Raw genomic sequence first — 63,876 nt, 5'->3', positions numbered from 1 at the left:
TTCGAATGATAATAAACATTCCTCATTAAATCTGAAGTTTCTGTGTTTTTTCTTTAAAATAAGTAAGGAACGTCGAAATGGATCACTCTTCATAAAAATGTTTTTTTGGAGCCATAATAGTGCTCCAAAATATAGATTCTCTTTGGAGTTATATCTTCCTTTGAAATAAGATGCCCTTCGTACAAGTTCTTTTATTTTGAGCGTAATAGTCTGTATTTCTCGATGTCAATTAGGTTCTTTATCATCTCACCATTCTTAAACTCATGTGATTGATTTGTGTTTGACGATATAAGTGGTGGAGCTCCTACTGCTGTACTGATACAGGCCTTCTCCGTGGCTGACTACTAAAAAAATTTTGTGTTAGAAGATATTGGCCCTATAATGATCTACGGCTTGAAAAAAAATCAAAAGTTGAAAAATTTATCTGAGAGAATATAATCCAACTGCCAAATAACGCACACCCTAATAACAAAATACCATAAGACACACTTATAAATATAATAATCTATATATAAGTATATATGCTTTTATGTGCATACCATCGCATTCTGTAGGTGTGCACTTACCTGAAGGTGGACTTGTGCGTCCTGCGAACATCTTTGCGCATAATAAATCAGACCAGCCGAGTGTGAAGCGTTTGCAAAACACGCAGTGGCAACTTCTGCAATGTAGGCAAATGTTGGTTTTGTACTTGAGGAGCGGACTTAAATCGCAAATATTAGCGGGTATTAGCAACTAAGCGCATGACAACGCCAACGTCAAAACAAACAGCATCCGCAGAGGTTAGCCGGCAGCTTAGTTGGCGAAGAGCAGTTACGCGACTCTAGCAGAAGAGCGCCAAGTGGGCAATTTCAATCGTTGAACGATCGTAATTCACACCACAAACGATCCGGTATTTTTCGCATTTTTTCTAAGAATAAAAAAAATGCGCCGACACGAATACACATTGCAAAATCTTCGTAGATTTGCTTAAGACACGCTGTGGATGGCCGACTATTTGTAAGACAACCAGATGTACATGATGATTATACGCCGGTGCTACTATGGTGGGCAAACAGAAGTGTCGCAATGCCATCATCTGGCAGCTATTGCATACCCGTACGAAAACAACAAATGCAACAACTGCATTAACAGCAGTAACCAGTACGTAGGTATGTACGAGGGCATGTACGCGAATTTAAGAAACATGGTGGAGCAGATGGTAAGGAAATCACACACCGGCATCATTGATTCTCTTCCTCAGATGATGACGGTCGAAACTTTATTTAAGGACAGAGTACAGAGGACTTCGAAAACGACTACCAGAAAGGAGAACTCTTTCCCACGACAGTCGTGCCAATGTAACCGGAACGGATCCGGATTGAATGACTGTCAAGTCGGCAGCATTCTGTCACAACAACAATCGAATTCGACAAAAGTACATGGTCTTGTATTTTTGTCAACCGCTGATCGACGAATGTCAAGATGGCTGAGAAAGTAATCAACTTGAAATGTCCCATCCAGCATGAAATATCGGGAATGAGAAAGTCTTCGTCGGGTTGGGTGCCGTATACGCTCACTTCGGACAACAAACCGAATATTGAGTTCACTTCAACGCGATTCTTAATACTGTTTCAGCACAATTGGAAAATTTTAATATATGTTTTCTTACCGTCATGAAAATATGGATCCTTTTGTATACACCAGAAGCCAAGGAACAGTCAAAACAGCGGAGTCTACCTGATGATCCGGCTCCGAAGTAAAAAATTTCCTATCAACCGGAAAGGTAATGAACACCGTTTTCAGGGACTCAAAGGTGAGATCTATGTCAACTATCTGAAGAAGCGAAAACGATCACAAGGCCATTTCGACACTGAAGTGCTTTAATGTTCAGACGAGTGAAAGAAGATAGAGAATCAATGGAGCAAGTGCATTGCGTTTAAAGGAGACTATGTAGAGAAATATAAATCACCGTATATCCGAAAAATTCAATTTTCTCTTATAGGTTAAGTACATATCGCACCGTCCTCGTAGCAATGCAGTAGCGGGAGCCAATAACAGCAGCAGCCGGTTGAGCTGCCACGTCGAGTTGAATGGGGTAATTGTGCGAGCGCTTTTCTTAGTTGTATCTTTATGCCATAACGCTTTTGATGGCGTTTATGTATCACACAGTTGTCGACGGTTTGCTATTATATGTGGCAATATTTGCTGTTGTTGTTGTTGTTATTGTTTTAGCTGGAATCTGCTAATATTACCGGCATAACCATAGTTAAAGGCAGCGCGGCAACAAATGGTGAGCGAATTTCAATTGTGCGAACAGTAAGAAGCCCAAAATGTACACACACACACACAAAAGCATGCCGACATGACTTCCTCATGCCACATACGGTATGCCAGCTTGTTGGAGTACTTTCATGGATACCCTGAACAATTTCCGAATACCTTAAAACTCTTTTGGCAGATTATGCCGTTTGAAGGCTTTTACAAAAACCAAAACTAAAAAAAATGGTAAAATCAAATAAAAGAAAAAAAGAAAAGAAACAAGAATTATAAGTAATAAATAAAAAGTTATAATAAGAAAGCAAAACAAAAATATAAATATTGTAAAAACTGAGCGTTATCCTCGGTTTCCCTTGGGGCTCCCACATTACGGCCAAGAATTTTAGACCCATCGGCTTCTCCTCCTTCTTACTAAAAACTCTATACAGGCGAAGGACTGGTATATAAGGAGGCGGATTCCTAGATGCCATTTATCTGTAGCCCAACATTCTTATTGTTAGGGCAAGTGAGTGGATGACTGCCCTGCATAATATCGTGTCATGGCTTGAGGAAGCCATTAGAGTTAAGGAATTCGTTGTTGGAACCTTTCTTCAAAACGGGGGATCTTTCAATAACGTTCTGCCGGAAGCAGTCCTTACTGCACTGAACGGTCTTTGGGTTTGAATCAATTCTCAAACTCCTCATTTTCAGTCTTCTGTACAATAGAGGTATTCAGTTCTCTCTCCTCTTCTATGGATCCTGGTCGTTGGCGACCTACTTTAAAGCCTTGAGGATCGTGGCTGCCAGGTGATTATCTAAGCAAAGTTCAAAGGAAAGTTCCTGAGAACCGTATACGACTTGACACAGGGGTATTTCGGCGTCGTAACAAACTGGGCACTCGGAAGTGGCCTCGCCTTCAACCCAAATAATGATGGTATGATATCTGATATATATTTGCTGTCGCAAATGAGAGATATCCGTCTGCAACCGGCGAATAAAGTGAAATATCTAGGGCTCATCCTGGATAGAAAGCTTTAATGGAAGCCGAATATCAAAGAGAGACCAAAAACGGCATCGATTGCCGTATACTGCTATAGAGGAGCCATTGGCAAAAGGAAAGAGACTCCAAAGTGGTCCTTTGGCTGTACAATACCATAATCAAGCCCACAGAATATTCAATGAAGTATTTATGTGGTGGAGGATTTGCGGATTTGCAAAGGAGGGAGTTTTAACAAGCCATTTTCCTATTGGTATCCATGCTGTGTAAGGCTGCGAATCTTACCAGACGCCGTCTGCTGAAGGTGTATGGAAGAAGACGAGGTAGACACAACTCAACACTTCCTTCTTTGGATGTCAAGACTTAAACACTTGGGAGCGCATACCTTCAGACATCTCACCGGACTGGCGGGAATGGCAATTAAACGCCTGTGCAAATTTGTATTGTCCACTAAGCGTTTTACTAATTTTTAAGTTCGAGCACTAGAGTTCTTCTTTTCTATGGTTTCACAAAGGTCTACATATAGCAGTTCACGTGCAATTCCTCTAGATCAGCCATCTAACCTAACCTATACATTTTTCTCTCTGTTATTTTTTTTATGTGTTTTAGCTATGAATTGCGAATAGTTATTGTAGTTTTTTTTGGTATTTTTGTTTTAATTGTAAATATGATAATTGTTGATTTAAACAGAATATAATAAATTCGATTTAAATACATTTTGATTTTAGCGCGAAATATCAGTTAATTTTTAAGTTTACTTCTTCTTCTTCTTTCCCTTTTTCCCTTTCTTTCCCTTCTTCTTACCACCGCAGAGGGCGGCAAGCGCTTCGTCCAGCTCCTTGTCGGTGATCTGTGTCTCCGTGGTCATTTTCTGTTTCGGCAACACAATCGGTTGCTTCGGCGTCTTCAATTCGATTTCGATGGTGTTGCGCTTACGGCGATGTTGTTGTTTATTGCCTAGTTTCACTAAGAAGACGTCGCTATCGGTGTCCTCGCAAGTTTTGTAGCAAACCTGCAAAATGGAATGTATGAATTTATTCAAAGGCAAATTTAATTTAATAGTAATGCTCATAAGGATTTATTTTAGGCTATATTTATACCTATATTTAGGCTCCTCAGAAGACAAAATTCGGATTGGAGGATGCTAACGGTCACCAACTCCGACAAGCATAATGGTAGTCCAAATGCATCCTCCAAATAAACAAGTTGACTCAGGAAATCTAGTACGAAAGATTCGGGAAGGTATGGTGGGACGTAGGTAGCATGCACCTTCGTCTCAAGAAGCGCAACCTAACCGACAACAACGAAAACACGCCAGAGAAGTCGAGTAGAAATCTGAATTTAACAGTGAACGTCCTTCAAATAAACCTGCATAAGAGCAAAGTCACCTCTGCCGAACTCCTCTTCAATTTAGAGAGGATCGCCTCCGATGCCGCTTTAGTTCAGAAACTATGGATAGTCTCGTAAAACATGGTGTCCGGACTAGCGTCGCCAACATACCTTACCGTGTGCAACAAACAAGGCGAGAACAGCCATACTGGTAAGGAAACGTGTACATTCATGTTATTGATCCAAATTTCTCTTCAGATGACCTGGCTGTAGTAGCCGTAAAAGATGACAAAGATGAGACGCTAATCCTTGAATCCTGTTATGTGCCACACGATGCTGAAGCGCCCCCAATAGAACTACGTTGGTGGATGAAGCGGCTACTGGGTAATAAGCGTAGACACCAATGGCCACGGCACAGTATGGAGTAGCGGGGAAACCAAAAAAAGGTTTGAGTCTTTACTAAACTTTATAGTGATAAGTAATCTAGCAATAGCTAGCCGGAAAGAGGAACTAATATATCTTGGCCTTATCTCGAAGGTACGTTCTTGTAACACATGTATACGATCAAAATAATCACTGCCGAAGATTGGGATGTGCTTCGTACAACCTCATTTCTTGCCCACAGCTATGTGAGCTTTCCCTCAAAGTGTAATTTTCAAGAATCGTAAGAGTATTAACTGGGATCTGTATAGCAAGGCAGTAATTTTAATCCTTTGGACCTATCCTCCTCTTCAAGAAGGCGAGGATCGTATTCATACCGAAGGCGGGCAAAGCAAAAGTAATATAAACCAATAAGTCTAACATCACTTCTTCTGAAGGTATTTGAAAAATTCTTCTTCCCATAGGGGAATAAAATACATTATGAGTATTTTTATTTTGGATTTGGGCTTGATTGAATAACAATTTACCATAGTTATCATATGTCTTGGAAGGACATATGAAGTAGTAAATCAACGCTCATACTTTAATGGTCCCTAGAACTTCCAGCGCCCCAAATAATACAAACTTTTTGCAATTATTAATTGACTTCAATTGGTCAAGTGAATGGGACACCTCTTCCACTTTGGTTGCGTGCGAGGTCGACCTAAAACCTCTGCCACGCTGTGAGTCCAGCTCCCAGGCGCAGTGCGACTTCAGACAGAACTGAATTTTCAATTCTACCTGTCTTTAGGTTTAAAAAACAGCCACTACGAATCTCCAATGAACAGATTGGAGCGAGCTCCAACGGCTTACTGCATCCCGTGTTACCAGATTTAAGTCTCCGGTCAGTTTTTCCTACTGCATCCATTAAACTTAATGACTGGTGACATTTGTCGCTTGAACTTCAAATGTCTTTTCATTAGAAGGAATCTTATTCAAAGTCTATAATATTAGGTAAGCAAAAAAGCAGACATAGTGCATATGGGATTTTAGTCGCCTCTTACGACAGGCACACTTTACCGCGGGCAAGTTCTACGCTCTGCAATCATCGACAACGTCCGGTGTGTTTAACGTGGGTACCTGATGACGACAGCCTTACTCCACGGCGCTCAAAAGCACAGCGGATCAAGTCAATGCGTTGATCAGCGCCCTGAGAATGCTAAGCATTTTCAGTAAGGATTGGCAGTGTGGAATGGACACACTAACCACCTTGGTCGGGTTCGAGGCCCATCCAAAACCTCTGCCGTGCTTTGGGTCCGGCACCCGGTTGCAATGCAACTCCACATTCAACTGATAAAGTCAATTCTTCCCACATTTGGGTTTTAACCACAACCACCACGATACTCCCCGAAGGGCCAGTCCGCATGAGCAGGTTGGAGTTACCTCCAAGGGCTCCTGCTCTCCGTGGTACCAGTATTAAGTCTCCGGTCAGACCTCGTAGCCGAAGCTACTACCAGTTGAGCCACCAGGTCTCAGTTTGCATATATCCACTCGTATACCAACTTTTGATGACCCTGTACAACATTTCGGCTGGAATTTCAGCCATAGTGCGCTGAATGGGTCATTTCTCGAAATTAACGAGTCGTCAAAATTTGCACGCAAAGTATCCATGTTTAGATGTGAAACATGAGGCGACGCACCGTCTTGTTGAAAATAGAGATCCACGGTGATTTTATCAATTGCCGGGAGCATCATGTTATAACGCTCGATATTGATGGTAATGTCTGCCACATTTCGAATGAAATAAGACTCGGTGATGCCGCCATACCGCAATCCGCACCAAACGATCAATTTTTGGGAATGAAATTAGGTTTCCATGCCACACAAGGATTTTACTCTCCCCAATAGTAAAAATTTTGTTTGTTGAAGCCATTTTTCGGTTGCCATCATTTTCAGTAGCCGCCGGAGAATGTGAATTTGCGTAATATTCTGGCACAGTTTCCAAGCGTTGTACCAAAGTCAAACATACCCAGTACCCTGTACCCTGGTATGCCGCGTTGCTTTGTGCAACCACACTGATTTAGACGCATGTTTATGGACAACTACTTTAAATACCTTCAGTAACTGTAGTTTAGAGTTATGAACTTAAATATTTTGCTTGCGCACCCTTTAACATTCGGCTAATTCCGAAACAGTTACGTAATACCAACGAAGATTTTAACGGTATTTAAGCGTGCTTATGCAATTTTCCATCGCTCGCGTAGAAAAGAGCAACCTGTGCGCTAATTGCAACCACAGCAGATAAATGGAGCACTTATGCAACACATGTGGCACAAAGACACAATGTATGGTGGATATACGGACGAATGTGTGTTTGCATGGAATTGTGATAAAAATGTTTGTGGAAAACGATGAAAGCGAATTGAATTGAAAAAGTAAAACAAATGCACGCAAACTGGGACAAATCGGTGCACCGACTAGATACCATACAATAAGATTCAATTGCATTGGATTGGTGGTTTTTATGGCATTGCATTGGCCCAGCTTTGATTTGGCTGACTTGCTACAATTGCTATGCAATGGAATTTGTTGGCGACGTCATGCGAACGAAAGCAATCGAATGGAACTGAATCATACTGAAATGCATGAAATGAGAAGTGGTAGCTTATTGCGTTGCATATACAGTAGTACGACTTATGGATGCCCTGCAGGAATAACTTGAGAAATGAGAATACTAGTTAGTGGCAATTGAAAGGTATCGGAAGCCTGAGGAGTAAAGTCTAGACGAATATATTAAGTTAGGTTAGGTTTTCGCTGTCACACACAAACCAGTCTAATCGTAAAATAAGTCGCTGTTGGAGATACGGAAGTCTAGACATCCTTTCTCTAGTATTGAGCGCACAGTCAGCAAACTCAAGGCTTATATTGCTCTCCTACCATCGAAGAGCATAGTCACCGCTCTGAAGGAGGCTGCGCGCCGAAGCAATCGATCTACTGCTGCATTTATGGTAGCCACCTCCACTTTGAAGACGCTGCAGTGATCAGAAAGCCCAATACTAGAGCTAATAAAAAGTTCCCCACATTGTTCTCATCCATAAACCTTTTCTGCAAGCTTGGATTCATCCGTAGAACAAAGCTCACCACCCCTTTCCTCCAGTTCTGCCCATCATACTCCTTTTTCCCTCGAATGTATGTAAATAAATAAGTGAAAACCAGGGATAGACTCGGCGACTAGACAAGCCAAGTATATTCTAATGAAATCAAAGAGTGGAGGATTTCGGAGTGCGCTGGTTCTCAGTCATCTAAGTATCCAGATTTAGTGAGTCCAAGGGTAGCTTTTACGGTCATACACCTTGCGGCTATATTCGCCGGTACTAATGCAGCAGGACGAAGAATACTGTATATCAATTGTACATATATTTTCTGAAGAAACCACCATTTTATAGGTCTGTGCTACAAGTGACCAGCTAAATATCCTTCAGCAATCCGCCGAATTTAAAAAATATTCCAAGTTTATTCTCGCTGACAGTCCAGTTTCTTCCCGATGTAAATATTAAGGACATTGTCAAAATAATATCGTCTCAATCGCCTACAGTCAATTCATCGGCAAATGTGATACTCCACAGTAAGCAAGTTGTCTGGCTCGCGGTGGCTCAACGGAAGGTCGCGGGGTCGAAGTATTTTTCATCACTCCGAGAACTATGTAGTTGTAATTTTTACTACTACTACTCTTCTCATAACACAGGGATTCCCCTTACCGAAAAGTAAAAGGTTTTGGTCCTTACATCAAGGCTTAGATTAGATTAGATTAAACCTCCAACGCAACTATCGCAATGATACATAGTATACTAAGCGATAGTCAAGCGATCAAATCGCTTTTCTGCAGGAGTGCATAGAACGTTTGAACAGTCTATCCGATCGTAACCAAGTGCACCTTATTCGAGTTCCAGGTCACAAAGGTATAGCCGGGAATGAGCTGGCTGATGAGCATGCCTGCTCCGTAGCATCCACCATCATGGTAGCACCGGAATCTTTCATTGTGGTTAGTCCCCACACCATAAAGGAGCTGCTCCACAAGGACTTCTACACTGACCATTGTACGCTCAAGAAGCTCTTATGGATATAACATATGCCTAGCGGTGCGAGTTGGCGGTTCAGCGAATTGGAGTCTGAAACTCCAGAATACCTCCTAATGGACTGCACAGCATAAACACACTTGGATCCATGTTTCAAAATAGAGATCATATCGCCACAATAGCACTTAGTAGTATATTGGAATTTATCAATTTGCTGGAATTAGGTGAGTCGTGGTGACTTAGAAGACGGCACAATAGACCTTAGGTCGCGGTGCAATCCTCATTTACTTATCTAATCTAATCTTCCACAAGACTTGCAGTGTTCTTCATCGATTTAAGCAACATTTGAGCGGACTGATATTGAGAATCGAATTTAAGATGACTGTGTTAATGTGACCCTGACCATATAGATAATATATTTGCCAAGGGTCGAGAATTCAAAAAATATAGTGAGACTTCGTATTGTCTTAAAGGATCGCTTGTCTGACAAACAGAAAATCAATGAAGAAAGATAAGCAGAGACCAACTTGAAATCTTCCAATGTACTCATTTCGGCCTTAAGGCCTGTACCTACGGCTGTATCACGTTGAGACCAACTTTCCTATCTCCGGCGCTAACTTCGGATTCACGCCACAATTTCATTTCAGATTTCCCTGCAGGGCCTGTTAACAACTCCAGCATGGTGCAGGGGCCAGCAACAAGTGTATTCAGAGTACAGACATACATACATACCTACCATAGAAATGCGCGTGCAGTCGTCATTGTTATCTGTATTATACTATATATACGAATATTACGCTCCGCAGAATAGCTACTTATATAAAGCAAAAGCGGCAGCAACATCCGCAAGCGGTGGCGAGTTGATAAAACAACAACATTAAAGACAGAATTTATACACTGCGGTTTTCATTTTCTCCCAATTTTCTGCGGCGCAATGCAAATACAACAACACGAACAATCATTACGAGTCTTTGCAATCGGAAAACGTGTGTAAATGTGTGTATGTGTGTTTGAGCGAATGCAAGAGTTCGTGGACGCAGTTAGCTTATCAGTCAGTTGATCTCTACGTGGGTTATTCAGCTGCGGTCTATAAATCAGTGGCGAAAAATGAGGTGCACAAAATCGACTTGTACAAATACTCAATCAAAGTGAATGTGAAACGTGCCACTAAATATATCTTGGAGCATGCTGAGAGTGTGTAGACATGCGCTTACATTCACTCACTTTCAATTGATCAAGAACTTCCGACAGTTTAATGACTACCCAATATTCCAGCTCTCGTCACAACTTACCTCAATGCCCTTCTTTCGTGTATCGGCATTTATGCCCTTCAAAGTGTCCTTGATCTCTTGCGGATCGACTTGTAGACAACAGTTGCGGACATCTTGTGGATGTAGTGGCGGCGCAATCGGTCCACAATCGTCTGTGCAGCAGGGTCCCTTACGTCGATAGAGTTCAAGTTTTTGTTCCGCATTGCAGATTGACTTAATTTTATTGAAGGGCACGCAGTAATTATCGGGTTCGCAAGAGTCATTGCCGGCATATTTGATATTGGCACGTATTTTTGGTAATTTCGGCCCGTTGATGATGTGACCGTTCGTGCGTCGTTTTACGTGATTTTTGGCGAAATTACTGCGTTGTAGTATTTCATTTATGGTTTCACAACGATTGTTGTTGTTGTTATCCTGCAAAGATAATGATAATGGTAATAATAACAATAGCAATAAGATAATGATTTATGAAACAAGACAAAGCGTTAAGTTGGGCTGAACCGAAATAATTATACCCTTCAAAGGTATATTTCTTATTGCATAAAGGGGTACCAAAAGATCTTTATCTTGATTTTGATAGATTAACTTGAATGACAGCTATGTGTTATAGTGGTCCGCACAGAACAATATGTTCGGAGGTTTCAGTATTGTCACGAACATTAATCCATCCCAAGCATACATATTAGCTGACATAAATTGTGATCCATTTCGTGGTTCCTGACTTTTTTTAAGAAAAAGCACAACAACTTTAAATTAAGTGGGGAATGCTTATTATCACTCGAAAGAACATTCTTTGGCATTTATTTTTTAAAGACTATCTCTTTTAAATGTTGGCCGTGGCTACGTCATAGATGGTCCATCCGTTGAGTCCAATTTTTGATGAGTCGTCCGAGCATTTCCATTGGTAACTGCCGAGTGACGTGCGTGATGTTTTGCTCCCAGACCTGAATCGATCAAGACCACACACGATCCAATCGACCAGCCCAAAACACCGAGCTTCAAATTCAGTTATAAAATAATCGGTTATCATGACGGGATAACGGTCGCCATTGAGGATTACGTTCTCACCGGCATCATTTTTGTAGAAATGATTCCACCGGCCCACAAACCATACAAACCCTTCTTTTTCTGGATGCAATGACAGCTCTTGAATCTCTTTAGGTTGTTCTTAGTCCCAAATGCGACAATTTTTCTTGTGTACTTTACTGAACAAAAATAACAAAATTTGGCTCGAACACTTCGGATCTTCTTGAAAATTTTCAAGAGCCCATAGTGCGAAGCGATATCGTTTGGAAAGGTCGAGCGTCTTCAGTTCTTGCACAAGCTGTATTTTGTACGCTTTCAATTTTAGATCTTGACATAAAATGCGCCAAGTCGTTGCATACGTCAGTCCGAGTTGCTGCGAACGACGCCGAATCGAGTATCCACGGTCTTTCTGTACACACTCAGCTACAGTTGCTATATTTTCTTCACTGCGTGCTAGACGTGGTCTATTCGGTCGAATATTATCCAATAATGAATCCTGGGTCTCAAGATGGCTGATGGTGTTGCGAAAAGTACGCTCAGTAGGCCGATTATATTAACCATAAGTAGAGCGAAGCGCGCGAAACACAGAATGTGAATTTTTCCCATGGTGAAATGCTAAACAATACTGAACAAAAATAACAAGACAGCTTGCCACAACTCACGCGTAATTTGTCAAAAAAATTCTTTTGAGAAAGGTACCTCTACTTGGATCACCCGTTATATGGTAAGGTATAAAGCCAAATGGAAGATAGCTTTATCGACGATAGGGGTAATATTGAACTGATTTTACGTTCCCACTACAGTCGGGTCTTCGTAATCAGAACGGACCCGGATTTGTATCCGGCCAAGGACTGTCTACTAGCAACTCGGCATAAGACTGCCGCTACAACAACTACAACCCAACTTTACACATTTTTTCTCTCTGAATTTCGTCAAGATACCTTCACTATTGACGAATATATAAGGTGCAAAATCAACTTGATGTTTTGAACACTTTTATTAGGGTTATTGGAACTGGGTCAGATGTCCACCCGATTTAAGGTGCGAAAGTATAAAAAGTATTATTTATATATTAAATATATGGATACTAGGCGAAGTATTGACTCGAATCTATAAATTTTTGGCATCAAGGCACAATAGGAAAAGGCACAACCCCTAAAGTTCATTAAGATACCTCATAGATTAGCAGATTTTTTCGGTAAAATGTTAACCATAACTCTGAGGTTCATGTGTCTGATATCTGGTGTCTATTTTTAGAAGAGAAGTTAATAAATTTGTTGAGTTCAATATTCATACTATTATTTATGCTACAACAAATAATTCGGGCAATTTCGAAAAATTTTGGCTTTCACGACGAACTAATAGTACAGCCAACAAACTCTATGGGGAAATGAAATGTATACAGGATTTGTCCGGAAAGTAATAGGATTGAGTCAGGCAAGGAAACAAAAAAAGGTCCGGGACCGCATCTGGGCTGTAGGGCGGCTGCGGAAACGTTGGGATGCCGGCCTTGATTAGGTAGCTGTTCACAAGAAAGGTTTGAGTCTCTTGAGGACTTCCACGTAAATTTGTTCAATTTAAAATCCATGCCATTAAACGATTATTTAATCGACGGTCTTAGTTCAAAACTTTGCGCACACGAGTTATATTGTCGTTGTTTGTCTAAGTCGCAGGTCTCCCAGTACGGTCTTGGACAGCGACCTCTTCCCGACCCTCCAAAAAGGCCTGGTAACACCGAAACACACCGCTTCATGCTAAAGCAACATCTGGGTAGCCTGCTTGAAAATATCAAACGTTTCTGTCGCAGAATTACCGAGTTTCACACAGAATTTAATCGCGTACCTTTGCTCTAACGAACGCTGCACCACTCACAGAAACACGTCGCACGAAAATGTTTGTCCTGAATCTCCAGGTGCCGAAGGACAGTCGCGACGAAAGAAAATCAGCCTAATACTTTCTGGATAAACCCAGTACATTTATATTCAGCTATTCAGACCATTCAATAAATCTCCAAGAAAACATACATATGCATATAAGTACAGTATACATTTATAGTATTTCTTTCCAAAGTTCTACAAACTTAATAAGAAAATTTTCAAAAGCAGCTTTAGTTATCAACAAAGAGTATCTACTCACCGCATTATTCTTGCCGTCGCAGTCACTACCACTATCAAGGTTATCCTGAACACCATCATCGATGCTCTCCACTTGATGCGTGTTCTTGAGGACACGTATTACCAGGCCACTGCCATTTAAGCAAGCCTCGAACTCTTCGTACGCCTCAGGACCCGGTTCGGGTTTGGTAGGAACTATAAAGCACGGCGGCATAATTTGTGGCGGGACACATTGCTGACAGGAATCCGATTCTTCTTCGGTGCTTCCTAATGTGTAAACATAAAATTAAAGAGAATTATTGATGCAAAGAAACCAAACACCAGGAGAAGGTTCAGAACATACCCTTTTGACTGCTTTTTAAGGAAAGAAATTCATTTTAATTTTTATAGGTTATGTTTAATTTCGATGGTTCTAGAATTAAGTATTTTTTGCTTTTAAAGTTTTAAGCATATTTTTGCATTAAATAGCGCAGTTTCCGTAATGCTCTAGCTTTGGCTGTGTAAATGATAAGAAATTAGGCGAAAGTTGTGGAAGCAACGAAAACATACTCAAGGAATCGCACCCGTTTTGTTAGCACATTTTATGGAAAAAAGAATTCGGGTGTGCGGTAGGAGAACGTACCGTGGAAGCGCTAAGTTATTTGTAATTTTTTGAGCGATTTTAAGGTTATGTTGGATTTACTGCGAAGACTTGTGTACTGAGGAAGTACCGAACAACGAAAGCTTTACTAACGAAACCAAAGCAAATAGTAGTTTTATAAAAAATTTTCTTACATAAAAGTTTTACAACAAAAAGGGTACGATCCGCTCCTACTTTAAGCTCTTCGAATTGACTTACCCGCCTCGCATTCGTCCATGCATTCTTCACAGGTGCAGCCCTTCGGCTCGTTGGAAAAGTAGCGTTGACACATATCTGTGCGCGGTTCTTTCTTCTGTTGGCAAGGGTCGGGTTGCGGGCAGCACGGTGGCGGCGGCGGGCAACAAGGCGGTGGCGAGCAACAGGGCGGTGGTGGCGGGCAGCAAATATTTTGCGATGGTTGCTTTTTCTTCTTCTTACAACCACTGGGACATTCTACACATTTAAATTCGATATGCATACAATATTTATTGCATAAATAGAAAATACCACATGCTTACCCCTGTCACAATAGTCTTCGCACTCTTCGCAAGGACAACCCTTGTCGGCATTACAAGCAAAGTACCGACGACATATGGGTTTTTTCTTGTCCGGATCCGGTGCACAAGGATCTGGCATCGGGCATACACTTTGCGGCTTGGACGCTATGGCCGGACAAGTAGATGGGCATGGTGTCACCTTTTTACCACAAGCCGTCGAACAAATGCGTGAGAATGGAAAACTGGATACAATCGTTGGTCCATTGCAAACCAGACGCATTATGAGTACTAAATTGCCGGTTTGCATATGTTTCATATTGAATAGCGGCAGCAGACGCTTGGTCAACTCCGAGGTGGGACACATTTGTTCGCGGCGTCCAAAAGTTTCGTCATCACAATCATTATCGACGACTGTAGTCTTTGATGGTGTTTTCGGATCAGGCATACGCGCAGTATGTTTGACCAATTGCTCCAACCAATTTGGATTTTCAATATTGAAGCTTTCTGTTACCTTATCGAAAAGTGGCTTGATTGGTATATCTGTGGCACCGACGAGGAATTTGCATTTATCCGTTTTCTTCTTATAAATGTGTATTAGCAGACGATCTTTGTCCGTTACTGGCGACTCCAGTGAGAAGAGACAGCATTTGCCACATTTAGGTGCGCAAACGTCGACGCATTGACCGAACTCGCGATCACATATGGAGACGAAAACGCTGGAACGAAAAGAGATTTCACAGCACGTTGGGTACTCCTCTGGGGCGCAATGATTTGGCCGTGTTATCAACAGATCATCGACCACAAATTCGAACATGTACAGAAAATTTTGCGCCATTTTAAGAAATTTAGTTATAAAGCAATTTTATTAAAATAGATTTAATTTTTATTGGTAAAATGTAAAATTTTTCTGTTTGGATTGAAAAATAAAATTGTTTCATGCCAAAAAATTTTTAGAGTGGAAAGTCGTAGAATATTTGCATTTGCCTCAGCAAGTAGTTTGATGTTAATTTAATTCAAGCACTAATATACATACATATGATATAGCTTGGCTTTTCGCTAAACAATTGACGAATAAAATATTTTTTACACCCCGAATTTGGCCGTGTTAACACCAATTTCGGGCACAATAGACCAAAGGTCGCGGTGTATTTCTCATTTATTAATCTACCCCACGAAAAAACGCCGTAGACCATTTATATACATACATATGTATATGTATAGTCCGTTCCCACTACTGTCGGATCTTGGTAACCGGAATGGAGCTGGTTTTGTATGCGGCCAAGGACTGTCAACTCGGCAGAACTCTCCGGCTACAACAAAATCAATCCTACATATTTATACATGTATACATACATATATGTAGATATATGTAAATAAATGATCAGCGCGACAAGCTGCGACAATTTGGCTACTATTTCCTACAGTCTTGAGATATCTATCTGAAATTTTCCACATGTCCTTTGCTTCTCAAGAATGTTCTCATTTGTCGGCACCACTTATATCGGATTACTACAGCAAATAGCTACCATACATACTGAATCATCAAAACTAAGACCTTGTATGGAAAAGTTTTTCTATGAAATACATCTTTGCGAATTTTGAACAATCATTCCAATTTTTGAATAATTTTTTAGATCGGATCACTATACATATGTATATGTAACTGTCATACAAACTAAACGATCAAAATCAAGTTCATTTTTGAACACCTTTTTTGATTGTGAAGGGTATTTTAACTTCGGTGCAAACGGTCTTAAAGTTTCTGCTTATTTGTAATTTATTCATTTAGTTCTCAATTACAGCATAAAAAGGTTGACGACTACTTTAATAATATCTGAAAATAATAACAGATTTTTGTTGGTTACAGAAATAATAAAAAAATTATTATATTATGCACTCAACACAAGTGTTTAATTTTTGTATAAATACATTTATATTTATCTATTATTATTTATTTTCTAATATTATTGTATGATAACGCTTAAGATTTCCATCTTGTTCGAAAATTTTTTAATTTATTTTTATTTTTTTTAATCCTATAGACTATTCATTATTTCCCATATTTCTTAACTATGCCCCACGCTTCATTTCTTGTATTTGCTTCAATAACAATTCCATGCGATCCTTCATTAGCGGCTGACCGCGCTTGGTTTTCTTGCTGATCACTTTTGTTTTCTCTAAACGTTTCTTCTTGTAATTGCGTATGCGTTCCTCTTTTTCGCGCTGCACACGCTCTTTTTCAGCTTTAGATTCTGCAATTTTTTGCGCTCTCAGTTCTTCGCGTTCTTTTAATTTTTGTTTTCTGGCCTGTAATAAAAAAAAATATAAATAAATGTATGTTTTTTATACAAGTGTGTAAGTCTTTACCTCATCTTGTGGCTTTTTCCGGCGCCATTGGTTTGAGTTTGGAAAATTAGGTTTATTAGACTTATATTGTTGCTTTCCATTATTATTTAGTTTACGCTTATTTTGCTGATGCCCTTTATTAGCATTATTGTTTTTCACCTTCGGCTTTAAATTTCCCATATTTGAACAAGTTTTTTGTTTATTTACGTTGAAAAGTAAAACAAATTTTCAAATCGCACATGGAAGATTTGTTGAATGTTTTGTTTAGCTACAAATCAGCTGTGTACGAGCACCAGTGTTGTATTGTGTTATATATGGAGCAGAGGGTTGCTTTGTGCGTTAGTTAAAGCTCGATGAACTAAAATGCATTGAAAATAAGGCTTGAATCAGAAGTGCACAACTAGCAACAATCTAGTTTTGAAGATTCTTGATAGCAGATGTATATTTCTATATAAAATTATATGAAAACATGAAAATTTTAAGCTGTTTCTTTTTCAATTAATAATTATATCTTTGGAATTCAATTTTTTTTTAATAAATTTTAAATTGTATTTAGCATTAATTTCTTTTTATTTTTCAATTCGGTATTTGGGATTAAAAATTGAAAACATTATTTACTTAAGATTTTCGTGTTAAAAAATTAAAAAAATTTAATTCAAATGTTGAATTAACTATTTCTTTAATGCTTTATTTGCAACCCTGATGGTAGGTTAGTTATTGGTAATAACAAACTACGGTAGCGCGAGTTTTACGATATTGATAACAAAACTAACAGCTGTTTAAAATGTCAAATTTGATAATTGCGCTAAATTGCTTTTTACTTTACACAATAGAAACCTGAATTCCCTACTAGCATTTGTAAAATATTTGTTTTAATCAGTTCATTCCAACACAAGCACTGCCCACTCTATCTATACTTTTACTTATCAGACTAAGCTAAACATGGGCAACGATGACAAGTTGGAGTATATTAAAAGTAAAATTGGAACTTTTCCGGATTTTCCAAAGAAGGGCATTGTCTTCCGGTAAATAAGTTGAGATGAGATCATACATTTGTAATGACTAAAAATTTATTTTGCTTTTAGTGACATTTTCAGTGCGCTGAGAGACCCAACTGCCTGCAAGTACTTGAAAGAAGTGCTTGTGCAACTAGTTAAAGAAAAATGCCCAAATGCTGAAATAATAGTGGGATTGGAATCACGTGGTTTCCTATTCAATTTTCTGGTAGCAACCGAATTGGGTATTGGTTGCGCACCAGTGCGTAAGAAGGGCAAGTTACCCGGTGATCTCATATCTGTGGAATATGTACTAGAATATGGAAAAGTAAGACAATTGTTTGTTATTTATACTATTTTTTTATCAAACAATTGTGTGTTTCTTTTTAATAGGACATTTTTGAAATGCAAGCCAACGCGATTAAACCGGGTCAAAAGGTTATAATCGTTGATGACCTACTCGCCACTGGTGGATCGCTTAAAGCTGCGATTGAGCTGGTGCGCAAAGCGGGCGGCAATGTAATTGGCAGCTTTGTAGTGTTAGAATTAGAAGATTTACACGGTCGTGATAAATTAGATTGTGATGTATATTCTCTAATCAAATATTGATTTAGAGAAGTGATGATGTTTTACCATCCACTATGTGGACGCAGTTAAAAAACGCCACAAACTACTCAGACGAACTCAGTGAAACTTTTTGGTAATTACCAATTTATCAATAAATAGATTCAGGGCTTTGTAAAAATAAGAATTTTATACATTAACGAGATTAAAATAATTGTAAATATGTGCAAATATATATATATGTATATAAATTTAATGAGAAACCGGAAGCAATAAACAAAGTACTATTTTATTAAAGTAAATCAAATGTAATTGTGTGTTTTTTCATTTGTCTGTTAGTTACTTGAAATGTATTTGTAAAGATAATGAACCTTTCGAGATTATTAGTTTGATTATAACAATAAATGTTTCCATTAATTAAAGCATATACTTTATACACATGTGTATAGATGAACATATGTATGTATGTATGTATGTTTATATTGACTAAAGCTTCATAAAGTGCTTTAAAGAACTCGTCATACAAATATTTACACATGCGTATACATAGCAATATCGGCAAATTTATTCTTGACGCGATATTAAAGATTGATCCTTAATGTATGCAATGATTTAATAGTGATTGAAATGTAAATAGGCAACCATGAACCCATATGTAAATAAATATGTTTGTAGTTCGAATTATTCACGGAATATGCAGATCTCAAGTTTAAGTGTCCATGACTGCATAAAATACAACCAAAATCGGGAAATGAGATGTGATTTAGATTGAATTAATGCAGGGGACCTCGAAGATTCCAAATCGAGTTTATTTAAATCTATGGAACCGAATTTTTACATGTCAGAGAATTACCGTATAAGTTACGTAACATTCTTCAAAATTATTTTTTAAAATTTTGAAACTACAGCAGCAAACACTCTGTTTAAGCAATATTATCCAAGTTCTACAGCTCTGTTATGCTAAGCCTGTCCCGAAATATTCAAAAAAACGTGATTGCGTTGTGCAATTGCACATACTGGTTTTGGCTATGTTAAGTTCCATCGGGGATCCCCAAGTTGTGAGATAAAGGTATGTAGTATTTCCTGTCAGGTTTAAGTAACCGAAACGGAGCCGGAATTTTATCCGGCCAAGGACTGTCAACTCGACACTATGCCCGATGGCGGGCATAAAAATTCAGTCTGGGACGGAGCTTATAGATACGTATACCTGGGACCTGAGGATCCTGCTTAAAAGGATATAACTGAAACCGCCAACCAATGAGGAGCTTACAAAGAAGCTCCAGGGCCAGGGCTATATCCAACTTTAAGTTTTAACCGCAAGCAAGTTCAGCTAAGCCATCAGCTAAAAAGCCGAAGACGAACGGTACGTCACCTGCTAAATCATTTACTGATATGACCCGGAACCATATTATCATTCCTATTTTGGATGAGAGAAATCCCGAAGATAAAATTCCCAGAGCAAAAATGGAAATAGGTGCAAGCAACGCTGCTAATCGTGGCGCTGAAGATGCCACTAAGCAATCCGGGTCAGCCACCATCATGCACAGATGCCGCCTGATACACACGAACTTAACAAAGCCGCAATAGCCAAGGTAGGGGAGGTGTACCCCAAAGCTAGGCTGGCGGTGAACAAAAAAGATATCCCGTCCAGGCTAAGGGCAATGGTCTGAATCCCGGCTACACCATCGCAGCAGGACCAGATAATGCAGCTCATTAGAGCCTGTAAGCCGAATCTGGCTAGGAAGGAGTGGAAATACGTTAAGCCATTCGAAGACCTCGTAGCAGAATGTGGTGTGGATATCAAAAGGGTCACAATGCAGAACCATCTGTTCCTAGCAAAAGAGTCCAACGAACGCTGCTGAAAAGTTGCGGGAAGATAAATTATGAATTTATGAAGATGAAAACCTACAAGTCTGAGGCCGATATTAGACTTAGTCTGCATCGTAAAACGAGTTGGGTGAGGCCGAGGAAGATTCTATGGAGACCTCGTGTGCTGTTGAAATTGTTTAGCAAGTTGAGTGTTTTTCAGAGTATGAGCTTGCAGACAAAATCTCCAAAGTTTATCCATTAAGAGACAGAGACATAGCCGAGTTAACAAATGAGCGCCTATCCTTTCTTCTTTTAGCAAAGGAGGTCTTCCTCTTCCTCTTATACAGTTTTGTTGTTGTTCGTCGAGAGAGGACTTTACTTCTCAATTTCCTACTCAGTCCGAAGTAGCACCTGTTGGCAAGAGTTGTTCTGCGTTGGATCTCGAGGCTCAAATTGTTGTTGGTGTTGATACTGGTTCCAAGATAGACGAAAATATCTCCAACTTAAAAGTTATGACTGTCTTCAGTGACATGGGAGCGAAGTTGCGAGCGCGACGACTGTTCGCACGATAGGAAGTCGCCTTGTCTGTAACGTCGTTTGGTATCGAACGTGAGTTTACACAGCCGTATTAGTATATTAGAGTATTAGATATCCGAAGCTATTGTTTCCTTTTAATTGGTAGGGTGTTTTACGTGGCGGGTCCCAAACCCAGCGCGCAACCCCGGGGAGGGGATGATTCGCCTTCTCACTTTAGCTTGCCTTCGAATGGATGTTTTTTGGCTATCCAGTAGACTCTTGGTCTAAGAAGTTGTGAGCTGCTTGAGCTATACATATGTAAAATAATCGTTTTTGGCCACTCCCAAGTGAATAGCGGTTCTAGAACTCTCCTCACTGCCGTGAACTCCTACACATGGCTCCATCCTGCAAAATACTAAATATTACTGATCTATTAAATCGTCGAAATAACGTCCCTTGACCTGATAAATTCCGGGTCAATACTAATAACATAGAGCCGGCTGTTGTGGGAATTGCAATGCTCATTGACTCACACTCATCCGACAGCTCTCACCCTATGGTGCGACTCCGTCGAACCTCCGCGTTTTCTGTCTTTGATGACAACCGAATTGAACCTTACTAACGGGATTATAACAATAACATTACAACAATAACAACATGGCTCAGATTGATCTATGGATCTAGCTACTTCCTAAAGCCAGTCGCTGCGAGATAAAGCTTTATACTATAATGTGGACCAGGTGACGTAAATTTATTAATAATATTGTAACACAAATCAATTTCAGTACATATGTACGAGTATGTATATGACATATGTTCATGCATTTACCTTCTGCTGTCGCTTTGCATTGCAAAATCTTTGATTTCTGCGACTTGAGACCCGTTTGTTTACAAATAAAGCGGAAGCTTTGGCCTTTGTAAACAATTACTAATACAAAGAAAGTGTGAACCACGGAAATACACCACGCATGTGTAAGCTAAGAGGCGGCGCCGAGAGAGAATATGGACAAATTGTGCTCCATCAGGCGCAGCAGAGAGACAAAGAGCATGAAATGAAGTCGGCGGCTCACAAGAGCATAATGACGGAGAGTGGACACCGATTGCTGATAAGAGGTGCTGCTCCTTTATCAAACAACAACAAACGCAACAACAATTTGAAGTTACCAAACATGCGTTCTACAATTTTTAGGGGTTGAAAAAGAAAGCTTTGTACAAACTTGTTTATAGTGAGTGGGGGAGAGTCGTTGCCAATAATTTGCGAAGCATTTTTCTAAACAAATTTATTGCGAATTAATATTATCCAGCAAGTGCTAATATAAAGTGGCGAACAATTACAAATTATAAGCTCAACTAGAATTTAATTATCGCCAACTGCCAATCAATGAAGACAGCGCAGCTGAGGGCGAGTAGGGTTCGACGGGGTGTGGAAGCTACACTTGTGGGTTACATGTGTGCTGGAGCTGCGCACATTTCAGCTGAAGCTGAAGCTTTGTGGAGCAGTCAACTAACACTGCCACCTTGCCGCCGGGGATGAACGCTAATGGCGCGTGGACGCGGCGGAGAGCGGCGGCGGCGCGGTAGTGGGCTTGTCGTTGCTGCTTTTGTGAGATTTGCGCGCTTTTGCTACTGTAGCCAGAGCTGGCACGTCCGTTGGGTAGTTGTTTCTGTTGTTGTTTTTTGCTGCTTATATATGCGGCATTTGTTAGTTGGCACTGACGCCACATACAAACACACACACACACATATACACAGGCAGAAGCACATGTGTACGAACGCGTATGTTTGTTTGTGCGGCACTCACTGCGGCGCAGCGGCTGTTGGCATTTGCTGGCTTTGCCAAAAGTACTCGCACTAATTTCGATTCAGTACACTTTCACACTAGCGCGAGCGTTTTGCAGAGCGCGCATAGCAAAGTTGAAAATTAATTTATTCATTAATAGAAAAACACAAACCCAATAATAACAACAAGATATTGTGTTAAAGGTGCACAACAACATCACAATTAAAGCCTAAAAGTAAGCGCTTCAAATTTATAGAAAATCAACAAAGAAATATGCGTGCGTGTGTGTGTGCGAAATTTTTATGTGAAAAATTAATAATTCATAAATCAGAATAGAAATGTTGAAAAAAGTTATTTGCAAAATAATTCACCGCAGGTTGTTGTAGCAGCAGTGTAGCAGAAAAAAAACGAATATGAGCATATTTTATTGATTGTGTTTTCTTGCCTCTTACGAGTGTGCATTCCGTTGTTTTTTTCATTGTATTTTATGTTTCTTTCATTTTTGGGGATTTTGGCCAAATACGACCAAGTGCTATTCGCTACATACTACTTATGCTACATATGTATGTACATATGTATGTACTTACACGAAAATCAATTTTGAAACAAACAGTCTGTTCTGTTATTGTGCATATGTATTTACATGTGTGTGTAGGCAATAAATCGATTAATTTAAAATATAATACTTTGCTTAATTGAGAATATCCAAATATTTGAAACTTTTTAATTCGAACAAGAGCTTATGCTGTAACTTAAAACATACTGTATATACATAGCAGTTTTGTGTCGATATACTTACATACATATAAGTTAATGCTAGTTGTGCTAAATATTTAAATATTTAAGAAGTGTTTTTTTTAATAACTTATACAGCTTCCGTGCTTATATTTAATTTATTTCTTATACATATATTGAATATCATTTTTTATTTTTTTTTATTTTCGCAATAATAAAAAAGTTTATTATTATTAAGAAAATAACGAAATTAATTATAAAAATTTAAAATGAAATTAAATAAAATATAAAAATAAAAAAAAAAATATTTTGCAAATTTTTTTTAACATTTTAAAAATAAATTTTAATTTTTTTATGTAATTTTGAGTATGAAAAACGGCTTTCCGCTTGCAAAAATCTAGTAAAAATATCAAAAAATAAATTCAAAAAATTAATTTGTTAGATTATTTGGCTTTTCCTATATAAATATTTTGAATATGAAAAATGTTCTTCAAAATTTTTTAAATTAATTTTTGTGTTTAAAAATAAATATCTGTTAAATAATCAAATAAAATATGAAAAAAAAATGTGTGAAGTTTTTTGGCATTTTAAAAATAAATTTAAATTTTTTATAAAATTTAAATATGAAACAAGGTCTTATTAAATTTTTAATATTAACTTTTACGTTTAAAAATAAAAATCTAGTAAAAAAATCAAAAAGCAAAAATGAAAAAAAAAAATAATTTGTGAGAATTTTTGGCATTTTAAAAATAAATTTTAATTTTTTTATAAGTTTTTGAGAACTAAAAACAGTATTTAAAATTTTTAATAATTAGTTTAAGGCTTAATTGCTTTAATTGCTTTTTTTAACCTTTTAAATAAAAAAATGTATATACTTGTATATAAAATGATTTATCTGATTTTAAACGAAATAAAATATAAATAAAAAAATGTCTTTTTTGTTTTTTGCCATTTATATAATAAGTTTTCATATTTATTAAGATTTTGAGAAACAAATTTTTATTAATAACTATGTAAATTTATATATACTTAATTTTTTATTAAAAAGTTTGTGTTTAAAATTAAAGTCTGTTAACAAAAATCATAATTATTGCATTTTTAACTTGTAATTTAACGAAAATATAAAACATTATTTTGTTGATTTTTTTTGCCATAAATAATAGCTTTAATTTTTCTTTTATTTAAATAATAACTTTTGCGTTTTAAATTAAAATATGTTAAAAAAACCATAAAATGCGTAAATAGTTCTTTTTTTACTTTTTTAATTTATAAAAAAAATATTTTGCTGTTTTTTGTTCATATTAAATAATAATTTTTAATTTTCTTTTAAATTTAGATAAAAATCTTTTTGTTTAAAATTCAAAATATGTTAAGAAAATCATAAAAAGCGCAGTTCGTTTTTTTACTTTTTAAATTTAAAGAATCATAAGACAAATTATTGATTTTTGCCATTAAATAATAAATTTTATACCTAAAATCTGTTAAGAAAAAACATAAAAAGCGTAATTATTTTCTTTTCTTTTTCAATTTAAAGAAATAAGTGAAATAATATTTTTATTTTTGATTTAATTGCCGTTAAAAAATAATTTTAAATTTCTTTTAAATTTAAATAATAACTTTTGTGTTTAAAAATTAAAACCTCATAAAAACAAGATATTATAAATAAAATCATAAATGTTTTATATGTATTTAATATCAACAAATATTTAATATTTTATTGTTTTTTATAACAATTTGCAATTTAAAGCGAAAATATAATATTTCTATTGCTACATATTTCAAAAAGTGTATTTAAATAAACTATTAATTTGCGGGCAGATTTTTTAGCAATTCAAACATAATTTTTATTTTGTGTTTAACAAATCCTAATAGCACAGTGGCTTAATATATGTAAATAGTAGCTAACGGTATTTATAGACAAAATCAGACTTTTGATTTTATTTCTCGAGCTCTTACTAAAACATGTCTTTTAGCTTATCAAGAATAGAAACTACAACAGCAATGTTTTCAAATTTTGGGGATAAACATATTTTCAGAATACACAGCAAAAATTTGAAAATAAAATTTGAAAAAAGTTTTGAAAAATATTTTAAAACAAGTTTTGAATAATGTTTTAAAAAATGATTTAAAAAAAGTTTGTAAAAGGTTTTGAAAAAAATTTTGAAAAAAATCGAGATATGTAATCTCTTACAGCCCAAAAATGGGTCCTTTACTGCTGCAGTAATTCTGATTTTAATCGTATCTGAAAAAAATTTCTACTAAAAAACTTTGTAAAAGGTTTCGAAAAACGTTTAAAAAAAAAATTGAAAAAAAAACATCAAGTTGTATGCAATATCAAACGGATCCATCACTGCTGCAGTAATTTCGGCTTTAATCGTATCAGAAAAAATTCTCGACTAAAATATTTTTTTTTTAATTATGTTTACTGTGTTTCTTATTACATTAACAGGCGAAGTTTCGTATTTGTTTTTATTTTTTTTTAAATTAAATACCTCTGATTTATGGAAAAGTGCAAAATAAAGCATAAATTTAGCGAAAACGATGAAAGTGATTTTAAATTAAAATTTTACATGCTGAATTAAAGAAAAAAAAATAAAATTAAATTTAAAAAATATATACATATATATATAAGTTAAAAAATAAATAATAAAAAATACCTGAAGAGTAAAAATTAAAATAAAATACCGTCAAAAATGCTGTTAGTAGCAGAAAACAGTTAAATTTTTTACTCACAAATAATTTTCGAAATTCTCATCCACTCTCTTAGCAACAAAATTTGTATGTCCCAAGAACAACATTAAAGTGTGTGTTAACAACGCAACATTTCCTATAAACACCAATATTATTGGGTTGCTAGACACCAACTACACTTGCCGTTTCCATGCGAATGCACGACACTGTATATTCCTACAAATCAATTCATTGCTAATATGCGACAAGCTTACAAATTTACACACAACTCCATGTACATACGTGTTATTGTTCACGTATATACATAGATATGTGAATGCGAGTGTAACTACCGGCTTTGTGTTGGGATTTGAGCGATCGTTTTAATTATTTTGAATTTTTTAATGATAAATAATTGAAGCAATCGCAGAGAAGGAAACTGAAGCACACGCAGATGACAAACAGATGTATAGATACTTATATATAAGTATGTATATATATAGGTTTTGCGAATTAGCATATGCAGTGCGCTCCCGTTTGCGAAAATAGCTCATGCGACATCGCAGCGGAGTGGCAGATAGGCAATCTCTCGAACACAGGCTAAATTTTTCGACTGCCAAGTGGTGGCGGCAGTAGGCCGATGGCTATTTTCGCTGCAACGAATTCGATAGATATGTACATAAGTATGTAAATAAGTACATACACTATGTATGTAAAGGCAATGAGATGAAACAACTAAGTCAATATAAGCACACACACACATATACATTACATATATGTACATACGTATGTATACTTATTGGTGCCAGCACGAAAGCAATGACGACAAATGCCCAGCAGTAGCGGCTAATAAATAATGTCAAATAGAATTCGATAGATTTATTTTTATACATACACATACAGTTATTTTTATTTATAACAACAAGCGCACAACAAAAATACAAAACAACCTTCCACCGCAGTGAGTCCTCCCACTCGCTGGCAGGCAGCGCTGAAGATAATACGAGTACAAGTGCGTGCATGCAAAAAAAAAAAACAAAAAAACAACAACAAAAAAGCACACAAAAATAAAAAGATCAAAAATAAAACATTTGTATTTATTTTCAATTGTTTTCTTAAGTGTGTTTACTCGGAAAATAAATTACCGAATATTGACCATTCCGGCGCTGCCACTGTCCCCGTTTTATTAATGAATGGAAGCGCTGTGCGCTCAGCTGCGTACCAACTGGCTCAAACGTAGCCAAGTGAATTGATTTCGGCTGCTAACTGTAAAAGTTGTGCAAGCAAAGAATCAGCTATGTATGTATGTATATGTGTGTGTGTATTTGTTTGTGAATCGCGCCGCGTCTAGGTTGGCTGTCAAACGCCAGCGTTGGCAAGTAAAAAATCAATAAAATGTATGTTTTCATAATTTTGATGGTTGTTTGCTGAGCATTTCTTTACCTTTGCGCTAGCTTTTACATAATATTCTTCCGCTTCCGTTGTGTGAGTTAGGCGAAGGATAATCAGTCGTTTGAAAGCGGTTGTGAGCATAAGCAACATAATTGCGGCGAACATTTTTGCAAGCAAAGAAAAATAGAAATTTAATATGTACATAAGTATGTATGTGTATATGTATGTGAAATGTGTTATACATATGTATTTAGCTGCAAATATGTGTAATATGTAAATAAATGTGTATAGAAAAAGCTAAAAAGTGTGCAAAAGAAAAAAATCAGGAAAAGAATTGAAAAAATTTGCAAGAAGTGCAGGCAGGTGATTGAAACTGACACTAATGTGCTTGTGTGTGTGGGAAAAACATAAAAAAAATAATTTTTTTATACAAAAGCTTAAAGCTGTGTATATACTTGGTAGGTACATACATACATACATATAATATATGTATGTATACCTATAACTATGTGCAAACATAAACCAAGGAAAAGAACCGTGCATATCTACAATTTGTATACATACATATATATATGCATATTAATATTTAAATATGTATGCATGCACATGCACATCCACTAGAAATGTCGTGTGGCATATTTACCTTATTGCCAGCTGCACTACTTTTATTTCCGATAATTAATTTCGTATATATGTAAGTGCATATACCTTTCCATAATCAATAACAAGCCGTTTGCTGCTTGAGTATTTAGTTACAAAAGCGGGATCGCTGTTCCCATACTCTGCGAAATATCAAATAATTTACCGAGTATACCAACAAATGTGCAGCTGCAGATGTATGCCATACATGCAAAAAAAAAAATAAAATAAATGTTAGTATTGTATATGCATGGAAAATGCTGCACGTGAGCAAAATCGGCGACACAATTTTCGACCCAAATGTCAAAGCAAAAGTTAAAGTGCATGCAAAAATAAAATACCAACAATAAAATAAAAATTAAAAATAAACCAAAAAATTAAATAAAATAAAATAAAATACAACAACTAAAATATAACAAAGTTAGAAGCAAAATTAACTATGAAATTAAAATTAGTTGTGTATAAACAATATAGCAGCACACAAAGAGAACTCGCCACTAAAAATATAACATTTACTATATACTCGTATAATAATAATACTAGTCAAAGCTTTTGTCCCCAAACTGTGCTTAGCGGACAAAGTTTAAAATAAAGTGCGAAAGTTAGTGCCTAGTTTTGCTATAAATGTGAGAAAGCCAAAAATAAAATAAATTATAAATGCATTGTTTTTCTTGTAATATCCACATTAGGGTGCTTCAAAAAAAAATTTTGATTTTTTTTCAACTCTCACCCCCTCCAATGTTAGTGATTGACAAACAAAAAACCCTCCCTCAAGCCAATCCTCCCTCATTAAAAAGTTATACATTTTGAACAATCCGAACGGTTTCAAGTCAAATGGAAAATCAAAAATTATTATATGTACATACATACATATAGTGTATATTGATCAACACGCCAATAAAATAAAGCAATTAGTGCTTGAGAATCGACGATCAACAGTCTAAGATCTTACTGATATCGCTGAAATATTGGAAGGAACAGTGAAAATCATTTTGAATGATCATTTGAGCTTAAGAAAAGTGAAAGCGCGAATGGTTCCAAAATCACTAAATTTTTTGGAAAAACCGTCGTCGCATTAACGTCCGTGAAACAATGTTTTTTCGTCTATTGGTATGAGTCTTGAATTTATGCTTACGATACGAAAACAGACGATCAATCGGCCGTATATCGTGGCAAAGGTGACCCGAAGCGGAAAAACCACGTTAAAGCAAATCAAAAATTAAGGTTATGTTTACAGCTTTCTTCGATTGTCAAAGTGTGGTGCACTCCGGATTTCTTCCGACCGACCAAGCTGTCAACAAGAAATTCTATTTTAGTCTTTTTTTGCTCATAGTAGTATATACGTTGACTTTTGATTCTGCTAAGTAAAATAATACTCTGAGACAAAATACCCGCTTTTTCTTAAAAATAAACTATACGTGAAATTCAAAATCAAATTCACTGATCTCACAAGTGTCACAAGTCTTTCAGTGCTGCTAAAAAGAAAATGACGAGATCATAGGCTTTGTCAACAAGCAAATAGATGAGTTTCGAATCTTTTTATCCATGGTGCGGCACCAAGCAGCAAGTTTAATAATTCATGATTTCGCACATTTTTTTGTGATTTTTCCTCCACATATTCGCAGCTGTCTATGCGCTTTGGGTTCAATGAGTGCACAAGCCAAAGTTGGCTGTTGCTTGCATTTCGCCGCAATTCATGAATTTAATTGTGATTATCTTGCTTTTCAGCTATTGTCCATAGCGTGTTCGTAGCAACTAGGAAATAGAAGAAAGAGCGCATAAAGATATACCCGCAAAACACAAGCAATAACGGTGTTACAAGGAAATCATAACGCATGTTGTGCAATTCATATCAAAGAAGCGGTAACAACAACAGCAAACAACAACTGGCGTTGTAGTGTCATCGCGGCCAGCGTCGGTTAAATAAATGAGATTTAATAACCCATATTGGCGCGCCATCCGGCGATGTTTATTCATTTTCGTCGCTATCTCGCTGCTGCCGTTGGCGCTCGTCTATATGGTGCGCCTGGACCAGGCCTATCGCCTCAAAGGATATGAGGTGAGTGCACATTACGCATACTTGTATATATATATAGCATATATAAACTCACAGATATATATATTTTAGCTTATCATTACATATGTATGTATGCTTTTGTAATTAGCGGTAAACTGCATTTTTACCTCGCCAACACAGCTACAATTTATTATGTTTAAGCTTTCGACGCTCGCAAATTCTCGTTTGTTTTTAGGCTAAGCTCGAATCTAATCGCTCGCGCTGATAATAAAGCTAAAGTTTAAAGTCAATTTGACACTTGATCGCTGTAGTTACATTTGCTAGTTTTTATTGTTGCTGTTTTTTGGCGTGTGTTTACTTTTTGTTGTTATATTAATTTGCTCTTTTATTCCATATTAAAAGTGTTAATTTGAAAAAAAAAATTTGTAAATATTTTTAACACATCTCCGAGTTTCGTGGCACACAACAACTTTTACATTAGCTTCGCCACACGTCGTTGCCAAGTTACCGCTATTCAATAGTATATGAATACACTTGTATACATAAGTATTCCATCGGTTGAATGGCTGTTAAAAAGGTGCAAATTGATGATTTTAAGTAAAACTAAAGAAGAAGAAGAATTTTTTAATATCTTATAAAATTTTACAGATAAAACTCAACAATGAAAAATGTCGGTAATTTACATATTTTGATACCTCGAATCATATTCCACTGAGTTTAACAGTTTTGTTCTTATAACCGAAGTCTGTAACTTCTGCTTCTTCTTCTTACGCGGTTATAGCCCAGTTAACAGCAGCGCGCCAGTCGTTTCTTTTTTTTTTTTGCAATGTCGCGTCAATTGGAGATTCCAAGCGAAACCAGATCCTTCTACACCTAGTCTTTCCAATGGAGTGGATGACTTCCCCTTCCTCTGCTTCCCAGGGCGGGTACTGCGTCTAATACTTAGAGCTGGCGTGTTTTCGTCCATTCTGTAACATCCTTATATAATCGGCATGTGTGCATTTGGCTCTGAGTTTTTCCTTAGGAAAAGGGCTTCCAATAGCTTCACCTTCACTATCTCCCACTACTTCTGTGACATCTATCCCATCGGGTTACTCGAGTCGATAAACACCATGATCAGACGTCGCTTCGCATTCACATTGCACCATACTTGTGGCGAAATCCGCACAGCTCTTTTTCACCTCCTCTCTAGCCCAAGCTAACGGTTTCACATTTTCTTCGTTTTGGTTGGACTTGCCTTTGAGTCGGCTACATACTATATACCGACAGCCGTCTTGTGTCGCGCTTAAGCCTTCAGTCTCTCATAGCTTAAACATCTTTCGGGGCTTTCTCTTATAGTCAGAGTTGGAACTCTCGGTCTTCTGCTCAAGAGAGCGTAGACACTCTTCTTTCTTCTTCACAGCGCTTTCTCCAGTCTAGACCATTTTTTGTTATTGTTGTAGAGGCATAAAACATTCCTGAAGCAATTTCGAGGAATAGTGCCGAATTGACAATCCTTGGCCGCATAAATATCGGGGTCCTTAGACTTTCATGAGAACACATGAGCTGTAGAGCTAGCTTGGCAGTAGTAGTTATTACAATCACCGCAACCTGCCCTCGTTGCAGTAAATGTGTGGCCGCTGGCGACCCTGCTTGTCATAACGCTGCACCCGCCGGTGGTAGCAGTCTCGTCTCCTACCGACGTTTCGTTTCCATATTGAGCTTTAACTTCGGAGATCATTTTATATCTACCGCCAGGTACTTCGTTAGTAATGTATATTATATTCCGCCATTCACCCTCTTCTTAGGTTTCATATAAAGCGGTCCATCATGAGGAAATACTCCAGTCTTCGCTGGATGACGCCTGCTTGCAATGTCATGACTCAGTCAGTCCAAAAGCAGCTTGAGACTACGACATTACAAGCACCGACACCCATTGCCCTCGCTATTTTGTTTTATAGTTATTTGAATAGAAGTATTCGACGCAGTACCCGCCGGAGGAAGGAGAAGAAGAGGAAGACCTCCACTCTGTAGGTATTACAACGGACGTTCTAAGCAAGTGAGATCCTTCTTAGGATCGACTTTTTAACATAACTTAACCAAATCTAGCTCAATATGGTCATCAAAAGTTCCTATCGATATAGGGATAGTTTCCCTTCTGGTAAGACTTACAGGAAGATGCCTACTTGAATCATTTAGCACTTAGATAATTCTTAGAGACGCAGTAAATAAATAATTCTCAAGTCATTGGCCTTCAGTGTTCGTTACTAATGGTAACAGTGGCTCCATCTAAAGTTTGAACAAAATATAATCAATAATCTCTTTAACTTGCAAACCACACGGGAAGTAACTTGTTCTGGTTGCTAGGTAGACAGGGAGAGTGTCTTTAGAATCGTAGCTATAAAAATATGACAGTTTTATTATTTTACGGATCCTTGAATCCAGATTCCAAAAATGTGAATCACCGCCTATTAAATATGACGCTAAAAGTGTGTGTTCTAATTAATTTTCAGTCTTTTCGAGAAAGAACTATACTAAATAAACATAAGTGAAACAATTATGTTTACTTAAGCTGCTGTTTAGTCAGGTTTTTCTTCAGTTGGTGCTATACTAATAAAGGTAACAGCCTTCAGATTGATCGAATTGAAAACGTTGAATGAATATCAAGTTAGGCATGACTACTCGTATAAGCTTAAGTTAGCTGTCGGACACATATCTATCCTGGCCTAAGTCGAAATACTGTTTTGATTTTAAATTATACCGTGATTTAGGCGCGGTCAGATTAAGAATAATGTTATTATGTGTATGTGGTGATTATTGAAAATGCCTCTCGGAATCATTTGTTGTTATGACGCTGATGACCTCTGTCAAGTGAATAATTTTTAGTATATTCGAAGAAAACCAGCTTCGTCAAAATTTTGTTATTTTTACCCAATTTCTAAGACGGAAAGATTGATATGTAAGACACTGTCACTCCCATAGAAACCGTCGTCGCTATTAGCAAAGAACTTATTCAGTCGACTTTTACCAATTTTTTAGGCAAAATTTTCACTAACAAAATCATTTGCCCTACTTAGGAATAAGCGGCAATTAATTGTTCCCCGATACGGACTATAAGGTGGAAACCGCATAAAGACCTACGAACATCCTTTCCTGAGCTTCTGGTGAGTCACCATCCGTGTATAAGGCACGACCTCTCTTGCTGGCGAATACTTGCCGCATCTGCTGCTTCCTTCAGAAGGTCAACTTTTTAACAGTTTGGGATAGGAGAGCAGCTCAAAGTAGATAATTCGCTGCCCATTCCACCAACAACATAGCGAAACATTCCTAGCCGCCAATCAAGGCTTGATAATCGTTTTTCCGAGCTTATCCCGATTCAACCACGATCGTTTTTAATTGACGTTGTCTTAAGTAACTCAGGATTCTGCAGCGATCCGCAGTTGGAATTTCGGTGCATAAAGTTTTTTGACGCTAACCCATTGCACCTATACTTCGAGCTTGTTTTTCGTCAAGTCTAATTTAAATGGTTTCAAAAGATTTTCTGAGAAATGTTTAGCTCCCAACCAATCCTGTTAATGCTTACAGCTATCGACATTTGCGGTAATTGGTCTTCCAGGTGTGCTGCATATTTGACATCAAAATACGATGAAACCAAAATTTTCCATGATTGCCATTTGCATAACATTTCACATTTTTAACCATCTTGCTTAAATAAAAGCTCCCGTTTTCACCTTTATCAAAAAAAATGTAAAATATGACGTATTTTCTCTTTACTGGTCTCCATCGTGCCTAAGCAATACAGAGTCAAGCAATCACGAAAAAGTCTGAGAAGTTTATTTAGTGCAAAACAGTTGATTTCTAATGTCATCTAAGGTAACCCGAACGATACGATATACAGATTACTCAAACCATATGTTGGAAAAAATTATGGAATTGACTAGACTTTTTATAAATTAGTTCAATATTTTCCCTCTCATTAATACTGAATAAAATCTCATATTCCATTTTATACAGAAGGTACAAACATTTGTTTCCCAAATAACTTGGAATTTAGCAGCTGTTAATAATTCTTGATTAATTTTACGGACTTATTCACTGCCGCCACCTTTCGAAGCCAAAGTGAACACTGCAATTACCGAGCAAAGTAAAAGTTCCAATTTTCCTTCACAAATATTTATATTTTGTGCATAAACAGCAACTTGTGTAAATTCAAGTGCAAAATAAATTCGAAAAATTCTCCTACTTTACTCAATTTATGCGCATATTTTAGCGCTGGTGTATGTTTATCTACACAAAAATATGTTTATTTCATAAATATTGTATAAAATAAATATTTTGAGGCTAAAGCTAATGAGCTCTTAACTATCGCCTTTTCTTGAAACAGATAATAATAATGACCAAAGTAATTACTAAAATTGTTTATCGCAAAAATATAATATGTATATATATTGGTATATATATCTATATAAGTGAATGGTATTAAATATTTTATGTGTATAAGGTATAAGGCTCGGTATTTGACAACCTGAGTTGATTTAGCCATGTACATCTGTCCGTCAGTATATACCCGAACTTTTTCTTTATTGGCGTAGAAATCGCTTAGCCGAGTTTACAACAGGTCGCAAGTCGTTCTTCCTTCTCGCCGGTTGGCGCGAATTGGAGATTCCAAGTGCAGCCAGGCAATTCTGCACCTGGTCTTTGCAACGGACCCGGTTGTCTACCTCTGCACACCCCGGTGGGTTCCGCGTCGAATACTCTTTGTTCATAGAGAGAAGACTTTACTTCTCAATTGAGCTATTCTGCGTTGGTCCTTCCCGATCTTGACGGAGCTTTTGGTATTGCTCAACGTCAGTTTACACAAATTCAGACATAGCGGCAGCTATTTTTCGTGCTGTCAAAAGCAGCTTTAAAATCAATGAAGAGGTGGTGTGTGCCGATCCACTTTTCACGAGTTTTTTCCAAGATTTGGCGCATGGTGAATATTTGGACAGTTGTTAATTTTCCAGGCCTGAAGCCAAACTGATAAGGTCCAATCACTTTCTTTAAATTTCACACATATGTATGTATATAACAATCAAGATAAAGTTCTTTCTATACCTTATTATGCTATAAAAAATATAGTTATGAAGGGTATTATAGTTTCGGTTAAGCCAAAGCTAATGTTTTTCTGGTTCTATATAGATATTTACTTGAAATATGGAAAAATTCTCAGAAAACAACTGTTTAAATATTTGTATTTGTTTACATTAAAACACAGCTCATAAAGTCATAAAATTAAAATATACATATGTATCTATAAATCTATAAAAAAGTTCGTACATGTTTATAATTAACTAAACCCAAAATGTACAAGCTTTGTCAAGCTACAGACGTAAACGCTTGGTCATGCGTGACCTTGTTCAAAGCGCCGTCGTTGAGTAGACTAATTAATTTATTCTTTAATTACTTTGTGTGAACAAAAATAACAATGCTACGTCATTGCTATTTTCTAACAGAAGAATAAATTATTCTTACACAAAATTGAGAGTCATGGACAATTTTGCACCCAATTAGACTCTCAAAAGAATAGCTAAAAATGAAAGCATAGCAACTGCGAGCGTTTGAAATTTTCAGTTGATTTACAAAGTGAATGGTATAAACTAAAATATGCTGATTTTTTTGTAAAAAAATGTAGTTTTTCGTTTAAAAAATATATTTTTTTCCATACGCCTATCATTTAGCGAAACATGTATGTAAAGCTAAAAATGTATGAACTTTACCAGCAAGTATTGTACAAGTTCGTGTAGACCTTTCTGAAAAAAAAAAACAAGAAAAAACGTTAATTCAGCTGCACCGAAGCTAATATACGCTTCACAGGTGCATTTCTTTTAGTAACTATGTGTTTAGTTTGTATGGAAGCTATACGCTATAGTAATGCGATCTGAACAATTTTTTCGGAGATTGTATTATTTCCTTAAACAGTAATCCATGTTTCGTGAAGATCGAAAGTTTTCCATACAAGCTCTTGATTCCGATCGTTCGGTTTGTATGGCAGCTATATGCTATAGTGAGCCAATCTGAAAAATTTCTTCCGATATTACATTATTTCTATAAACAATAACGCATACTAAATTTCGTGAAGATATGTCGTCAAATGAGGAAGTTTTCCATGTAAACATTTGATTCCGATCATTCAGTTTGTATGGTGTTATATGCCACAGTTAACCGATCTGAACAATTTCTTCGGAGATTACATTGTTACTTTAGGAAATAATCTATACCAAATTTCGGGAAGATACATTGTCAAATGTGAAAGTTTTCCATACAAGAACTTGATTCCGATCGTTCAGTTTATATGGCAGCTATATGCTCGGCAGTTCCGACAAATGAGCAGCTTCTTGAAAAGAAAATGACGTTTCCAAAATTTCAAAACGATATCTTAAAAACTCAGGTACTAGTTCGTTTATATACAGACGGACAGACAGACGGACATGACTAAATCGACTAAGCTCAACATACTGATCATTTATATATGTACTTTATATATAACCCAGAATGGGTGTTACAAACTTCGTGACAAACTTAATATACCCTGTTCAGGGTATAAAAACACATTAAATTTGAAGTGGAATGTTTATTATCATTCGAAAGAAAGATTCTTTGGCATTTATTTTTTATTTATCTCTAGATTAGATTAAATCTTTCAAATATTGGCCGCGGCTACGTCTCAGATAGTCGAACCGTTGAGTTTTCGATGACTTGTTCTAGCATTTTGACTGAAAACTGGCAAATAACACGCATGATGTTTTGCTCTAAAGGCTGAGTCGAATCAAGATTGTCCTCACAGCAAAAGTCTAATAGTGTAATATCATCGAAACTTGGAGGTCAATCCACCGGACCAAAACGCGAAGTTATCTGCTCATCGAAGTACTCTCTCAATAAATCCGTTGATTGATGCGATGTGTGGGAAGTGTCGCCGTCTTGTTGAAACCAAATATCGCCAAGATTCAAATATCGAGATTCCCGAGCTTCAATTTCAAGCATCAAATAGTCGGTTATTATGGCGCTATAACGGTCGCCATTAACGGTTACGTTCTCACCGGTATCATTTTTGAAGAAATATGGACAGATGATTCCGCTGGCCAACAAACTACACCAAACCGTTGTCTTTTTTTGGATGAAATGGCAGTTCTTGAATCTCTTCAGATTTCTCTTCACAATTCTGCTTGTTTATATACCCATTGAAGCTGAAATGGGCCTCCTTGCTGAACAAAATTTGGCTCGAAAACGTCGGATTTTTTTCGAACTTTTCAAGAGCCCATAGAACGAAGCGATGTCGAGCGGTTCAGTTCTTGCACAAGCTGTATTTTGTACGCTTTCAATTTAAGATCTCTACGTAAAATGGGCCAAGTCGTTCCATACGCCAGTCCGAGTTGCTGCGAGCGGCGCCGAATATTGACTCTCCACGGCTTTTGGTAAAAGTACCTCTACTTGGATAGTAGTCAGGGCAAGAATTCTGGCAACTATACACTATTATTCGTCTTACAAAACACGTGGGTCACTTTTTCCTGACTAGAAATATACTCACCTCGATATACCTTAACAAAAATTTTAAGCCACTCTATGTAAAGGAATTTATCTAACAAAGAACACATGATCTAATTAGTTATAAACACTGTCTACTGAGCTACTCTTTAATAGTTGTATCGATATAAGTATGTATGTATATGTATATGTATATGTACTGCAAGTAAAGTACAGAAATCACTTGCAAGTTCCGTCCAATAAAGCTAACTAACGGTTTATCGTTTTTAATTAGCGCCAACACACACTCACACAATTGGTTGTGCTAATCCGTCCATGCAAATAAGCTACTATATCTTTTTACTGTTCGTCTTCCGGGACCTCTAACCAAACCTCATGCACACACACACATATCCATGCAAACACATTCGAGGAAGACATATCAACGAGTTATTGTCACTCTGCTTGCACTTGACCCTGGCACTACTGACCACGACAGCGATTACAGCGCATTGGGCGAGTTGCTGCGATTGAGGGGCAAAGCCATAAACTTGTACATTGCATTTGTATGCATTCATACACCCACACACACACACGCACTCACATATGTCCACATATAAGCTGCTTTGAATGCTTTTCTTTGCTTTATACGCCACTTTGGAAATTTGTTTACGACTTTTTGTTGTTCTATCATTGTTGCTGTTGTTGCATTCCAGTAGCATTTCACTGAATGCATCTGAATTTGCATTTGTATTGTGGGCGCAATTTAGTGACTTTGGTGTTGCTAGCGGAAAAGCGTGTAGGAAATCGAAAAGCGAATGACATATACGTACACATATGTTTATTTATATACATACTTACATAAAAAGATACATATTTGCTCTCCATAAAATGTTGTGAATAAACAAATTTCTATACAAAATCTCTTGTGTACACATTGTTATTGTATACACACACATACATACTTGTTTTTGAATTCGATGTAATAGATATTGACGTTAAGTGGTTGTTCAAGATGATAAATTATATTGTACGTGAGGTTTTAATGCCGATTTTCACTTGATTTATTATTAGTCACTCATAGTCTATGTACAAATGTCCGTACATACTAATAGGAGCAATAAATAGTAAGACTTCAATGTTTTGATATGCATATACTAAGCACAGGTTTCAGTTAAGGCGACTCTTCGATCTAATCTTGGAGAAAATAATTCGAGCTGCAGAACTAAATAGAGTAGGTACTATCTTCTAAAAGAGTGTACTGCTGCTGGCATCCGCCGATGATATTGATTTCGTTGGCCTTAACATCCGTGCCGATATTTCTACTTTCTCCAGGCTGGACAAGGACGCGAAGCAAATGAGTCTGGTACTGAACTTGAACTAGCATTAACACCAACTACAACGTCAGTCTCGAAACCAACGCAGAATAACCCTTGGCAATACTACTTCGTACTACTTCGGACTGAGTAGGATATTGAGAATTAAAGTCCTCTCTCGACAAAAAAAAGCAAACTCTATAAGTCACTCATTATTTCCGCTCTGCTATATGGTGCAAAGACATGGACTATGACAACATCTGATTAGTCGACATTACAAGTTTTCGAAAGGAAGGTTCTGCGGAAGATATGTGGCCCTTTGTGAATTAGCCATGGTGAATATCGCATTCGATGGAATGATGAGTTGTAAGAGTTATACGACGACATTGACATAGTTCAGCGAATCAAAAAATAAAGGCTTGACTGGCTAGTTCATGTTATTCGAATGTGCGAAAAAGCTTCAGCTCTGAAAGTATTCGACGCAGTAACCGCCGGAGGTAGCAGAGGAAAAAGAAGACATCCACTCCGTTGGAAGGACCAAGTGGAGAAGAGCCTGACTTCGCTTGGAATCTTCTATTGGCGCCACATTGTGAAAAGAAGAAACGACTGCCGCGCTGTTGTTAACTTGGCTATAATCGCGTAAACGGTATCTACGCCAGTAAAGAAGAAGAAAACGAAGTTTACAGACTTCTATGAACATTCTTTACTGTTTTAATTTGCCGAATTTAAGAGTTTGTGCACTACCTAGGTTGCTATATAGATATATTTCGGGCCTAATAATGTAAATAAGCATATTTATCAACGAAAATGTTTTTTTTTTTTGTCGATTGCTGTTTTGTTTCGGGCTCATACGCATAGATCTATAATTCGTCACCTGTGACGATCTTATAAACGTCTTTTGAAGCACCGCGATCGTATTTTTCAGCATTTCTTTTCACCAATCCACACGAGCCTTTTTTTGAGCGATTGTCAAATTGTGCGGGATCCAACGAGAACAAACCTTTTTTACGGCCAGGTGTTCATGCAATATCGAATGTATGCTAGTGGGAGAAATGCATAGGCATGCCTCTATCATAAGGTATGTTACATGATGGTCTTGCATTATCAGTTCACGTACGGCATCGATGTTTTCTGGCACAACGGCTGTTTTTGGACGACCTTCACGGAATTCGCCTTTGAGCGAGCGTCGGCCACGATTGAATTCGTTGTACCAGTTTTTCACAGTGCTATAGGATGGTGCTTCATGGCCATACAAAGATTTTAGTTCATCGATGCACTCTTGTCGTGATAATCCACGTCGAAAGTTGTGAAAAATGATCGCACGAAAATGTTCACGAGTTAATTCCATTTTTTGGCCGAGATGAATTTTTTAATTCCCTGTAAATAAAACAATTCACGATTAAATGACAAAACGTTCTGAGTGATGTTATGCTAAGAAATGTCAAAGTTTCCAATGGAAATGTCAGAATGCACCTGGCAACATTTAGTGTTGCCCTAGGCCAGAATACAATATAGCAGCCCTCGTATAACTTAAGTATGCCATGTAGCAAAGACGAATTTTTTATTTTATTCTTACAGTAATTTTGACCTTTTGGATCTTAATTGCTGTTCACTTATTACATTCAATGACTGTTTTTTTCGGAGGAGAAGTCTTCTTAAACTACTGCTGGGAAAAAATCAGGGTTATTAAGTCAGGTATAATTCAGTCTTACGCTTCTCAACTGCCGTTCTTCCATCCTGAGTTCTTGGATCATTATTGGGGCGTACTGTTTCATTTTTATCAAAGTTCAATTGCTGCATGCAACTCACAATGTTTTCTGACACATCATCACTTGATTTGTTATACTCTCCATGGTTGTTCTCTTCACTATATATCTCGAGCAGGAGAAAAAGATATGATTTGCTATTCCTTTGCACTGCTACGCCATAGGGCGACAAGAACTACGTCTGATAGAAGTTTCTCTCCGTCTTGCCTTTCAATCCAGGTTGGTACGTCCTAAGCGTCCATCTTCCTATTTTTGTCGCTTTTTATTGCATTTTTCACGGGTATATGCTCGTCTAATTTCCTCTTTTTCCGCTAGTTAGCAGTAAGACGTCTATTCATAGCTTTTATTTATTTATTGCGAAAAGAAAGTGTATAAAATTGGTATCGACTAATAATTAACACATAATTAACACATCTTATCTTTTGATTATAACAATTATTATTATGATATAAACTTAATTATAACAATATATAAATAGTCTGCTATTATACACGGCGGCATAAGACCAAATGTAATACTATCTACTCTATGCAATATCGTTCTAAATTCACTGGCAACTCTAATGACGCTTAGCCTGGACAATACCTTTGCTTTATTGGCACTTGGTTTTTGATGTAGGGCTGTCCCAAATATATGAGCCACGCACATCAGTGTTAACTGGCTGAATTTAGCAATTAGAGCTCCTTTGCTTTGCCTAGGGCCTCCAGTGTTGGTCATTATTCTTGAAAAGACCGCTGTTACCGTTCTCCTTTAAAGAGTCAGCCCGTGGGACGGCTGTTCTTTAGACATTTTTTCGATTTTTTTTATAGTGAAATAAAAAAAACAGAACATTTAAATTTTTATTATAAACATATTTATTAAGCCTATAGTGGCAATTTTGTATCATTTTGATTAAAAATATTTTATTAATTGCGAGATTTATTGGTAGATAAAGAGAGTCCACGATTACAGCAGACTGCCTAACCTGGAATCTAAAAAAATATAAATACATAAATTACATGTTAATCTGTAAGTAGATAGCTATTGGAACTAGGATCTTGAGAATTCAGTTTTTTTACCATAAATGCTTTTAAACATTAAAACCCAAAATTTCATACTTTTTTAACACTACCTAAAAACACGGTTCTATATTTCTCAAAAATTCTTGTCAGAGTAATATCCACATGAGCGAAGTATCCATGATTAAAACTTTAAAGCAATCGATTGGACCTTTTTTCAGAAATTGGGAATGCCATTTCAAAAGATATAGTTCCGAGAAAAACACGTTTGAATATGAATGAGTGTAAGACTTTACTTACTCACTGCTATAACTTTTCAACTACATTAAATTTTGAAAAATTACTTTATCAGCAGATTCTATGAATGCTCTAGATTGGATTTATGCAAAAAAATTGATTTTATGAAACCGTCACACGGGATATCTCCCTTAAGTCTTAACTAACTACTCAAATTGTGTACCTTGAACAGAGTGTATTAAGTTTTCCGCGAAGTTTGTAACACATGAAACATCAGAGACACTATAAGGCATATATTACTCTGTAAAAACACCATCGTTTTTGAGATTGTTCCGAAATTTTGCACTCGTCCTTTTCTGCCCACGAAACTGCCGATCTGTCAGAACCGCCGTTATTTGACCACCATAGTATAGCTGATATGCAAACTGACCAATCAAAATTCTTGAGAAATATTTTGGTATACCCTTTCATGCTATTAGTAATGTACCTATGAAGGGTTAACGTTCTTTATTGTTTTTTTTTTTTGTTTTTTACTAGGCATTTTACTAAACACCCTTTGAAGTATTTACTTCAAAAAACACTCACTTTGTATGGCGTTGAAAGTCGTCACAAAAGCTAAATTTCAACCATTAATATGCCATTTTTCCAGTTCACGTTGCAAATCTGGTTCAGCTCAAAGGCAATTAACTTGTCATATATATCTTTAGTAAAATATTATTTGCATTTACAGTTGGTAATTAAAATTAAATTTATGAGCTCATACACAATAGACTTTGTATATATAATAATAAATACCAATAAACTTAAGACTCAAGCTTTGAAGTGTCTAGTATTTTATTGGGATAACACGCAGAACAGCCACAGAATATATTTGTACATATACAATATGTATTCAAATTTTATTGCTAGATAACTATAAGTTTTCCAACACAAACATATGTAATAATATGTATTTGTATGCCAGAAAATAAATATTTGCGCTTGAGATGAGCTACTACTGACACTTAATTGCCCATAATATACACAATAACTTTTTATTAGACGCTTTCTTGGCAAACAGCTGATTTGACTACTCATAGAAGACGTTTCGCTGAACTTTCGCCCACGACATTTGCTTCATTCACATCAATTATAAGCTTGTGACAGTCAGCTGCGCAGTTGCTGCAACGCTTCACTATAGAAATGCCGTGTGTGTACATGTTTATAAGAATATTACCTACAAGTATATTCATTATAAAATATATTTTTAATAGTGACTCGCTATATCACTCATACGCCCCGTACCTCAAACCAACACACTATCACTCATACGCCCCGTACCGCCCAAAAGCAACGCTTTTGCCATTTATCGCCACTAAATAGTGCACTTTCGCGTGCATTGACACACACACACACACATTCAAACATCAGCGACATTTTAAGCGCGTGCAGCGTGCACACATTTTGTTGTACATGTTATTGTTGCTCGTAATGTTATTTCTTTTCATAGTTCGGGCTTTTGTGCAAATAGACATACACATTTTTTTCTTCAATTGTATTGTATAGCAATTTATAAGAATATGAAAATTTATAAAAAAAAAGCAAAAATTATTAAGCCAAATTTTTTCAATACAAAATTCGCACCCTATATTTGCACCAGCTATTTTGCAATACGCTAAAAATTCGAAAAAATCACATAGTAAGCAAACGTTTGCGTAAAAATTCCGTACAATACAATGAAATTTTCACACACTTAGCTCAAATGTTGCAACAGTAATAACACCAACAACAAATAATCTTTATATTATCGTACAACTTTTTTAGGCGACAAAGTTCAACGATCATTTCGGTGATCAAAGTTTTCGTTATCCGGTAATGTTGCTGGGGAAAAATAAGGATCTAACGGTAGCGGCGACAGGCAGTTCGCGCAAAAAATTTTACAAATATGCTAAAGTAAATATACCTGTTTGCAAAATGTACATTAACAAACACAAATACATACAAACAAACATACACACAAACATATTGCGTAGTCGAAAAAGTCTTTTCGTATTTTGTCAACAGTTGTGGTTGCAGTCGTATATCTCCAGTGCTAGTAATCACATTGTGTCATACCATATAGTATTAAAAAGGTAAGACTTTAAGCTTTATTTAACAGAAGAGGAAATTGGATTTGGGGAAGTAGAAAAAAAGTTACAGCCGCTCAAAAATGAGTGAAAATAATGAAGAAACTCGCAATATTTTGAAATTTCTGTATAAAAAAGGGAAGGATGCAACGCAAGCCACCAATGAAATTTGTGAAGTTTACGGAGATGATGCTGTATCAGTTCGTGTAGCACAACAATCGCTCGCTTTCGTACTAGAAATTTCGAAACTTCGATTTACATTGATGAAAGTTTTGGACTGATGGAATAATTTCTCTAGCGGAAAAACGACAAAAAGTGGTTAACCAAAATGTTACATATTTGTTCATTTATTTACTAGTATAATTATAAAATAAAACAAGTGAAGTTTGTTCACAAATACGAAAAGACTTTTTCGACTACCCAATATGTAACAAATAATACTCGTTTGTATGCAAACAGCAAGTAAGAATTTGAAGCATTCGTTTTCAATACGCACACACATACACACGCATTCACATGCATTAGCATTACATTTGCATTGCTGCAAGCTAACTACATACATACATATGTAACTACATAACTGTTAATTAACGCTTAGTGCCACACATTGTCTGGGCACATGCACACGCGCAACCAATCAATCAGCAAACTAATCTGTAGTCATTGTAAATACTCAACGCAAAACTCAAACAAAAACTTTTTGCATAATTTTAGTAAACTAAAACCGCAAGCATAACTGTGTTGATCACCCACAACTATTTATTTGCCCAGTAAAATATTATTAAACGAAAAAATTTACATATATAGTCGCCGTCGATCAAAATTCCTCATTAAACCCTACGATCCACATACATAAGTATATATTGAAAATCAAAACATGTAGCCGCAAGCTGTCAAAATCACGCCACACTCCGCCATACCCCGCTCTTAGTGTTAGCGCTCATACTACACAACCAATCAAGCGTCCAACATTTTACTACGTGTTTATTACTCATACGCCCCGTCGTGCACATTTGTACCTCCACCGTACCCAAACACAAACAGCCACCAGCACTACCGACCGCCCGCCACACCACCCGTCATCACGCCCCCCCAAATGCATTTTGTACGCTTAATGACTTTCCCATAAATCAGACATTTAATGCATTTCCCTTTAGTGTGCCGCCGTCCGTGTGCGCTCTATGGTTAGTAGTTAAGTATTGTAATACTTTCTTATTAGCAACACAAACAATTTTCATTACGTACGCGTATTTAGCATGTATTCGGTTTGTTTGCAAACAATTTTTTTCATATTTTACATTTTATATTGGTCTCTTTTTCTATGCATTCAGTATGTTAATGAGTCACACCTGCCAGTTTTGCCAGAAGATGCCGTGCACACGCTCGCCCCGATCGACGTGGAGCGCGTCGAGAAACGCATGGAGCGGCGGCGTAAGTTGCTGCAGGAGAAATGCACCGAATTCGGACTGGATGTCGTGGGTAAATATAGCACAAGTATTTACAGTATTAAGTGTTTATATATTTTTGTTTGTAAATATTTTGTGGTGATTCAGTATTGATAGAGAGAGCGCAGAAAAACTTAGAAAATAAGCAAAGTACTTAGAAAAAAAAAAATAAGTAATTAAAATGAAGTGAAATTTATAAATAAATATATCCGCAAAAACATAGTTTACCTTTTATATTTTGGGTTTGGCAACACTAGTAATCACTTATATACTTGCAATCTGGAAACTGACAATTTTATCGTAAATTACTTTACAGTTTTGATGCTATGCACACTCAGAACGTTTTGATATATGCACACTATTTGTGTTGTTTGAAGTAACTTAACTTCTTCTCGACCAAAAAATTAAATTAAGGCGTTAGATGGGTTTCCTAGGGTAAAATATAGCCTTTTTTTAACAACTTTTTTCTCATATAAAAAATGAAATATTTTAATAGAATTTTTTATTGTTACAAACAATACACTATTAACAAAGTAATTCCGAAATTTTTGAAAAATATATGTTAAACTCGGCCATTGCGGCGCCAATTAGTTCACATTGAACTTCACGTAATTTGTAAATGAAAAAAGAATTGAGTCGAGCGGTCGAAACAAATCTTAACAAAATTTGATAGCGGTGCTTCGAAAAACGTTTATGACATTGTGGCAGGGATTAATTGACCATTTACTCGTATGAGATAATTTTTTTTCATTGAGTTATAAAATTCATAAGAAATACAAAATTTTTCCAAAAATAGTCAAATTTCAACCGTTAATATCTTTTAAACGGTTGGGTTTATGAAAAAATCATAAGGGACCATATTTTAGAGCATTCAATTTCCTACAAAACCTAATTAACAAGATATTTTTTCAAGTAGTTGGAAGCGAGATATAAATTTTTCTATCTGATAATAAGAAAAAATAGAAAACTGTTAGGCGGAGGACCTTACCGTTACAATTAAAAACTCATATTTGGAGAGGCTTTCTTAGAGGTGTCTAGGAACCTATTTTTGCGAGTACCAATTGAAAAAAAAAAAAAAAAATATTTTTGAATCACCCTAGTATGTATACTTCTTCAGATTTTTTTTTTCAAAATTTGTACGTTTATTTAAGATAAACATGTCCAGTAGTATTATTCAAAGTATTGCCCATCTAAAACTACTTATAACATTTTCCCTTCGCTCTGCTAAATCTGTATATTCCGTATATCCCGAAAGTATAGCCACGGTTTAGCGGCCAAAAATTAATCAAGTCAATTTTTGATACCCAAGAGCGTTCTGCATATACCGCAAATAAAGGACAAGTCAGTAGGAGCAAGGTTTGGGCTATAAAAGCCAAATAATTTTTAACCAGTTTTGCAACAAGAGGTCGAGCATTGTCCTTATAAAGAATTACTGCCTCATATCTAGTCGCAAATTCCAGTCGTTTTTATGCATCATTTGCTTCAATTTGATGCGGGGGTTGTGAATCTCATAATAGAGGACGGCCTTCTGATCCCCACAAATACAGAGCATTACTTTGGCGTCACAAATATACTGCTTTTGTCAAGAGCTGGGCTTGAGTCATCAAAAATTCATTTCAATTTCAATAAAAAAAAATCAATAAAAATACCGCAAGATTTTTTTGACAACCCATTATTAGATATATGTATGTATACTCCTTCAGATTTTTTTTTCAAAATTTGTACGTTTATTTAAGATAACCATGTCCAGTAGTATTATTCAAAGTATTTCCCATCTAAAACTACTTATAACATTTTCCCTTCGCTCTGCTAAATCTGTATATTCCGTATATCCCAAAAGAATAGCCACGGTTTAGCGGCCAAAAATTAATCAAGTCAATTTTTGATGAAGTCAGTAGGAGTAAGGTTTGGGCTATAAAAGCCAAATAATTTTTAACCAGTTTTGCAACAAGAGGTCGAGCATTGCCTTTTAAAGAATTACTGCCTCATATCTAGTCGCAAATTCCAGTCGTTTTTATGCATCACTTGCTTCAATTTGATGCGGGGGTTGTGAATCTCATAATAGAGGACGGCCTTCTGATCCCCACAAATACAGAGCATTACGTTGGCGTCACAAATATACTGCTTTGTTGTTGATTAAGCTCATTGGCCATAAATATACTCCATTTATATCCATCTTTCATCACCAGTCACAATCGGATGCAAAAACGACTTTGTCTTGCTGCATTCAAGCAGCATTTATGACATGCAAAATCGTCTTTCAACTTGCTTTGGGTTCAATTCATTTGGAATTCGATCTCCTTGCTTTTGAATGTAGCCCGCTGCTACACTACTGCAAAACTCAGTTTTCGAAATATTTCTTTAAGTGTAAGAGATTATATTAATATAATTCAATTTATCTTTTTTCTCCATAGGTAACGACACCTGGCACAAGCCCAACGCTTGGGAGTTTTTAGTCAATAAAAAATATCACATCATATGGTTAGTGTATTGAAATGAAATCTGATTGCGCACATTTTATTCATCGTATTAAAAAATGTTTTTCCGCAGGTGCAATGTGTTCAAAGCCGGCTCCTCATCGTGGATGTACAATTTTAATGTATTAGCTGGTTATTCGCCGGAATTCTTACAACGAACCAAAGAAGTGTTCCTCACTTTGGCACGGGAACGTTATCCTCGTCTCTCTATTGAGAAGGTAGGTGATTGATTTCATATTTATTAATACAGGGTGTTACAAATACGGGTTTTCTAATGAAAATTATAAACTGCTATGTTAAATATACATATATATGTATATATATATACAAATTTGTTTACGTTTTGCCTCTGTCGCAGGAATGACTAAGTAGATATAAGCCTTTCTAAAACTTGTTGACCTATTATTCCGAGGGTATGAAAAATTCCTTTCTATCGGGCTTTGTTAAACATATAGTTGCGTACACCAAACAAATGCAATATTGACTTTTTTTATACAAAACGATCTTCACTGGGCCAATGTTCGGAATCATCCATTTCAAGAAGACCTCGGTGGTCGATGGTGTTTCGAGGAATTCGTACTTTCTGAAACACACACATTAGCGCCTCCTAGAAGCTTTTCCAAGGCGCAGCACGCATATATGAACAGCAGATCAGTAGACACTGTACTCCATACACTGGTATTTAATATTGAAAGAGCTCTCAAATATAAGATTAGCTCTTGGAGCGATCCGGGACATTTCTAAAGCGTCCAACAACGCCTCTGTGGTATCTGTTCTGGATAGTATCCAGTCAATAGGGGTTGGATAGGATAAGAGCAGAATGAACCGACACTAAAATGACCAAGAAAGTCTGTAGAGGCACTCTGCAAGGTGAAGTTCTAACTCCGCTTCTATGGACATTAGTGATGAATAAACTGCTTAGATACTTGGAAGGTAAAGCTCCTAAGATAATGACATATTCGGACTAAATAAACGGTAGGTGTCTACAGACCATTAGCAATATTATGACCACCACTCACAATACAGTCCAGAACTGGGCATCACAAGCGGGTTTGGGGTTGAGCCCGAGGAAATCGTATCTCTTGTGTTCACAAGAAAGCACAAAATTCCTCTTTGGAAGTTCCCTTCGATAAATGAGATCGCACCAAAAACCTAAAGGTAGTCTTGGACAGCAAACTGCGGTGGAAACACAACGTAGAAGAAAGAGTGAGAAGAGCTAGCAATGCTTGATATGCGTGAAGATGGATGCTCGGTACAGTCTGGGGGCTCACTCTACGGTGCAGTAGTATGGTGGGCAGGTCTACCGGTTGCCAATGGAAAGCTTTCAGTGTCTCATTAGGCTGTGCATTACGGGAGCCTTAAGAACAACTTCTACGGCAGCTCTTGAACTGGTACTAAACCTTCCACCTACAGATCCTTCGCTGAAAACTGCGCAGCAAAATCGGCGGGACTACTACTGACTTCAGGAGAATTCACATATAAAACTTTCGGCCATAACGCGGTGGGTAATGGTGCAACTCCGAAAGAAGGTTCAAAGTAAACATAGAGAAAAATGGCTGGCGTAAAGATATGCTATACGGATGGCTTGAAAATGGACGAAGGAGTTGGTGCGGGAATATACTGTCCTGAGTTAGGCATAAGGCAACGTTTTGAGTAGCTGGACTACTGCAGTATATTTCAAGCTGAGGTCTTTGCTATTGGAGAAAGCCACGGAGCCGGCGTCTAATGCACCTACATGTAATTCCCGAATCAACACCTACGTAGACAGCCAAGCAGCTATCAAGGTAGTAACTTCGCATTGCATATAGGTCAAAAGTGTCTTGGGAAGCAGGGCAGCAGTGAAAAGCGTTACCAGAAGCAAGTAACTTAAATTTTACTGGGTCCCAGGCCACAAAGCCCATGGAGGGCAATTAAATAGGGAACGAGATTGCCAATAATGTTGTACGGCCAACTACCGAAAATGTGATCAACATTGGGAAACCCATACATTGTCTATACGACGATCTCGACAGAAGCATGCTAAAGAAAGTCAAAAAACTATAGAACGGACTACTTGGGTGCAAAACAGTAAAAGTTATGTGCAAAACGGTAGATCGCAAGTACACAAGATTCCTTTTGGCATTCTATAGAAGAGACTGTAGGAACATGATGGAATACTAATTGGGCACTGTCTGGTGGCGACACGACCGCAAGATGGGGCTGACAGATCGGGAAGACTGTAGGAAATAGGATACATTGAAGGAGGTATCGACAGTGAGGCCGCAGAGTTTGTTAAAATTCGCGTCAAGGGCAGGCATCATAAAAGATGACTATTTCTTTTGGACCTAGCAACTGAACTCCATCTGGTATCGCAAAGGACCAAAACTGGTCTTTACGTGACTAATTGGCCTACCAGAATAACCTAACCTAACCTTCTGAAACAAAAGAAAAAATGGAATATTTTCAATAATAAAGTTTGTCAGTGAAGTTCGTCCGTGCTTAGCTTTACTTCTCCGAAAACTTGAGGTGTTGTGAAAAACTTTTAAATTGTTTACCGAAAAAACGAATTTCCTAATTTAAGAATGTTTTTTTGGACTAAAGTGTATTTTAGGACAACAAAAAATCGATTTTGTTTAAGGTCAAGGCTTGCCTGACCTCTTAAGCTAAATTTAATCAAATATTTAATTTTAAACTATTCGCTCAACTATTTATGTAATTACAATTTACCGTTATTCAATATTAAATGACTCACGAATGCCGTCCTCACGAACATTTATTTGGCCCGACAATTTCTCTACCATTTTTGTCCTCTTTTCGGCGCATGAAATTACATGAATTAGCACACACACACACATCCATACGCATACATAATATGCTATTCACTAATTTGTTATTCACGTATCCTTGTGTAACGGTAAACGACAGTCCATCAGTTAAATGACGCTATTTTATAATCAATTACTGGTGACAACACTTCACCCACACACTTGCAACTATAATCACACATCTATACATACATACTATGGATATTTGCTTGAATAATATATATGTTTTGTGGCTTTTGTTGTTGTTTTTTCAGCTGCGAGAAGCACAAAATGACTCGATTACATTCATGATAGCACGCCATCCATTCGAGAGGCTATTGAGTGCATATCGTGATAAGATGGTATTTGCCATACCGCATTCCTATCACGACAAGCTGGGACGGCGCATTGTGCGCAAATATCGCAGCAAAGTGAGTAGGCACGCGTTCGACAATAAAAAAATATATATGTACACTATATATGTATGCATATTTATGTAACTGTAGGTAACTGTTTGCAAATTTATATATAATATGTATATGTGTATATCTGAGCATTTTAAGTGCGTTATATACACATACTGTTTATATATTTTTTGAATTCTTAAGCTAGCCTCAACTAAATATTTATGCAGTTATATACCATATATCCGTACATATTTATAAACATACAAACAAACTCATAATCACATATACATACATAATTTTAACCATTATTTAAACCTCAAATTAATTTTTCTTCTCACACTTCATAGAATTTGGATATGAACTCACCCAGATATCCAACATTCCCCGAGTTTGTACGTTGGCTTTTGGTGCAAATCAAGCATGGCAGCGTTCAAATTGACATGCATTTCGTCTCGTCGACGATGTTCTGCACGCCTTGTCTCATCAATTTCGATGTGATCATGAAGTTCGACACACTGGACGAGGATCAATTATATCTCATTAACAAGACTGGCTTGTCGCGTGTCATAGCGCCGGAGTGGCGCAATGCGGGCAAGGGCAAGAATACGCAGGAGTTGCTGCAGTCGTTCTACTCAAAGTTAACGCCAAAAGAATTGCAGGGACTGTATCAATATTATAAGTGAGTATAAGATTATTGATAAACAAAATCCTTGAAATAGGTTTAACTCCTTTGCTTGCTTGTATTTACAAATATAAGTTCAGACTTTAGAAGTAGAGCGAAGAAACTTAAAAATAAGAAAAAACGTAAACTTCGGCTACACCGAAGCTAATATACCCTTCACAGGTGCATTTCTTTTAGTAACTATGTGTCCAGTTTGTATGGCAGCTATATGCTATAGTTAACCGATCTGAAAAATTTCTTCGGAGATTATGTTATTACCATAAGCAGTAATCAATGTCAAATTTTCTGAAGATACCACGCCAAATGCGAAAGTTTTCCATACAAGCCCTTGATTCCGATCGTTTAGTTTGTATGGCAGCTATATGTTATTGTGGTCCGATATCGGCAGTTCCGATATATGAGCAGCTTGTTCAAGAGAAAATAACGTTTACAAAATTTCAAAACGATATCTTAAACTGAGGGACTATTTCGTATATATACAGACAGACGGATATATTAAAGATAGGAAGCAGAGAAATAGCGAATCGATGACGGCTATTATCAAAATTATTGAATAGGCTAAATCTTGACCTCCCAAACGAGAGACAGTAAAAAAAAAGTTTTGATTTGTTTCCACCTCATCTTCTTCCATACAGCTTCTGCAGATGGCGTCTGGTAAGTTTCTCAACCTCACAGCATGGACGCCAAAAAGGCAATAGCCTGTTAAAAACTTCACAACTAGATCTCTTGTGATCGATCTTGGGCCAAAAGGCTTTTGCATGTACCAATGGTGGCCAAGCATTTATTATCAATACTTACTATTAGAAACAAAAACAAAAATTCCTATTAAAAATAAAAAAACAAGGTAGCCGTCAATATATTCTTATTATCAAGCTTCCGCGTGGCCAGCTATCTAGTAATAGAGCTCAAGAGGATACGGAATCATTCTACCGATAGTGGTTCTAAGGTACCTTTCCTTTCTATCTCATCATCTTTGCAATTTCCTGCGATTCTATGGCCTGGCATCATACCAGTCTTATAGCAAAGACACACGATATTATTGATGGTGAGGTTAAGCACTCCTCGACCAACCCTGAATGCACTGTTAATGAGCTCAAGGATAGTATCGCCGCTCTGCTATCTGAGTGAATGGTCACTTCTCTGAAAGAGGCTGCACTCCGGAGCAGTAGATCTGTTGCTATTTTAATGGCTGCAACCTCGGCCTGGAAGACAGTGTAATAGTGAGGAAGTCCGAAGCTGGAGTTGATAGAGAGTACCAACCTCCCTCCCAAACTTTGACCTATCTGTAAAGAAGCTTATTGACCCTCTCCTCCAGCCACAACTCTCTCGTCGGTATATGGGCAGAGAAGGACCCGCCAGAGTTCGGTTTGGCGACTCCATGATCGAAGTGATTCAGTCAAAGTGTGTGAGGATATCCGAGTGTTAAGATATTTTTAAGAAGCCAGATTCTCTGATAGCAACTTTGGAAGACGTACACCTTCCGACGATGTCTACGGTTGGAGCGGACCTTAGTGCACCAAACATGCGGATGAATTCCGCCCGTTGAACGCTTTCGAGTTTCTTTGCAAGTGTGGTCTTTTCTAAAGCCCTCCCCCTTATAAAGACTCCAAGAACATTTCTTTACGTGACTGAGGCAATCATTTCCTCCTTACTGACTTATACCATATATTCTAAGCCACAGCTTGAGATCTTCAATCTCAAATAATTCTTTCTTACGAGCAATTTCTTGAGTCTTAAGGACAAGAAAGCGTTTCTGGATGGATTTAGAAAAAATTCTCTTAATTGTGACACCTAATTGGCATCATTTAATAATAATAAAAAGTCAGCTATTTCGATCAAAAGCATTTAGGTTCATTTTAAGGATCTTTACGGCCACTGGATCAATCTTCGAAACAAGCTTTTTCTAGGGAGCATAGGTTTTCTGCTTTAAATAATTAATAATTAATTCACAAAATGGCGGACTTGCAAAATAAGTAATAAGTAAGTAAGTTTCACTTTTCTATCAATTCCATCATGTTTTTAGGATCTTAAAGTGTGCTTTAGTAATTTTGATCCTTTAAAAAATCTAGTCTATTCTAACCTCCTAACTCTCAATATGCAATACATACTTCAAAAACCAATTCGCCGACTAGATTTGTCTTCCGAAGGTTAGGTAAAACCATTGATCAAAGAAGTTGAATTGATATAACGTCGCATGGTAAACAGACAACCTTTTTGAACTAGAAGGAAAGTTATTGTCAGATTATGAAAGCATTTGATAATTCAATATATTTAAATTATTACCGTTTTCTTAGCGATATGATTATTTTGATTGGCAATTCAGTCGGATCAGCTTTTCTACTACTAAACCAATAACTTGAAAACTCTTTTTCATACTATTTATCACATTTTTATTGCTGTGATCTGCACTAGTATTCGCTAAACCTTCAACCACGCATTCAATCAGCCAAACATTCAGTGATTTTATTTAATAATATTTTCGTATTTTTTCTTGCAGATATGATTTTGAGCTATTCAACTATAGCGCGACATCGTATTTCAATTTGGTGACTGAAAATGGCACCTGAAAGTAAACCAGTCACAGCCGTAAGGGCAGCAGCAGCAACAGTAGTAGCAGCAATTTAGGCGCTTCACAACGCAGCCGCACTCAACACAGCAACAACAACGAAGCACACACATATTTGCACACAAATCAACATATACACCGACAAATCATACATATGAACTAACATACGTACGCGTACATACATACATTTAAGTTAATGCTAAAAAACCAAAAACAAAAACCAAAAAGAAAAAAAAAAACGCTCAGAGCAGAAAGCAGATGTTGGAGTTCAGAAAATGGATATCTGTGCATAAGCAGCTGGCAACTAATGAACCGGAAATGAAAACATTTAGCAACTTTCGAAATATTCCGCCATAATATTGCTGAATGAAAATTTTGAATCTTGAAGAAAGCACACAAATTGTTGGCTCTGCCTTTTTTTAAGCTTCAAATTCCCTGCTAGTTACCAGAGTTGCCAGACTGTGTGTGGAAGTGGATACCGTTAGCTGTTGGAGCATTTTTAAAAGACACTGTACAATAATTTAGCAAAGTAGTTTAACTGATAATTACTAACGCCATACGCGTAGTTGCATACATACAAACATACATACAGATATTGGTAGTAGTGCTAAGCTTAAAATGTTTGCTAAATATTAAAGTCAAAATAGATTGCAAAATAGTAAATTATTCAATTATTGAGCACTTGTTCGATTCAACGAACACGAAATGACGTTTTAGCAATTTAAAAAGCGTGCTAAGGCGCCTAAAGGTATGCTATGATTAGGTAAATGTTGATGATAGATTAATAAACTGATAGTATAAATAAAAATATTTTAATTTTTTTTTGAAAATATTTTGGAAATTTCAAAAAAAAGAAAACAATTGCTGAATTTTAAAAAAATAAAAAAAATTAAAATAAAAGTATGCTACGATTAAGTACAATTTCAAGAATTTTTAGCAACATAATTTGTATTGCCTACATCTAAGCGGTTTTTATTTTGAAAAAAAGTTTGCCTACATCTAGGCGCTTTTTTAAATTTGAAAAAAAAAGTGTATTCTTTTTTAAGACAAGACATAAAATTTTGAAAATTCAAATTTGTTTTGAAAACATTTCGAAATTTCTTAGCAACATAAATCTATCTTGCCTACATCCAGGCAGTTTAGGAAGCTAGTAATGAAACTTTGAAAAATGCCTAAATTTATCTTGAATGCCTTTTCAAGACAAGACATAAAATTTTGAACATTTAAAAAATGCAATTATGTCTTGAAAACAAATAATTTCTTTAGAAAAGTTCAAAAAAGTTTAAAAAATATGCTTTGAATTTTATATATTTAAAATAAAGGTATGGGTGACAGAATAATAACGGAACATTTTTAAGAAGGTTTAAGAAAAAAATTAATATTGCCTACACCTAAGCGGGTTTTTTCAAGACAAATTATAAAATTATTTTAATTTCTTTTCAAGACAAAACATAAATTTTGAAAAACTCAAATTTGTTTTGATAACTTCACATTTTTTTTAGAAAGTTCAGAAAGTTTAAAAAAATATGCTTTGAATTTTTGCATAATTAAAACAAAGTTATGTTACAGTTAAGTAAAATTTTGATAGTAGATAAATAACGGCACATTTCAAGTATTTTAGCAAACAAAAATTTATATTGCCTACATATAGGCAGTTTTTTTTAACATATCATGAAACTTACTATTTTTATTTTTAAATTCCTTTTCAAGACAAAACATAAAATTTTTAAAAACTGCTTTTGAAAAATTCCCTTTTTTGAAAACTTTCTTTTTTTTAGAAAATAAAGCAGAGATTGTCTTCAAATAATTGCATACTTACATTTTTCAATCAAAAATTTCAGTTCGAAAAAATTTAACAACCACTTTCCAAATCGCACAGTCAATTTGAATTGAAAAGCTTGCATACATTTAGGCGCCTTGGCATATAAATATTACAAAAACCAAAAACGTTATACATAAAACAATATTGGCTGAATAATTTTGTAGGTTTCACTGCACTTTAGTAATTTGTTTGAATTTAAAACACTTTAGGATACGTTACTAGGAATAATATATTTTTTTAGAGATCCCAAAGTACATACATAGGAACATAATTGAATTGATTATTAATAAAAAACTAAAGTGAAATGTTAATAATAGCAAAATAATTAAATACAATAACAATTATCATCCTAAATGCGTGTGCTGCAGGAGACACAAAAAAAAAAACAATAAGAAATAGTAAATAAACCAAAAACATATTATCAAACGTGAACTGTTGCGCTAAATTGGTCAATTTTGTTATTACTATTTAAAGAGGAGTTGATAATAAATTATAATAAAACAAAAATTACAATTAATTGAAAACTAAACAACTCTTTCATTAATATCTTTAAATGATGTCAGGCAAGTATATAAATAAAAGAATATTGGATTTCTGTTATCGACTTTCCGGGTATTTGACGAATACTCATTTTAAAGATGTCACTTTAGCGGAACTTTACTTAGCTAAGTTGTTTGGAAATTTTACTCGAACTGACAAAAATAAGATAAAGGGCACTAGAAAAGGGTACACTCGCTAAAAAGCTTGAACGTATTTAAAGAGCGGCTCTCAAAAATAGCCCTTAATATCATGCTGCACAGAGCACCGGTGGATATTGTCGCCAGGTGTATTGTTGCAAAGACCGCTCTAAGGCGCAGAGAAGCAGGGTATATGAAAGGGACCAAACAGGGTCATGCTTAATATCTCTCCTTGTTTAATTTCATCACCGAAAACTTGGACCACTGCGTCACAGAGGCTACACCAAGCGGCTGTTATACACTCACATACCAATGTGGACAGATAGAAATAGCTGAAGAAGAGACGAAGGGAACTTTTTCACGCATGTTTCCAAGCTAGTAGGAAACATTGGTGGGGGAGTCTATAGTAAGCAGCATTTCCTCAAGTTGTAGTGTTTGTTCCGGAGTGCAGCCTCTTTCAAGGAGGTGAGCATTCACTTCGACAGCAGAGCGCCGATATAAGCGTTGAGTTCGCAAATTGTGCGCTGAAAGTTAGTCAAAGAGTGTCCGCCACCACTAGAAATAACAACAACCTACGTCATCCTCCTGAACTAGCGTACAAAGTAGAAGATCTACTGAACTGCTTGCCATTAGCAAAGTTTATCTTGCCGCAATCATAGGAATTCTTACCTAACACTGTCCAATAGGCTTTCGTGCTGTAAAGCTAAAAATCTAGTCGCACGCAAATCATCAAAGTTCTATGGATGACAGTAGGGTGGAAACATACAGGCACTTTCTCTGCCTGTCCTTAAGAAGACATGAAGCTGAAACACTTCGGCTGTCAAAACTTCAGCGAACCAGGAGACATAGCCGAAAAGACACGGACGGTCTCAACAAATTTGTGATCCGCTCAAAGTGTTTGGTTAATTTATAAGGATCTTTATGATCAATTTCATAGGAGTTTTGACTACCACAACGGACCGGCGACCTGACAAAAAAACACACATTTTCACGTATTTTAATTCAAATCTTTATTGTCGCTTATTAAATACGCTCCTGAGCTAATATATTACATGCCTTGTAAAGCTTAATTCAAATTTCCATACACTTGTCATAAGTCTCGGCTGGGATGCCCTTCAGTACCATTAGCGAAATTTGATTTTTTCGATTTCGTCTCACTTTTAAGGCGCCGTCGACCAGATTGTTCGAAAGTATCGACGGTACCAGTTATGGCGCTTTTGACGTCTTTGGTTAGATTTTCAAATATTAATGTTGAGACCTGTACTATCTGTCGTTTTTGCAAAAGTTTCAGATGGTTTTGGTATGAATAATACCCAAAATATTAACCAATATGTGTTAAGTGAATTCATACGAGATTTTGAAATCACTTGCTATCCCTCTAAAGCCAACATAACGATTATAACGATTTTCAAACACTGTTTCTCTAAATTGTTCGATGTTATCGTCATTCAACGAAGCGAATGGACGGTTCACATTAGGCAAGTTTTCGATGGCTCAACCATTTTTACTTAAAGCTTTGTGGCACTTAACTACTTAGATCCATGTTAAACTAGACTCCACAAAACACTTCTTTATATAAGTGTTGACCATTAGGTCTATTTGAAAATGGATCGATCTGTGGCGTTATTTTTAGATATCCATCATTACATTCAACCCTTCTTTTAAAAATATTCATCAAGGTTTTATTAATTCCAGGATTTTCAATATTACGGATATTGGATGACAAACTTACAAAGATTGAAGTATATAGTAAGCCGGTATAGTTTAAAATCAATAGAGGTGGAAAGTTAGAGCAAATATTTTCGTTACGGTATGTTGTTAAAGCAGCAACAAAAATGTTTTTCAGTTTTTAGAAATATTGCTGTGTGTCGATACTGTACTATAAGCTGTTACGAATAGTCATGATAGACGACTGAATATTAATCAAAACTCTTTGTTGTTAGATCATAGCTTCATTCACCAAAGACTGCAATCATCAGGTGCACTTCAAATACTATCCGACTTTACAGATTAACCAGAGTTCAGTATGTAGTTGTCAGTAGATTATCATCGTACAAAAATAATAATTTGAGTCCCTCATCATTCTGTTCACACCATTTACCAAAGGATTCAACTTTTTAGGGCAAAACCTGAACTTCAGAGGACGCTTGAAAAATCAAAATTCAACTTGAGCAATAACGGGTAGCCTAATATACTATATACTTACTACAAAAAAAAAGAGACCTATTTTTTTTATAAATTTGTTGTAAACTTACCTTTATATGCCACAATAGTTTTTTTTTTATAATTTTTAATATTTTTTCACGTTATTTTGACTTAATTAAAAATAATATTCAATTGAAAATCCTCACGTCAAAATATCTGCGTTTTAAATTTTGTGGACTTTATGTTCTTTGAAATATCTGTTTTTGTTGTTATAGCGGTTATCTAGTCCCCCCTTGTGTGGTAAGGTTCGGGCTGGTTGTCATCGAAGTCTCCTACCAGTAGGCCCTAGATAGTCAAGGCCGATTCTGGATAAGGAGTTTAACCAGCTACAGTAAGCAGAAGGAAGTTGCGCAAGGGTCACTCTAGATTCTCATAACAACTCAAGCTCAAGCAACTCTACAATGGGTGGGTGTTTGACATTGTACATTATTAACTGAGAGGGATTCGGTGAAGGCGTTGATGGTTTCACTGTGTATGGCGGTCGGTGCGTGTCTAAAAAAAAACATCACAGCAGTAATTGCTTGGAGAGGTGTGTATTATGTGTGTAAATGTTCAACAGGGTGTCTCTTGATGTTTGATGTTGAACATTCACAAAGCATCTTCATCATTCAGCGAAGAAAATTTAACAGCCGAAGAGTGTGGAGTGTGTGGTGCGGCGCGGCTCGAAGCAACTCGGAATGACGTATGGAACGACTTGGTACATTTTACATAAAGATCTTAAATTGAAAGCGTACAAAATACAGCTTGTGCAAGAACAGAAGCTGTTCGAATTTCCCAATTGACATCGCTTCGTTCTATGGGCTCTTGAAAAGTTTCAAGAAGATTCGACATTTTCGAACCAAATTTTGTTCAGCGATAACGCCCATTTCCGAATCCATGGGTATGTAAATAAGCAAAATTGCCACATTTGGGACGAAAAGCAAGAGAAAGAGATTCAAGAGCTGCCATTTCATCCAGAAAAACAACGTTTTGATGTGGTTTGTGGGCAAATGAAATCATCGGTCCATATTTCTTCAAAAATGATGCCGATGACAAGGGCGTCCGTTATGGCGCCATGATAATCGACTATTTGACAACTGAAATCGAAGCTCCTGAGCTCGGCGACATTTGGTTTCAACAAGACGACGCCATTTCCCACACATCGCATCAAACAATGGATTGATTGAGATAACACTTCGAAGTGCTCGAACGAGTCATCGAAAATCGGACCACCTGAGACGTGGCCGCGCCCGACATTTGAAAGAGGTAATATCTAAAAGAAATAAACCCCAAGGAATATGTTGAACATATGTAATATTATGTAAGTAATTTGAAGTAGTGAAGCGTAATTTATAAGACATTCAATTTCGAATTTTTTGATGATACGTTATTATGCATTTCAGGTGACGATATGTATATACCTATGTAAATGATCAGTATGTTGAACTGAGTCGATTTAGCCATGTTTATAAGATATCGTTTTGAAATTTTGCAAACGTTATTTTCTCTTCAAGAAGCTGCTCATTTGTCGGAACTGCCGATATCGGACAACTATAACATATAGCTGCCATACAAACTGAACGATCGGAATCAAGTTTTTGTATGGAAAACTTTCACATTTGACAATGTATCTTCACAAAAGTTGGCACAGGCTATTTTTTAAGGTAATAACGTAATATTCGAAGAAATTGTTCAGATCGGCTCACTATATCATATAGTTGCTATACAAACTGAACGATCGGAATCAAGGGCTTGTATGGAAAACTTTCGCATTTGACGTGGTATCTTCACGAAATTTGACATGAATTACTGCTTAATAATATGATCTCCGAAGAAATTGTTCAGATCGGCTCACTATATCATATAGTTGCCATACAAACTGAATGTTCGGAATCAAATGCTTGCATGGGAAACTTCCTCATTTGACGATAATAATATCGGAAGAAATTGTTCAAAAGAAATGCATGTGTGAAGGGTATATTAGCCTCGGTGCAGCCGAAATTAACGTTTTTTCTTGTTTACTGCTGCTTTTACGAAATATCAAGGGCGCATAGTAAACATTCAAACAATCTCTCCACTTCCCTTTCCCGACCTCAGATCGTAAAATACTTTTCCTTTAATTTTTGTTATTTTGTCTACCTTTTCCAAGGGGTTTTATCAGAGTTTCAGTTTTTGCCATTTTCAAAGACTTCGACACTGACCTATACACGGTATATACATATGTATATGCCTATACCTTTCATACTTCCGGTTTGTTTGTTGTTTTTTTGTTTTGTTATATAAATTACTTTAATTTATTCATTTATAACTACACAATTTCATTGTAATATACAATAGTTAAAACTAAGTTTTAGCCAGCATTAAAATTTTGTTTAATGTTTAACTGTATTTTCACTTTTTACTTTTTTTTCGTTAATTGCCATTTTGTATATTCAACTTTTGCTTGTTTTTTGTTTTTCTTTTCTCGTTTTTTACATTATACAAAAGAACTTGATAACCTTTAACTGCAAGTGTTTGTTTGTGGTATTACAAAATCATAAAAATTAACTTAATTTACGTACATTTACATATTTTTTAGTTTTTGTTTTGTTTTGTTTAGTTTTTTTTTTGTATAATAAACTACTATTTTAGTTTGGATTCTCTAACGGTAGTCGTCGCCAGCACTGTTATTTGCATTTTGTATTCACATTATGTTAATTATTTTATTATATTTGATTTATTTATATATAAGTGTGTATGTATGTATGCATTGTTATTGGTGTTTGATTGGTTGTTAGTCGATTTGTTTATCTTATTGTAGATATTTGCTATTTTTTGGGTTCACGGGTTGTCCATATTAAAATTCATAATTTAATATAATAATAATTGTAATAATAATGCCTTCGCAAATAAGACTACATACAATAAGCTGTTTGATACTATGCAATTTTCTATTGTTTTTGTTTTTGTTTTTCTCAACTGCTTGCTGCTTTCTTTTTGTTAATCGCGCTATCAATAGTTTTAACGTTTAGGGTTTTCGCTTATGCTAAAAAATTTTTAACTGCCTGCTAATATGTAAACCTTAATATTTAATTGTTTTATTATGCATACTTTGTTTTTGTTTTTATTCTCGCTTTCTTTCGTTCTCTCAGCTTTTGTAGGCGTTTAAAAAGAACGCGTTCGCTATCGTTTCACGCCGTGGCCACAAATTCTTACAAATGTACAAATTTCTATGAATATTCTACTTAACGCTAAGTGTCCGCACTTAAATCTTAAGGTTGGTTTTGAACCGTTCTAACTTGAGCCACGCGCATGTGCTGTGCTCCCTCTACGAGTTTGGCAGCAAAGCTACATGAATATTGGCTGTGCTGTTGTTGTTGTTTTTGCTATTTTCTACAATTTAAATGTATATAAATATTTATATGAATTAACGGAAGAAAATTTGGTTGCATTTAAAAAATATATATAAATTTATAACTAAAGTTATATTATTATAAAGGAAGGATATCTAAATCTTAAGGAAATCGAAAATCTTAGACAGGCATTTTTTGGTGTTACAACCAAAAATTTTTTGTTTTTCACTAATTTTATACAAAATTCCGCAACATTCCTGCTACTTTGCTGCGCAAACTTGCTGCTCGCCGGCGCAGCATTATGGCATTCAGGCTTGTTGTGTACAAAAGCAAAGAAGCATTTTTTTCATAAAGAGAAAAAAAGAATTTTAATTAAACAAAAAAATTAATTAAACAATATATAAATTACAAAAAAAAATTTTTAAATTACAAAAAAAGTACTGTAAAGAATTGAGAAAAATAACAATAAACTATAAAAAAAATAAAAAATATTAAAGAAAAAAAAAATATAAAATAAAATAAAAATTTAAAGAAATTACAAAAAATAGAGAAAAGAAATTTAAAAAATAAAATTAAAAACTAAGCAGAAAATAAAGGAAATTTAGAAAAGTTACTGACAAAATAAGAAAATTACAAGAACAATGGAAAAATAAATTTGAAAGAATTACAAAAATAAAATAAAAATAAATTTGAAAAAATAAAATAAAAAAGTTAAAGGATATTACAAAAAAAATAGAGAAAAGAAATTTAAAAAATAAAATTACAAAAACTAAAATTACAAAAAAAAAAAACAAAATAAAAATAGAGAAAAGAAATTTAATAAATAAAATTACAAAAAAAAAACAAAATAAAAAAAATTTAGAAAAGCTACTGACAAAATATAAAAAATTACAAGAACAATGCAAAACTAAATTTGAAAGATTCACAAAAAAAAATAAAAATAAATTTGAATAAAAATTAAAAAAAAAAAAAATTTGAATAAAAATTAAAAAAAAAAATAAATTTGAATAAAGATCGAAAAAAAAAATAAAAATAAAAAATTAAAAATAAAAAAAAAAAAAAAAAAAATTAAAATTAAAAAATTAAAAACAAAAAATAAATTTGAATAAAAAAAAAAAAAAAATAAATTTGAATAAAAATTAAAAAAAAAAATAAATTTGAATAAAAATTAAAAAAAAACATAATAAAATTAAAAAACATTAAAATAAATAAAAAAAATTTGAAAAATTTAAAAAGTGTGCTCTTCCGATCTAAAATATATTACTGAGTAATAAGATAATTGCAAAAATAATTTAAAAAAAATAATTAAAAACAAAAAAAATAAGCAAATTACAAAATACATTGCCAAAACTAAATTTGAAAAATTCAAAACAACGCAAAAACCTAAAAAAAAAAATTGCAAATATATAAAAACATTGCGAAACAATTAAAAAAAATTCAAAAACTAATTTAAAAATATTCAAAACAGTTGCAAAAAAAAATTGAAAAAAATGAAAAAGAAAAACAAAATAATTAAAGAAGAAAATTTAAAAAATAAAGCTCAAAGTTGAATGCCATAACACCTTCAGCTTTTATGTTTGTTTTTGCACTACGCGCCTCAAACATGT

The 63,876-nt window shown here is 35.9% G+C and overlaps 4 protein-coding genes across 8 annotated transcripts; 2 read left to right on the top strand and 2 right to left on the bottom strand.

Annotated features, from left to right (window-relative positions):
- Positions 1 to 3,969: 3,969 nt before the first annotated feature.
- Positions 3,970 to 15,395, bottom strand: LOC120778676. Its single transcript, XM_040110610.1, has 5 exons — positions 14,549 to 15,395; positions 14,250 to 14,483; positions 13,434 to 13,678; positions 10,293 to 10,685; positions 3,970 to 4,247 (listed from the first exon to the last, which is right to left on the bottom strand). The coding sequence occupies exons 1-5, from the start codon at positions 15,360 to 15,362 to the stop codon at positions 3,990 to 3,992; spliced, it is 1,944 nt and encodes a 647-aa protein (XP_039966544.1). The 5' UTR covers positions 15,363 to 15,395; the 3' UTR covers positions 3,970 to 3,989.
- A 1,075-nt stretch (positions 15,396 to 16,470) lies between these two features.
- Positions 16,471 to 17,157, bottom strand: LOC120778677 (thyroid transcription factor 1-associated protein 26). Its single transcript, XM_040110611.1, has 2 exons — positions 16,895 to 17,157; positions 16,471 to 16,834 (listed from the first exon to the last, which is right to left on the bottom strand). The coding sequence occupies exons 1-2, from the start codon at positions 17,051 to 17,053 to the stop codon at positions 16,598 to 16,600; spliced, it is 396 nt and encodes a 131-aa protein (XP_039966545.1). The 5' UTR covers positions 17,054 to 17,157; the 3' UTR covers positions 16,471 to 16,597.
- Positions 17,158 to 17,684: 527 nt separating this feature from the next.
- Positions 17,685 to 18,556, top strand: LOC120777441 (adenine phosphoribosyltransferase). The gene is made up of 3 exons (XM_040108754.1): positions 17,685 to 17,898; positions 17,959 to 18,196; positions 18,262 to 18,556. Exons 1-3 carry the CDS (start codon positions 17,816 to 17,818, stop codon positions 18,475 to 18,477), a joined length of 537 nt encoding a protein of 178 aa, XP_039964688.1. The 5' UTR covers positions 17,685 to 17,815; the 3' UTR covers positions 18,478 to 18,556.
- A 4,083-nt stretch (positions 18,557 to 22,639) lies between these two features.
- Positions 22,640 to 54,568, top strand: LOC120777181 (carbohydrate sulfotransferase 9). 5 transcript variants are annotated; one of them, XM_040108340.1, is made up of 9 exons: positions 22,640 to 22,772; positions 29,702 to 30,032; positions 43,593 to 43,721; positions 45,226 to 45,373; positions 47,754 to 47,820; positions 47,890 to 48,034; positions 50,875 to 51,030; positions 51,354 to 51,685; positions 54,186 to 54,568. In XM_040108340.1, exons 2-9 carry the CDS (start codon positions 29,901 to 29,903, stop codon positions 54,253 to 54,255), a joined length of 1,179 nt encoding a protein of 392 aa, XP_039964274.1. In that variant the 5' UTR covers positions 22,640 to 22,772; positions 29,702 to 29,900; the 3' UTR covers positions 54,256 to 54,568. The 5 variants fall into 5 exon arrangements, with proteins under 5 accessions (XP_039964274.1, XP_039964278.1, XP_039964276.1 ...); XM_040108342.1 differs by lacking the exon at positions 22,640 to 22,772 and adding an exon at positions 27,426 to 27,540; XM_040108343.1 differs by lacking the exon at positions 22,640 to 22,772 and adding an exon at positions 27,426 to 27,544.
- Positions 54,569 to 63,876: the final 9,308 nt, after the last annotated feature.

This window comes from Bactrocera tryoni, chromosome 5, assembly GCF_016617805.1.
Source record: "Bactrocera tryoni isolate S06 chromosome 5, CSIRO_BtryS06_freeze2, whole genome shotgun sequence".
In the NCBI taxonomy this organism is placed as follows: Eukaryota; Metazoa; Arthropoda; class Insecta; order Diptera; family Tephritidae; genus Bactrocera; species Bactrocera tryoni.
This window is presented reverse-complemented; position numbering and strand designations above follow the sequence as displayed.

Coding starts and splice junctions, on each gene's coding strand:
- LOC120778676 (XM_040110610.1), bottom strand. CDS start 15,362: ATGGCGCAAAATTTTCTGTACATGTTCGAATTTGTGGTCGATGATCTG. Junction 14,484..14,548: donor CGAAGACTATTGTGACAGGG/GTAAGCATGTGG, acceptor TTAAATGTGTAG/AATGTCCCAGTGGTTGTAAG. Junction 4,248..10,292: donor CACGAAAGAAGGGCATTGAG/GTAAGTTGTGAC, acceptor TCCATTTTGCAG/GTTTGCTACAAAACTTGCGA.
- LOC120778677 (XM_040110611.1), bottom strand. CDS start 17,053: ATGGGAAATTTAAAGCCGAAGGTGAAAAACAATAATGCTAATAAAGGG. Junction 16,835..16,894: donor GGAAAAAGCCACAAGATGAG/GTAAAGACTTAC, acceptor TTTTTATTACAG/GCCAGAAAACAAAAATTAAA.
- LOC120777441 (XM_040108754.1), top strand. CDS start 17,816: ATGGGCAACGATGACAAGTTGGAGTATATTAAAAGTAAAATTGGAACT. Junction 17,899..17,958: donor AAGAAGGGCATTGTCTTCCG/GTAAATAAGTTG, acceptor TTTTGCTTTTAG/TGACATTTTCAGTGCGCTGA. Junction 18,197..18,261: donor ATGTACTAGAATATGGAAAA/GTAAGACAATTG, acceptor TCTTTTTAATAG/GACATTTTTGAAATGCAAGC.
- LOC120777181 (XM_040108340.1), top strand. CDS start 29,901: ATGAGATTTAATAACCCATATTGGCGCGCCATCCGGCGATGTTTATTC. Junction 47,821..47,889: donor AAAAAATATCACATCATATG/GTTAGTGTATTG, acceptor GTTTTTCCGCAG/GTGCAATGTGTTCAAAGCCG. Junction 48,035..50,874: donor CTCGTCTCTCTATTGAGAAG/GTAGGTGATTGA, acceptor TTGTTTTTTCAG/CTGCGAGAAGCACAAAATGA.